General features: G+C 41.4%; 2 protein-coding genes across 4 annotated transcripts; both read left to right on the plus strand.

Moving 5' to 3' along the window:
• Positions 1-1,824: 1,824 nt before the first annotated feature.
• On the plus strand, positions 1,825-30,213 carry pkib (protein kinase (cAMP-dependent, catalytic) inhibitor beta). 2 transcript variants are annotated; one of them, XM_030412751.1, is made up of 3 exons: positions 1,825-2,189; positions 27,009-27,162; positions 28,301-30,213. In XM_030412751.1, exons 2-3 carry the CDS (start codon positions 27,021-27,023, stop codon positions 28,381-28,383), a joined length of 225 nt encoding a protein of 74 aa, XP_030268611.1. In that variant the 5' UTR covers positions 1,825-2,189; positions 27,009-27,020; the 3' UTR covers positions 28,384-30,213. The 2 variants fall into 2 exon arrangements, with proteins under 2 accessions (XP_030268611.1, XP_030268610.1); XM_030412750.1 differs by having other exon boundaries at positions 1,826-2,139.
• A 24,127-nt stretch (positions 30,214-54,340) lies between these two features.
• Positions 54,341-57,787, plus strand: LOC115579303 (stathmin-like). 2 transcript variants are annotated; one of them, XM_030412816.1, is made up of 5 exons: positions 54,341-54,450; positions 56,250-56,293; positions 56,388-56,560; positions 56,683-56,874; positions 56,967-57,783. In XM_030412816.1, exons 2-5 carry the CDS (start codon positions 56,278-56,280, stop codon positions 57,027-57,029), a joined length of 444 nt encoding a protein of 147 aa, XP_030268676.1. In that variant the 5' UTR covers positions 54,341-54,450; positions 56,250-56,277; the 3' UTR covers positions 57,030-57,783. The 2 variants fall into 2 exon arrangements, with proteins under 2 accessions (XP_030268676.1, XP_030268677.1); XM_030412817.1 differs by having other exon boundaries at positions 54,386-54,517; positions 56,967-57,787.
• Positions 57,788-72,089: the final 14,302 nt, after the last annotated feature.

A 72,089-nucleotide genomic window follows, 5' to 3' on the forward strand; every position in this document is an offset into this window, starting at 1 on the left:
AGTTTAAAGCAGCAGGGGGGAGAGACACCATCTGTTTGTGTCTGACCTTCATAAACACAGTGAAGTTGTTCACCTGTGAATCATCAGTATAAAGATAAAACTGGTACTTCTCCACACCTTCATTTTCGACCAGTCCAAACAACAGCAGGCTCACTGCATCCTCAAATGGGAATGGTTCACTTGAGAAGAGGAATAGATTTGATCTAAATCAGGTAACAGCTTCACTGTACTATTATGCCAGCATTCCCAGAGGAACTGGTAAAAGCGATATAGTCATAATAATCCCAGGACTTTATGCGTCCGCTTAAGAGACTAATATTCAATAGCATTCCCAGTGCAACGTGTCATTGTCCTGTGGCTCTGAGGCCTGTTGGTGGCAGTGAGTTATCTGTGGTCCATTTGACAGGTTCATCAGTGGTTGAAGGGCACGCTGTAGTAGTAGTTGTCGTGGCAACTGTAAATCAGTCGCTTGTCTAGTGCAGATGAGAATTGGTCAAACACCAACCTCTGACACAATATTTCTTCAAGACGTTCTTATCGCTTGCAAGCACGGGTCACACACCAACCCGCTTTCGGACGAACTCCTTACCTAAGTTCCTTTGTGTTAATTTTCACAGCACATTGGCCTGCATACAATACATGAATACAGCCATTCAAACTCTGCAACCATAAAGGTAACCCAAGACAGAACTCATGTTGAAAGCACGTCAACAAAAAGATTTATCCTTACCTTAAATGATAATGTTTATCTATCCATCTACTCTTTCTCTCTTCGTCATATGTAAGCAGACTACATTAAAATAAGAAGGGACACTTAAGGGAGAGAATTTCTCTCACATAGTTTTCATTATTTTGTAACACTAAATGAAATACACAAAATTAAATGTAAGGAATGAAAGCAAGTTTTGACTTTGTTATCAGTGTTTTTCTTTGTGTATTTTAAGGTGGTTGTGTCTACAATAAGCCTACACGTGTCTGCGTTAAACTATCTTTGTAATAAGAATGACATGCGGAGATTGCATTTCAAAAACAAAATCATTCTAAGATTTAGAAGAAATGACTGAGGGATTGGATTCTGTCAAATGACAGGTGAGATGGGCGACTCCATTTCAAATCTCAATGTATTGATACAGTGCACCCCGTCCTAAAATGACAATGGTACAAACCTCTGAGCAGCCGCGGCGAGACCAATCAGCAAGAATTCGCAGGAATTACACAGGAAGCTGAGGCACGGCGACTTCACAATAAGACAAAACAAAGCATTTCAATTCGAAAAAAGCTTTTGATGATGATAATAATACTCATAATAACAATAAGAAGAAGGACACGATGATAGCAACAATAATAATGATTTATTAATAATAATTTTACAGTTAGAATTAATGAAACTGATACACATGCACAATGGTAATCTTAAAGTATGACATCATATTATGGTGGTATTTCATTTATTTATTTAAGCCTCAATGAAATGATCCAACTTTTCGGCCGACAGGATGTGGCCTGCAACAATGTCAGCCAGCAACATTTATTGTGAGATCGATATGCTCTGTATAGCCTGTAAGTCTTGGGAACGTGTTATTTCGTCACTTATTTTTAAGAATAGCCTATATTCTTTGTTATTTGTGTGTTATGTTGTGATATCATTCATTTATTGCTCATGTTGCATTCTGGGCACATCCTGATAGCGTCACATTTTTCTGATGTTCCACTTTTCCCCCCATGGGATTCTTTTTGTCCTCTTCTTTTTCTCCCCCGTCACCCTATTCTGCTTTTATTCTGAAGGCGCAAATCCCGCCGCTTGCTGTTTGGTCGGGGCTGCGTGCGTGCAGCCTGACGCACCTCCCTGTTGCTGCTGGGTATGAGCGCACGGTGAAGCGCTCGGCTGTCCGTGTGCTATCGGCGCTGAGTGGTCCAGTGTGCCTCGGGTCCGGCGGTGTCCGCTGTAATGAAGCAGTGTAACGTGTCGCACCGGACGGACCCCCTGACGCATCGCACTTTCTTCTCTTCGTCGCTGAGGAAGATGGTGGCTGGCGGCTAGTTCCAACTTCGGACTCCTTGGGCTTTATTTGTGTGTGTGTGTGTGTTTGTTTTGTTTTTTGTTTTTTTCTTCTCGACGAAGCGCACTGAAATCAGTTGGTGAGTCTCCGTCGTTGCGCGCATCCACTGTCACCTGTTCTGCTCCACAGGTAGGACACCAGGCAGGCTCCTGCCGCCGCACGTAAAACTCAAACAGCCAGGGGGGGGGGGAACTGCTGAAGAAGAGGCAGCAGATAGAGACAGGGAAGAATCAGCGAGGCATGTTGCTGGAGCCTTTATCTGCGTTTAAGAAAAGAAAAGAATAAATCAAAACAACAGGAGCTGAAACAACAAGTCATCATGTGACCAACTTAAGCTGACAGCACCGGTTATATTAGGCATCAGCTGCAGCCACAGTGCCCTAGAGTTATGTTAGAACCAGGCCGACAGTAGGCTGCTGCAGTCTTACCTGTCACCTCCATATGGACCCGCAGCATTGTGTGTGTGTCAGCTGTTCAAATCAAAATGCCACCGGCTCCCAGCAGAGAGCTCTATGGCAGCTGGATTATCTGCTCCGCTTTGCTGAAAGATGCGTGAACCGTGACCTTCAGATGAAGCCATGATCGGGTTGAACCTGCTCAGAAATCAATCAGTCTGAAGCCAAAATCTTAAACGTGCCGAGAAAAATCTGTGATGAGGTGTGAAAAGCACATTTTTGGTTATTGTGTCACTCAGAACGGATGAATACGACACATACAGTAAAAAAAGTGGTCTAGCTGGTTCAGTCAGCGACAAATCTAACTACAGATGGTGTTTTCTGCCAGTATTCAGTGTTTTAAATGTAAGATTATTAGATCATTTAAAAGAATTAGGATTGGGCAATTTATCAATATTTTATCATTATCGATGATACTATATATCGTCTTAGATTTCGGATATCATAACAACGTGATATGACTTGATATGATAAGCGTTGCCATTTTCTGAACTTACAAGACCGTTCTAATACTTGCTTTTACGTTATATTTCATTACATCCGTATGTATTATTATATACAGATGATGATTATTTAGCAAAATTATAATTTAAAAAATCTCATTGTGTTAAAGGAGCATTTCTATAGCACTTTTCCAGCTGGTCTACTGACCGCTCAGAGCTTTACGACACCTGTTAGATTCACACATTCATACACTGACGGCAGAGGCTATGCAATGCAAGGTGCCAACTGCTCATCAGGAGCACTTTGGGGTTTAGTATCTTGCTCGAGGATACTTCGGCATGCGGCCAGGGGTAGCCAGGATTCAAACCAGCGACCTTCCGATTGCTAGAAAAACCTGCTCTTCCTCCTGAGCTACAGCTGCCCCTGCATTGTGCTGCAAGCCAGGCGTTACTCCATGTTAGCGGAATCCATTTCTAAACTAACGTTAGCAGGGGTTGGTCTTTGTTGGCGGAGTGGAGAAGGGCACTAAGGTGAGGCACTGGAGAACATACACGGAGGACACCACTTTTGGAACTGTTTGGGGGGGAAATCCAACCCTGTGTCCTTCACAAAAAAGCTCCACGGTCAAGCAGCTTCCAACAACTTAAACAAATCATCCACAGGCTGGGGACGGTCTTATTATTCACAGCATGTCACAATCTGCTCATACTTAGCCCTAAAACGTGTTTATTGCTCCATGTTTATTACATAGAGACCCTTTAATCTAAAAATGTGTCTGTATGTAACTCAGATATCTCAAGAAGGGTTCATTCGATCTACTTCACACTTGGCAGGGTTGTTGCTGATGACCCACGGAAGTGCTGCGTTGAATTTGGTGGATGTAATTAGTAGTATTATATTATTATCATGGCACCCCTGTCTGTGAGCAGTACAGGAGAATTAAGTCTGGACCTATAAAACTCATGTAAGCAGACTAACTGTGCTGAACAGCATGTCTTGAACAGGCACTGCACTAATATTTAGTCAAAGTACCAGTCGTCATCACAAAGTATTGTCAAAATATAGATATCGAGGTATTTGGTCTGAAATATCACGATATTTGATTTTGCACCCCAGTCCTAGCATTTATGACGTGTATTGTTTAGGCGTTTAGAAATAATCGAGCTGTATAGGGCGTACCACAGTGTAGCCTGAAAATATAACAATATTTAAGGTCATTGCCCGGCCCTACTAAAAGTAGACATAATCTACCAATTAAAGTATCACGAGACCAAAACCCACAATGAAAATGATATTTCATAAACCTAACTGGCTGATACAGGATAGACAAATGTATTGGCAAACACTTAAATCTGCTAAACCCTTAAGTGAACTGTCTCTTTAGTGAAAAAGTGGTAAACTATATGTACGTATGCTAGTGTGTGTGTGTGTGTGTGTGTGTGTGTGTAGGTGTGTGTGTGTGTGTGTGTGTGTGTTTTAGCCCTTCATGTTCCTACCCTTCGGAGAGCATCCATCTCCTTTCAGACGAGTGCCAGCTCCACGTGTGTGCAGAGGCCTTGAACAAGCCTCAGTCTTTATGCCTTGCTAAATGTGGAGCAGGAAATGTATCAGAAAAAGCACAGAATTGAAAGCCTTGTTAGGGCGCCTGTCTTTGTGTATGTAGTTTTTTTAAGTCTTGAATGTGCTCCTCAGTGGATGCTCAATGTCAAGTTAGGAAAATGAAGCCGGGGTCTGCAGGATGGCAGCAGCTCCTCCCCGTTTTTAGTTTTTATTTTAGCTCCGAGGCACTTGCTTTAATTCTGTGATTTCACCCTATGTTAATTACATATCGAGGAGGTCATTTTCTGATTTCAGTCTCATTTCTTGGCTTTGGTTCAGTGGCTGGCTGCTGTGGTGTTTCTGCTGTGTGACGCAGTGATCACCTGTCAATCAAACAGCGTGGGCAGTACCAGGACTTATCCTGCCTTTGATTTTTTGCTGTGTTTCTGTGCTGAAATGTGTATCTTTGCTTTGTGGTTCTGCCTCGTGCCTCTCCCTGCTCATGCTAACTCCCGAGTTCTTTCAGAAAAAACAAAAACAAACAAAAAGCAAAATCATGATCATAAAACACAGCACTTTCTCTGCAACTCCTACTGAAAATGGTCAGAAAAGTCAAATTATAAGTTGGCTATAGGTTAAATTACACTGTTCTATACACCTAGAGGTATCAAGTGCTATTTTAACATTTAATGTATAACAATGGATCATGTATTACTTTAAAGCTACTTAAAGGAGCTAGAAGGAACCCTCATTTTTGTTGACTCTGGCGGCCCCTGTGGACAGAAATGGTATGAGCACCACTGCCTCCTGTGGGATCTTGATCTGTGGCTTAGTCTGAAAACTGTATTTCTTTCTTTAAACACAGCTATAGCAGATGTGTGGCAACAGGTTGAGGTACCTGTTTGTAGCTATGCAAGTTGGTAATTGTAATATAATGATGGCGTTTGAGTGCCTTACCACCAGACAACAGAGCAGCTTCTTACCGCAGGCTGTGAGACTCCTCAATTCATCCTCAGCACTCCACCATTCAAAGCCGTTTCATCACAAGACTCATCCAAACCTGATAATGTCAAAATCCTACCCGCTGACACACATTAAGAATAACTACAGTAACCAAGGAACCGTACAGAAAAATTGTCGACTTGCATAGGTCATATAATGACATTGGCTTTAAATAGAGACAGTTTTGGAACAAATTCAAAGTTCCATGTCATAGTTTAAAGTTATTTCTTTTGTTACTTGGGGGATGCAGAATAAGCTGTAACATTCGGACATTGACATGCTATACGCTGTGTAGTTATGCCTGTTTATTGTCAAAATGCTAAATATTAGCTAAATGCTAACCCCTTTGTCTGTTTGGTGTTACATATAGGGTTGTCACGATACCAGAATTTCAGTAGTCGATACCAATACCTGTGAATTTCCACGATTCTCGATACTAATTTGATACCACGAATTGAACCCTCTAAACAAGTCGGGGTGCCTGTCTTTGAGGTGTTTGGCCAGGTTTGACCTGCTTCCTCCTTTCGTTTGAAAACTTCTTAGGCACTGTTTGCATGTCGGCTTGTTTGAGTTTAGAATTGCTCTGTGTTTATCCGCTTCGAATGCAAAATATTTCCACACGCAACTCTTAATACCTGTTTTGTCGACGAGCCGACGTGTTGTGCTTTCACTCTCACTTGCTGAAGCCATTTTTTTCTTAGACGGCAGGTTTTCTTCTTCAGCGCCACTGACTGCTCTGTGCTGCTCACACGTGTATACTGCTCCCGTCAGTTCCGGCAAGAATTGACACGGCTTGCCGAGTGAAAAGTTGTATATTCGGTTCTGAAGGTACCAGAAAAAAGCAAGTATCGAATTATTTTTTTCGAGTCGGCATCGAATTGGTATCGAAGTATCTGTTCTTGTGACAATCCCAGTTACATATGTACAGCATACAGTGGGCGGACAGCTGGATAATGAGGCCAATGAGCAGCAGGACTAAACTAAAACAGCAACACTGTGGCACAACAAAACAAAAGCTAAAAGAGGCTTAAAGCTACACATAGCCTAGCTGGAGAGTTGGGCACTCATTTCTCTGTGGATTTGTATGTATGAGCATCACATTCAACCTTGCACATAACAGCTTGATCTATTTTTAAGAAAAAAGTAACAAGTGTGGCAGCTTTAAGTTGACCGGTGTTATACTTTTAATTCAGAAAATTAGCCAAATAGACTCAAATGTGCCTGTGTTTTTGTTTTGATGGCTGGTTATGGGGTAAAGTCATTTTTTCTGATAATATTTCAAAATCCTTAGTTAATACTTTGTTATTGGAAGTGAAGGCTCTTTGCTCACGCTGTTGGCGCAGACAGGCCGCTCCGCTGTTCTGTCACCCCTGGCTGATTCATCTGACTTCCTATCATCTGTTCTCTTTCCGCATCCTGCTCTTTCTTGGAAATCAGGGTTCATGTCACAGCGAGTTATGCCATGAGCGCAGACAGATGATGACGTCACACCGCGTGCCCCAACCCACCTATTCTGATTGTGGAGTCCCGAAGGTGCCAGACGTGACTGGGCTGCTCAGTCCTTTATCAGTAACCTCTTGAACAGCCTGGTCGTTATCTTTTATAGGGAACAAAGGCTGACGCTGTAATCAGTTAACAGGTAACCGCTTTACCTATAAAAATCTGTTTAATCTCCAGAGACCTCAACGCTGCCGAGCAGCTTATCTTTATTGCTGTAGCACACTTTCCTTCATTGGAGAGCCAACATGTAAACACACACACATGAGCTGTGTATTCGAGTCGAGTTTAACCAGTTTATACGTTTGTTTGATACATTTGTTTTTGGGCTGAAGCGGCCAGAGACAACAGCCGACATCCATTTGCATCTCAGAAAGCTCCAAAAATGACAACTTTGATGCTGGCACTCTACTGCAGTGACATGTAATTGACATGACTGAAAAATAATCAACAACAATTTTGATATCGGATTAATCATGCAAGTCATTTTATCAATCAAAGACATTTACCACTCAATTGCTGCCTGCCTCTGCTTTTTATCCTTATAACTTGAATACCTGTGTCCTGCACTGTACAGGTGTGTTCACACTGAGCGCAAACAAAACTTTGCATGATTAGCATTCATTTCAGTGTATCCCACAGAATCAGACTTTAACTGTGGCGATGGCTGTCCAGCAGGGGTGCCATAGAGAATGTGCACTCTTGACTTTTAGCCGAGTCGGCTAACTCGCTGTTTAGCACTGAGCTCACTTGGATGGGGATACAATGTTGTTGGGCGGCTCTTCTAGAGCCTCCAAAATGTATTGCACAGAATTGCCCAAATTCTGACAGTAAAGCGAGTCGTATCACGGGGCTTGTGAGGCTTTTATTACTGTTTTTACAGACGCATCTTTCACAATGTTAGCTTTTGGGAAAGTGCATCACATGACTTTATTTGTCATTCAAATTTCACCTTACAGTGCAATGACACGGCCTTGGCCATGACAAAAACTGGCTTCAAGGCCTGGCGCTCTTTATGGAGGCTTGATCTGGAAGATGAGGCCAGCCGTTCTCTGTATGGAGGAAGAAAATTCAAGTAAAATAACATGAACGCTTTCAGACACATCTTTGCCTCACGCTTAACACGCATTGACCAATTGAGCAATATGGAGACGTCACCATTAGTGTTTGGTGATTGTGATTGGTATTTTCCACTCTTCTTTGACATTTTATGGACTGAAATATTTAGAATATGCACAGTCACACCTTGTTATTTAGTTTCAGTGGTATTTTGGTACTGGCTGAAATGTGTCCATGCTGCCAAGTATTAAAAGTGAATGCAGTGGCTGACTTCTGATTATGATGATTGATGATCAATTTTCAATTTTCAACCAGCCCAGATGGAACAATGCAAGTGAGAACAATAAATGTAAATATTGTTGAACTGACTAGATGAAAATCGCTGAAAGGCGTCTTTACAGAAATAGGCATATTTCTTCAATCAAAGTTTCACCAACTGCCCCTAGCAAAAAACTGCCATAAAGCATGTCTCATTCTAGTGAAATTTAGTTGGATTATCAGACTATAATTTTACCACTATGCTACTTTTCTTTCACTGAAGTTTTTGTACAGCAGCTCACGTTCAGACAAAAGTTTAGCTTCTTTTGTCCAGTTAAAAGATACAAATACATAAAAACATATATCACAGCAGTTTATAATCGGACCACAAAGTCATCTGTTATGTCGTGCCAAAACATTTCAAGTGCTACCCAGCCCTATGCCTCCCTGCTACAGACTTGTCAAGGAAATGTTGTTTAACTGTTTTTATATCTGTTTTTATGGCTGACATAAAAATGCTATTGAAGGGAAGAAAATTGTTCTTCACTTGTGAAATCTGTCTCTTTGCGGCAAGATGAATGACAGCAGAGTGCCGCCTGTCACTTACAATTTTACCACCCGGGCACCAAATTCAATTCCCATTGATTGCGGGCATGGCCACTTTGAAGATAGAAACAGTAATTTCCCCGGATAAATTCTAGTCATTCATTATTCCTCTGTATTGACCAGTGACCTATACGAGTTTAGTTGGAGCTGGTGCATCTATAAAGCCCATTGCCCTTTACCGTGACCTATGGCTGTCTGCCATTTGGCCGCTGCTACTTTTATCTTTCTGCCATTAAAACGTGCCACAACGTTCCCACCTGGGTCTGGAGAACTCATAGGACATGTTTTGCTGAGATGTAGAGGATGGAGGATGATAATGGGAACAGGGGGGACCTGTTTCCTAAGAAGCTATGTTAGACTGTTCTGACCTCAACCCTCTCCGTGCCCAATTTCCCAGCAGCGCAGCTTGACGAAAGGCAGGGGCCTGGCAGCATAACTCAATAGACTTCCCCCAGCATGCCTCTGCCCGGCTCTATGGGAAAGGACTGTTGCTCGTCAATGTCATGTCTCCTGCTGCCAGCCTCTCCATACTGATTGGATGGGAAAAGAACAGTAGGTGAGACGGGATGGTTCCTCGGTGGAGACAAAGGGTGTATTATAATTCGCATGGCATCCATTCAATCTACAGATCAGTGACCTTTTCAGTGTATCAGACCACACAATGGAATCAGCCGCTCTGCTTTCCCCTGTAATTACTGCGTGGAATCCCGTCTGCCCTAGAAACAGGCTCGGCATCTCAGAGCGGTCTGTCAGACATCAACCATTTGTAGAGCGCACGCTGTTGACTGATAAGTGGGGAGGCTGGAAGCGGGCGAAAGGTGCTATCGCTGTTTGCATTGGATTTCAATGCCAACATCAAGCAAGCCTTTCCACTAAGGAGGCCTTCCTTAAGCTGCGCTTGGCAGCTTTGCACATTTGCATCTTTCAGTGACAGCAGGAGGGAACTGTTTGGAATTTTCTTTAGTATCACCAGTTAGTAGGGGTGGTTAATCGGCCCAATTTCCCGATTCGATTCGATTCCGATTATTGAAGTCTCGATTCGATTACAAATCGATTTTCGATTATTAACGATTATTGATTAGATTTTCAATTATTAACGATTATTGATCTTCCATTTAACATCAGTCAGCTGCTGAATTATTTTACTTCTCTTTTGAGTAACACCTCACAGCACCTTCAATATTGTATAGTGTAACTGTAATATCAAAATTATTATTTTTAAATTTGTTTTAAATGTAGTGTTTCACTGTTAAAAGAAAGCTGCCAAGCTCAGCAGCCGGACTCATGTTAGAAGCATTGTTGGTGATGAGAACCAGGGCGTGTTTCTCTATTCCCCACTCGTCTGCCATTGCTTTGAGAAACTTACACATATTTGTGTTTGTGTGGCTATCATCCATAGCTTTCATCTGAAGTACGCAGGATATTAGCTTCCATTAACTGCTGACATAATGAACTGTAACGGTCACATATGAGACTGTAGCTCTGGATGTCCAGGCATCGCAGGTTAATGCTACCCTGTGAGCAGAGTTGAGGGACACTTGCACGGAAAGGTTTGTCTCCTTGTAAAGATTTGGAATCGATTTAAGTGTGAAAAAGCTCCGGGATGGAATAACATATATTGGCTCCAGACTGTGGACCATGTAGCGGAAGCCAGTAACAGGAGGACTCCAGTTTGTATTACTATTTCCAAAAAAAAAACAAAACATTTTTTTTTTTTTTTTAAATCGATTTTTGGAAATTCAATAATCGAATCATAATCGTCAATATTATAATCGCGATTAATCAATAATCGATTTTTTTCACCACCCCTACCAGTTAGAAATCAAAATAATCTTCGTTCAAGTCGGATTAGCTGTAGTTCTATCCAGGCTAGGCATGGGAGTGAAAGGTCAGGATTATCTTTGACAAAATATCTGAGATTCTTGATATTATTCCAATAATCATGAAAATATGCATCAAACTCTAAAAGTGGAACTAAAACACACTGGAATCATTTTCAATTGCATCACAGATAGGAGACATCTTTTTTTGGTATACATTCAGGGCAATTTACAGATGCTTCTGCCCAAAGCAACTTACATTCATACATACAATCATACACTGATGGTGGTGGCTACCATGCAAGGTGCCGACCAGCACATCAGGAGCAGTTCGGGGTTCAGTATCTTGCCTAAGGACACTTCAACATGCAGACCAGGGGAACTGAACCAGTGACCTTCTGATAACAAGACACTTGCTCTACCCCTGAGCCACAGCGACCGTTAGTGAAAAATCAGACAGATCTTAATAAACGTTCATACACGGAGGATAAATGAATGATGGGTCTTCTCCCTGTTGTCCTTTACTTTGGACTCTGTAGCATTTCTACACATCATATAGACACAATTCACGGCAGACATTTTAATGGAGCAGGAGAAAGCGCTGGTGTGACCAAAAATGTTAACGGCGGGCTCCATTCTACAACGTGTCCCTTATGTCAACAATACCGGAGCCCTCTGGAATTAGATCACCTGGAATGAAGCCATCATTAACTTTGTAGATTCCACCTGTAGTTTTCCTGCTCTCGCAAGTTCAAAATGTCTGCCGTGGAAAAGGTTCGGTGTAGGCCTCCTGGGCACACTCCACCTTAAGGCAATTCAAGATGAATGAGGAAATCATTGTAGGACTGTACGTTCAACACATCCTCATACTTAAACTGCTGTTTACCTACGTCACCTTCTTTTATAAATAATGTTATGTACTTGACGTAACTTCACTCTGTTAGTAAGTTGAACTCATCACTGACTTCTGTTTTCAAGCTAGACATGAACAGTGGTCTTCTGAATGACAGTCCTTCGTTGTTTAGCCCGACCATCCATAACCAGTCTCCTCCCTATGTGGACTTTTCACTCTTTATACTACTCCTCCTGACTTCTTCCTTTGCCGCTGTAATAACTACTACAGCCACTAAAAGTCGCCATCTAACAAGACATGTTAATATGTGGTTATAAGAAGCTGCTCTCATTTTTGTTTTTCTGTTGACGACAGGCTGGTACTTTAGCGAGCTGGATGGCACATGATTATCTTAAGGAAATTCACCAAGGAGGCCTTTTATTAAAAGGATCTCCTGCACTGCATCGTCATCATGTCATGATGAACATAATACCATTGTGTCTAAGGTCTGTTGGTCAGACGCAACAAGCAATCTGACATCATCATCTTAGGTGTTTGTGACAGACATTTTTGGAGCTTTTTATGGTGTTTCAACCCAAAAATGAATGCACTGGTAGATTGAAAAAGAATGACATGACAGATTAATCTAGAGTGAACGTAGTTGTTAGTCGCAGCCCAAAGTCTGAGTCAGGAGATCTGATGTTGTCCGGAACAGGCATTTAGAACTCCACGTCCTGTCTGGCCTGGAAATAACCTTGGGATCTTCCAGGAGGAGCTGAGGGGAAATGCTTTGGATATGAACGTGAGTTCTCTGCTAACGTTGTTAAAATGTGGGAAAATGGCAGGGTGGATAGATTGAGTGCGAGGGGAAATTCTACGGCTGGAGATGAAATCCTCCTCTGCTGCTGCTCCTCTTTTATCCCCACTGCTGAGTGCAGCTTTAATCACAAACACAACAGCTTGACACTTGTGCTGATGCAGGGTGGCAGTGTGTGTGTAGCAGTTTTGTGTGTGTGTGTGTGTGTGTGTGTGTGCGCGCGTGCGTGTGTATCAACTGATGCCCCATTTGCCAGGGTTGTTGTCGGGGAGTGCCAGAGGCCCATGGGCAGTAGCCAGCGTGCAGGAGCAGCACGTGCAACCGCAGCCACCCAGGCGGCATCGCTGTTAACACGACGGTCTGGTTCTGAGAGAGCCCCGGGTGGAGGACGGCCTCGGCTACACTCTTTCAAACAACAAGCTTTGCGCTGAAATATTGATGTGACAGCATCCCACACTGTCCTCCCGGTGTCACACATGTATCGGACATGTGTGACACATACAGTAGATTTATTCTCTCAGCCTTGCTGCTGATACAGGGGTGCGGCTGATCTATGGATTCTGTAAGATAACACTAGGCGTTCCAGACAGACTATGTGCTGAGAAAAGGCAGGAAATGATTTGCCACCATTCTGGAAAAAAGAAAATGCCAAACATTTGTGCTTGCAACTACTCTACTCAATATATCTGTTTTATGTTGTGGTAAATTCAATATCTTTATGTTTGGACTGTTGGTCGGACAAAATTAACTCTTTAAAGATAGTTCTGGGAAATATTGATGGCCATTATTCACTATTTTTTACGTAGGGATTAATAGTCAGATCAACTGCTAATTTAGTTAGCAGTTATTTCCAGTCTGAGGGACATTATCGTACTGGTTTTAAAAAATAAGAATGTTTTAGGCAGTCCTAAGTTCTTGTGCGACCGCTGGCGTTTGGCTTCTGGCTTCTTTTCTTCAATGAAAAAAAGCTTTTGTAGAGAAACATGTTCATATTTTTTGAAGTATAGTAAAGTTAGTTATCATCTTGGCACCATCATCAATAACTTTTTAAACAGCCACCCACGCTTTCTGCCCTAGTTTGAAACTTTTGCTCGAGGCTCTTTGATATTTTCAAGATTTCAATATTTTCATTCTTTCTTTTTTTTTTTTACCATCAAAACAAGTGTTGCGCATTTTTCCAGGAAAGTCATTTTTGTTTTGCTATGACACCTAAAAACTAATGATAACTTTTGATATTACAGACTGTTGTGCCTGTGTGAGAGTGCAATTAGAATCAATATTGTGAGTCCGCATGTAACATACTGTGTAATGGGGTGAAAATTGATTAAGATGAGCTTTCTATTTTGATTAACAAAATCAAAAGCAGGATCCATCCCACCCCCACCCACCTATGTGCATTCAAAGAAAAAAAACACACACACAAAAAAAACACTTGAAAGAGGACACAGCTACCTTAACAGTAGCCTGCAGCTGCACTTTCTATGCTTATTCACGAAGACAATCAACTGACTTGTGCCAGGGGTAACTCTGGCATGGTCGGAAATGTTGGCTTTATTTTTTTCCTTCAGAGATCCTTTTTTTTTTAATATGTCTGAGAAGAGGGATTACTCGGGACAGATTTGAGAAACCAAAGTTTGTATCCAACGGAATTTCTGTTGTTCGCTGTTTGTTGATAAATCCATGTGCCATATTTTTTGTTGAGCTCTAGAATCGTCATTTTTGGTTAGAACTAACCCTTAACCTAAGAAAGCCAAGAGGATAAAGTCAAGCTGTTGTTGTAAAATACCCCTGTAAAACCTGCGCTGAAACTGTACAGTTTAGTAGCCTTAAAGTTGAAATTCAAATCAGATCGAGGAAATAGAGAATCGTGCAGCCAGTGTCTAATACTTGTACTCGTAGTAGTAGTTTTCCAGCTGTGTCTCATGTCACCACTTTATCTTCTTTTGCAACTTTAAGTTGCGGTTTAAATCATTGATAGTTTGCATCACTCTTGTATGAAAGAGTGCTCCAGTGATTGAGTATTGCACTCGCAAGAGGCGGATGAAAAAGGAACAGTCAAAAGCTAAGGCATAAAAGACACAGATATGGTGACTTTTATTTCCTGGTGTGGGTCACGCTCTAATAAAACTACATTCTACACCTCCCATAATGCATCTCAACAGTGTCATTGAGCGTAGACCCCTCCCTGTCTGGTACACAGCCGTGCTTTTCCAACCCCAGACTGTGGTTGCAAGAGTAAAACAAAGCTTAATAAGACATAATAGAACTCTTTCACAGCCTAGTCCAAGTGCCAGGTAAACTGACTTCGATATGTAAATAGGCACTCAGAAATAACCTGTTAAGTTAACTCCGATTGAACAAAACCGGTAAAGACTGGATTCAGAGGCCACCAGTCTAGTCTTACTTTCACTCAGTCTAATTAGCAGAGCTCCATCAATTGCAGTACTGGTGTCATGTGTGCAGCCACAACCAGGCAAAAGTAGGACATCATGTAGGGTTAGTACAGCATGGTTTTTCTCAAACGACCTTTCTAACGGAGCAAATTGGAGGCTCATTTCTGTATGAACGGTTTAATCAGAGTTGAACAAGAACATTGAAGTGTAAAAGTCGTACATCCCCCAAAACAGACTTCATGCTCGACATGTTCTGTTCTTCGTATCATTCCTGGGGCCTCTTGCCAGCGGTGATTGCCAGCCATTCTTTACTGCTCTCTGTCAAGTGTGCTAATTGCTGTAAATAGCTGGGTGTTCTGTTGTTGTGATTGACCCTGATGAAAAGCGGCCCAGCCTGTCTCATATTTGACAATGTGGAGGATACTTGGTTGGCCTCATTTTGTTTAATGGCTTGTTGTTATTATTGCACATTAAACACAGTTAATTACTGAGAGGGTGGTTTGCCTTTATGTGGGTGCTATTTGAATAGCTGTAAAGGTGCTCTTTGGACCTATGTGCCGGTTGACTATTAAGCTCAATGACATCATTGAGTTCTCTTTGTTCATTTTGGGTAGTTTCTGATAGTGTGGCTTTGAAGATAACTGACCCTTAGCTAAGCCTGGTATGCCTGTCAGACTTTCCAATCTAGCACAGCGCACTGTATGCTGTGGCACCTGGAGTGAAAATGTTCACAAAGGTTCACAGGGGTTCCACAAAATAATTTATAAGTATGTAGTTGACTGTAAGTTAAAGCTAATTTTGATCAAGCTGAATTGATCTACCGCAAGAACCATGTTAAAGGGTCTTAAATATACACATTATACGTAATGTATAAAAAACAACTTCCAAAAACACCCTTTATTTTTGAATTTTTCAAACACAAGAGAAAAGGAACTAAGAATGAGCAGTAATTGATAAGTTTCTCATACATAATGCTAACACAGGTAACAAGTTTGTGAGAGTGGGACAAAGCCGCTAACATTAGCTTAAATGTGGCAGCGTAAGCTCTCGTGAGGAGGAGGTTCCAGCTCTGAAGTGAGCTTTTCTAACGTAGCCATAAACAAACCCCGAAAAAAAAGAAATTAACCTAGTTAGCAAATGATATGCTACTTTGCTTTGGTAAAACAAGGTAACTAGCCTCCTTAAAGCGAAACCCTCGCAAAAAAGCAACCGAGGCTTTATTTGGGATTGAATATGAGTCAAACCTTCGTGTAAAAGCATAATTGCGACGAAAGAGGCACTTTTAAGATTTACCGTAGTTTCGGTTTTGGGCACGTTAATTTTGAACGGGAGAGCTAGGGGCACGACACGCTAGCATCAAAATCGCTATTTTTAGAACACTAAAAAGGCTCGACACAACATGAAACTTTGCTCGTAGCATCACTAGGGTCTCTACTCATGAACAAGAGCAATGAGAACATTGTTTGTGTACACAGAGTTTATGAAAAAGAAGGTTTTTGAACTACTCACGTTAGCTGCTGCAGCTCCTGCGCGTTGCCGTCATGGCAGGCAAAAAGTGTTGTTCCCCGAGTGCGACCTGACAGGCACGCTTGAGGAGCGGTTCACCATTACTCTCCTGCCTGTCAGGTCTGTGCTTTTTGGTGAGAATTTCGCTTTAAGTAGCCTAAGCGTGGAATACTAACGTTTGAACCTTAAATGAGACCAAGCGCTTTCTAGACAAATTTATCTTGTGTTTTTGTTTTTGTTAAGATTAGAAACAAAAACCCCACAAGCTCTTTTCTTTTTTGTATGTGGACCAATCAAAAACTTGAAAGATCTGTTGTAGCTAGTTTATGGTTGCTAAGCTAGGTTTGGACTGGTCGCTGACGGGAAAGGTGTTAAGCAAACAGTGAGTTGAGAGATTCCTTCAGAGTTTCATCCATATTCAGATTGAAAAGCCTCTGAGACAACATTTATACAACCACAGAGCATTAAAGTAATAATATTGATAATAAGAATGACGGAAAAATATATGAATGTTTCTGATTATTTGAGAACTAGATGACAGTGACTGGTCGATTTCTAATAGACAACCTTGGAAAATCTTTCATGTGGAGACAATTCACCCACCGAGAGAATAATCTCAGTTATACAGCACATGCACAGACCTGTAGCACAAGACCTTGACGATTGCTCTCTAAAAAGATCCCTCCCCTCCCCCCAGAGCAAATGATCTACAAAGTAAAAGCCTCTGCTGATGCATTTTTCTTGTCTGCGAGTCCTGGCTTCTGAAACATGAAAGCAAGCAGCCATAGTGAGAAAAAAGGGCCACGCAGATCAGCAGAAAAGACGGGAAGACGTGCCCGGGATGTTTGCGAGATCTGAAGGGAGGCTGTGATCACGCTGTCTCATTAGATCAGTCTCCACTCGCTCTGCCTCTCTTGTCTCTCTCCACTGCCACTGCTGCTCAGGAAAAAAAATAGAAATAGAATAAAAAAAACGGCTTCTTTGCAAAATCAACTGCTGATATCAGAGTCGTGCCTCGCCTCCCAGCTTTTGTGCTTATGTATGACCTCCTGTGCATCTGTTAATGTGAACATCATTTTTCTCAGTAGCTGAACTTGCATGTAACGTGATTTTTTTGTCACTGCATCTCATCATATTTTTACATCATATGCTGCAATATTATTCTATTTAATCGGTGCTAAACACTGATCCTAGTTTGTATTATATTACTGTGTTATTTTCATGCCTATGCCTGCAGCAACAATCCCAGTCCCCCCCCCCACACACACACACAAACATATATGAACATCAAATCTGACATCATCATAACAAAGGACATCTCCACGAGCAGAAAAATAACAAAGCCAATGCCGTATAAAGATAGTCTGCTTCTTCCTGGCTCCCCTCCTCCACTATACAGCGGACTTTATAACAATGGTGCAGTTTCCATGGCAGCTAGAGCGTGTTAAGCTTTAGGATAACAGTGAAAAAAGTGGGGAGAAGGACAGGGAATAATCACAGGGTATGAGAGGGACTAAAAATAGCGAGGGACTTAATCCCAGGCATTATTTATTCATCTAAAACTTCTCGTGTCTGCGCCGGCTGTGTAAACATCATTTCTTCCGCAGTTCCTCGTCGACCTAAACCCCCACAGTCTTACTGACTGACTAATACTACGATTGTAGGAGAGGGCTGGATGCAGTTGTAAGACAAAGACAGCGCTTTGTAGATGGACATACAGAGGTTGGATCTGATGTGGTGAGACTGTCTGGTGAGAGAAGCCATCTCCAGATTATTGCAAGCAATCTAGTGCTGTTCCTATTTTCACATGAAGTATGAGGGTAAAGAACGAGAGTGCATAGTAGAGAGTGAAATGAGCGCAAAGCTATTGCTTCGACACTGAAAAACACTCACAGTGACAACTTGTCTGTTTGTAATTAAGCGTCTCCCTTACTGATGCCACACATGACCAGAAAAATGTGCCAATGTTGAATTGAATCATTGCCAGTTCATTTGTTGTATGTGTTGATTTATAATGTATAGACCGTGGTGAAGCTGTTTGTGTGCAGTGACTGTGGCTGCGCCTCCGTGTCTGTCGCACTGTGAGTGTTAGACTGATGACGAGCAGAATAGAGGTCAGCCTCAGGCAGCAGGCAGGGCCAGGATGCTTGGCTCGGTGAATTGATATCTTTCATTGTCTCTTGTTTGGAGACAAGAAATCTCAGATGGGTACAGCTTTTTAAAGACCTTGGCAATGGTTTCCTATATGTTTTAACATATAATGGACTTTTTCATGCCTAAAATGAATTTATAGTACTATTTAGAATTATTTCATTTATAATATTGCAATTTCTTTCTCCATTGTAAAATGGCCTGCTCACTGTGTATCTATGTCACAAGGTAGACAATCTAATGTTGCGTTCAGACCGAACGCGCGGCGAGTCGCTTTTGGTCTGAAGCATATATGATATACCATATGATGATCGGTCATTCTAGCGATATCAAAATATTTTAGACACCCAAGTATCAGTATCTGTTGGGCTAGACCTGGGGAAATAAATCTAGTATATTGTTATCATGAAATAAGACTTTATAACACCCACCGTGACTTTATAGTCACCCCTGCAATATTGTTATAGTATCAATATAAAGGTATTTTGCCAGATATATTGTTTTTATCATTTAATTTTGTCACCCAGTCCCAAGTATTTCTGAGTATTTCTCTTATTGAGCCAATTACTTTAAGGCCATATCACCCAGCCCTCAGTGAAGCTACAAACACACATCAAACCACATCAGCTGAGTGTGCAGTATGTTTCCAATAATGAACAAACATGACTTAATATATGCTTGGGTCCCAGTTAAAATTTTTTCATTAGGAAACTCAGATTTTCCCTATAATAACTATCAAATGACAGTTTTTTTCTCCTACAAAACTCCCTTGAAAATTCTGAAGAGAGCGTTACCAAACCGCTACCAAAACAAAGACAAATTAAGTTTTGATTTTGCTTGAGATATTCTACACTATTCTACACTTTACTTGCAAGCTTTTGCATTTTTTTTCTAGAACATTTGAACGTATTGCACTGCCCTCTTCCCTGAATGAAACTTGCTTTGTGACATCAGGTGACTGAAGTACAGAATTTCCATCACAAGGTGGTTTTACATGGGGAGTTCTTCATTTCCATTTCATGAAGATAGAGACGAGATACAGTCGAAAGGCCTCAAGGATTCAAAAATAGTGACCTTTGAGTGTAGATTATTTGAGGCTGAAGATGGTAAGCAACATTTCAAATGTCAGTAACCAACCAGACCTGTGTTGTACATTATGTTGAGTTGTGTACTCATATTATCCCACATGCTTCCAAAAATGTATAACTTTCGGGGGAGTCAGAGAGTGAGGAAGAATTCGGCAAATGTGACTTAACGTAACGTAAACAAAACTTAGTTACGTTACCTCATTCATGAACAGACCTGCCTGTGTCACATCAGGTAGATTATGATTGGCAATGCTGGCTGTTGTAACAGCAAAGACAAACAACTCCCATGATCCCTCTCTAGTTCACAACATTGTCAAATTCTGTCTGTTTGAACTGTTTTGATTGAGGGACCCCCATCAGCTGAGAATACATACTGTGCATTTAAGGACCAGCCTTCATGTTCTAAGGTTCAACAGTTCCTCCAGAGAACTTATGATGTTATGATGTTCAGCTTTGAAATTAAGACAGTGATGTACAACAGTAAAAGCTGATTTAAAAACTGTACAAGAGCAAATCTGTGTGCAAACAATGGGCTACCAGTGTAACCCTAGTGAGATGTTTCCCCCCAAGCTCTTGATAATCAGATTATATGCACACCTTACATGTAGTGGTGGTCAAAATTTCAGTATATTTCCCTGGTGTGACATTCTAATACATTTTCACTCCAGCAAAAGTGGAGAGTGCCTGAGATTCTGCAAATCACTTCCAGTATTTGGCATCTTAAAAAATGTAATCCTGAGGCTTGTGAGTGAGACATAGGTGTTTTCTTGACCCACTTAGAGAGTGGTTTTCTCAGCACTTTGTCCTGGTTCATTGCTAAACACAATGCTGTTTCCAAGCGTCTGCAATGACTCGGGGAGAAGAGAAATGCGGGAAACTTGTGACATTAATTCTGACATACCCACTGACTGTAATGGCCATGACATTTTCAAACATCTTCTTTCACGCATTTTTTTGTACAACAGGTGGATTCTTAAAAGCTTATTTTGTACAACTGAAAGGTGTATATATTTATGTATATGTATATGTATATATATATATATATATATATATATATATATATATATATATATATATATATATATATATATGTGTGTGTGTGTATGTGTGTGTGTGTATATGTGTATATAAAATTGTATACAAAACTGTTTTACTGTCTATTACGGCTACGAGTATTAGACAGTAATACTTGTGGTGACAAAAAAAAAAAAAAATAAAAATGTCTGACCTGATTTAAGTGTCTCTCAGGTTTACAGTGCGTTTGAGTGTCTTTCAGCTCATTGTTTTGGTATAATGTCAAAAATGACTGCACTGTTCTGGTAAACTGTTTACTATGTGCTCAGCACCATACAACAGACAGACAACGTCAACAGTTAGCTGGTGAACATAATAATGCATTTAATGGTTGAAGAGACAGTTGGTGGAGACCAGAACAGAGATAAAAGCAGGGAGAATATTGAAATGACATTCAGCCGGACATAAAACTCTACTCCAAAAAATGCTAATGTTGCTCTGTGTCTGGTGGACACGTAAATAATAACTGCTTATTACTTATTATCAGCTAACAACTGATAATATGTCAATGTTATATTTACAGATTGTTGTGCTACCCCAAAGTGGCCAAAAAGATCTATTAATGCAGGATTAACAAAAAGCACCAACAACTGATTTACAATAAATCAAGACTGTTAGGCTAATATAATAATAAAATATAATATAGCACTTCCTGAAGAACAGTTCTAAGGGCTAGGAATTGAACCTCGATACTATTTTTGGTCAAACAAAAAATGTTCTGCCAAGTATCAAAAGCTGGCAGTGGTTGTTCAGATTTGTATTGTTGTATCTTACTCTTTGATCAGAAACTCTCTGATTTAGTTTTTATTTTACCAAATGCATTCTGTATTCAGGCAGAGTTACTGTATGGAATCTTCTGTTCGGACAACGATAGCAAAGATGAGAGAAAACAGAAGTGTTTGGCTCAATGTCATGTACTGGAAGACATGTCACTGTGGTGTACAGTACTGTAGGTGCTAAGAGTTGTATATTTGTCAGCATTTTACTATTTGTAACAATACCATGGCCAAATTATAAAATATCCTACCAAACTGTACAAATTCCACTTATCTAAGTCTATAGGAAAATGATGGAGAGCTGCTGGTGAACTCAAGTGCATGGCTGCTGCTCTACACAGATTTTCGGTGGCAGATGTTTGTTGGAATGATTACCTAACCACTTCTAAAAATTGAAGCTTCAGTGATATAAGAGCTTCTCGGGGTATTAGTCGTGCTGAATTGAGGACTGGATCCAGACTGTTTGTTCAAAAAGGGTCCTCAGTCAAGATCAACAAGATGTGTTTTTATTTGTTGGCAACAAAGGAGTGTTTATCTGCCAGGTTCTTGAATTGAGTTTGGTGATGACATTTTTCCACGCACAACAGAAGGTGCAACATGTCCGTGTTGGTTCCAAGGTTGCGCTGAGTCCACGTTATCGAGCTCTCAGCATCTCCTCCAGCTTGTCGCTCCTGCTCCCTTTCTCTCGCTCTGTCCATGGTGCTGAAAGCCTCCATTCTACCCTGAGACAAGTATTTCCATTTAGAAAAACAGGCGCTCTCTTAAAAAGGCCAGGAAGGCTGTCTTCTGAATAGAGCTGCTTTCAGCGGCATTGAGAGCACTGTTAGGTTTGTTCGGAGACAATACCCTGCGCCGCTGTGATGGGCTGCTTAAGTTCAGAGATACAACAGACCTGCTGAAGACGAGGCTGAATGGGGCCTTTTTTTCATTTGGAAATAACCGACAAGATATTCGAGGATCATTTCAGCAACGTGATTATTTACACAGTGGCCCTGCACGGCAGAGCATGTTTCAAGTGCGCACTGTATAATTTGCTGCTACATTATCAGACGTCACTGTGTTTAGAAATAGCCCAGGTAGCGATTTGCACCATTAATTAGCTTCCTCTAAATTGCAGAGCTGTCACATGTGTGTAGTGTTGAAAAAAAGAGGGAACAAAGCCTCTCTGTCCTCTTTTTTTTTTTTTTTTTTTTTTTTTTTTTTTACTTGGCACCTTTGAACGACCTCTGTAAACAACCCTTGACCTCCGACAGGTCCTCTGTCAGAAGGCTTTAATAACTCCACCCTGTTGTGTAACGCACCTGCAGCTTGTTCCTTTCTCGGAGTGAGCCCGGCACAGGCTTTGCAGTATCTAGGTCAATTTCGTTGACAAGATAATCCCACGTAAACTGTTGTTGGATTATCAGCTAAAATAACCTGTTCATATGATGGGTCACTGTCTGTTAAATGTTTAATCCGATAACTTATTGAAAGTAACCAAACAGATGTTCTCAACAGGTGCCGGACTAACAGTGTATGCTATTAGTGACGCTGATTTGATTGAAAGATGAAATATGTACCATTCCTTAATTAACATGTCTTAAAATGGCCAGACCGCTGATCTATTTAAATGAGATGTGCACTTGCATTTTCACATCTGTTTCCAGCAACGTCCAAACACAGGGATACTAATGTTATTCAAGGTAATGCTGTGCTGCACTATGTAAATGATTGTAGATGGAAATGAAGGTGCAGATAAATATTTGTATTAACTTACATAACACCATATGCAACAAGAAATGGCTATAACCTTAACTGTCTAAAAAATAAAGTTACAAATTGTTGACGTTTAAGTGCTTGACAAAGTCAAATAAATTAATAAGCTTAAAACATTATTGGGGTATAATGAAATTATAGTTTGAGTTAAAAGTTTAAGCCACTGTTAAAATGACATGTTCTACTTTTCACACTGATGCGCTGGTGCGCCCACATTTCCCATTTACAGTAAGTGCACATTAGTACCAGGGTAAGGGTTTCTGTTAGGGGTCGACCAATATTGCTTTCTGACTACTGGCTGACAGTCGACCAGGGCCAATAATCAGTCTATCCCTAGTTTCAGCGTCAGCTTTGGAACCTCATATTTCGCAAAAAATCCCAAAGCAGAAAAAAATGATAAATCAAATAAAAAAATTTAGCTTTGGACACAGCATCTTCCACTCAAGCTTTGACAGACTAAAACCTCTAAAGCTGCAGAAGAAAATCCTCCCCCATCCGACTGGAGAGCTGTCACATCCACGGCAGATGACCCGTCTGCTTGTCTCAGGTATTCAACAGAATGTCAATATAGACCTGACATTACAGCAAGTCGCAATTTCAGCCAGCGTCCGCGGCAGTTTTAATTATCCAGATTAACCGACAAATCCACGCTATTCATTGATTATCAGTGGCTCTGCTTGATAATGCTGTCAGTTGGACTGAAGCAGGAAGGAGAGATGTGCTGTGTGATGTTATTCCTGCTGCTTAGCCCTGATTAGACTCCTATTGTTAGACTTTCAGTTGAACCGTTGCCATTGATCCAGGACAAAGAGCAGCTTTGTCATGCAGGGCAGAGAAGGCTGCCCGGGAAGCCTACACCGAGATCCAGCTGAAAGGCCAAGTTAAGTATTGCAGCTATAATAGTTCAGCAATTCAATTCAAAGACCTGATATTAGAGCGGTTGCAGAGCCCACTGAGGCCACGTCCTTTGTGTTTTATGTGAAATCCGGGTGTACAGCAACATCGAGGCAGTTCATAGTCCACGCAACTGAAAGCATAATCATGGTGGATAAGGCTTATCTCTTTAGATATGAAATTTTAAATCTACTTAAAAGTAGAAAAAAATATCCATAGTAATCTGTTTAAATTCATAATACAAGCCATGCTTTCCACTCCAACAAGTGTGGAGTTCCAAAGTTGCATTGTCCATCCAACTTGTTATGACTTCCACCAACTGTTCTGTGAAAAGTAGGAGCTGGCAAGTTGAGATAAACAGTTTGTGGTCAACCCAGTGTTACAGCAGACATCCATAGAATTCATGTACATGGGTACAAGTGCAAGATTAAAACCAAGTTTTTTTTGTCCTTGTGTTCCTGAATCCTAAAGATGAAATTTTGTCGGTATTTATCTAAAAGGTTCATAGATGTAGTGGTTCATTCAGTTAAAGGTTTCTGTTGCACGCACAAAAGATAGTTGCGCTGAAAGCCTGAAAATGTATAAATGACCTTCATTATTGTCCATAAGTCTATAAACACTGCAGGTTCTAGTTCATGACAATGTGACGAACTGTAGATGACGAGATGTCTCAATTAAAAAGGCTCCGGGCGAACCTCGTCTATTTCTGTTACACTTTGCCACATTTGGCTTATATTGTTAGAACAACTATATCCATTCAGGTTTTTTTTTTTTTTGGTCTGTGTTCAAATTAAAATAGTGCATAAAAACAGGTGAATGGAATTCACCTGCTGTTGCTAATGTTGCTAATGAAAAAATGGAAAAAAATGAGCAAAAGCCACCGATGTTTGGAAAAGAAAAAATGAAAATAAAAGAAATAATAAATGTGTCAATAAAGTCTTAAGTATGTTTCCCTCTGAATTTTTATTTTGGCAGTGTAGAGGAGTCTATAAAACACCATTTCAACCTTTATGTCTAGAAGTATAAAAACTAAACATATCCAGTGTCTTACATTTTTCAGCAAAAGACTCACAATTTCACATCACCTAATCATTTCACAGACCATTATTATTATCTGTGTGCAGAAATTTGAGAAAAAATGAGAGCAGATAATAAATGATCAACAAACAAATGGCTGGCTGAAGAAATCCACTGGGGACCACCTACAACTATTAGTTCCTTTTTGTTAGATTTTTTTTTAATATTGATTTTACATTAATTTGGTTGACTAAACTGTGCCTAAAACTGCTCGGGAGCTGCGCCTAAGCCTTATAATGAAAGGGAAACCCTTAAGGAAAACTGAACAATTAACTGAATTAACTGGTTGCGCTGTGAGGATTTTTGACCTATGTATTTAAAGCTTTGCCACGACAAAGGCTGGACAACAGGGCACAACATTAAATATACAACAGCATTTTGACATCTATAAATCATCGCTGCATGAGTTAGTAGAATTTGTCCTGTATAGTAAAGCCAAGGATGCTACTGGGGGGGAGGGGAAGGGGGGGACATAAGCTCTCTGGGTGATGTCATACATTTTGAAACCATGACATCCTTTCTGCCGTCATTAATTATTTGTGGTAATCAAATAAATTGATGATATATTGAGGTTCAAAAATGCTACACCTCTCATATTTAATCAAACAAAACCACACAAAAGCTACAATTTCATTGTGATTACCCATTCCTCCCTGGATGTGCAGAGTCATAGTCTTGGTTAACATCATGTGATTATCTGAAAGTGTTGCAGGAAACCTGTTTATGTACATGGAACTATTAGTAAAAAAAAAAAAAAAGGCCTCAATTCACTACAATGTCTCGTACGAGCTTAACGGCTCAGCTACAATAGCGCTTGAGGCTAACAGATGGCCAACCTGTGGCCCTTTTTCTTTGAGATCTAGATCGCGAGTGTGTGCGCAAGCTTGCATGAGTGTGTGAGTGTATAGCTGCAAGTACGCATTACCTCGCATGTCATTCCTTTGTTGGACGAGAGCAATGGGAAATGGGCTTCTTCTCCACAGAATGGTGGGGTTATTTAAAGGGAGGCAACACAACAAAAGAGGGAGACTGGGGAGAGAAAGTGAGACAGTGAGAGAATGGGTTTGAGTCATGTGTTTACCTGCCAGTGGTGCTTTTTCTGTATTGTTGCCATGGCAACAGCGGCTTGCTGTATTTGTGTGTGTGCTGTGCTTCTGTGTGTGTGTGTGTGTGTGTGACAAGGGATGTAATTCCGCCTGTCACCAGTGTAGCCTAGAGCTGGCTCCCCAGCTGCTGGTTGCCATGAGACCAGACAGACACATCCTCCGCTTCAATGATGAATCTTTTCTCTTGATGCTCAAATCACTAAACGGAATAGGTACATTTTGTTTGAGATGTGTCGAGATAAATGGCCAACGCCGTGCTTTGTATTACTCAAAATCACATCAATCATATAAGTCACTTGAAAAGTAATATCATTAAAGTTTCATTAACATTATGAGGGGAAAAATAGTAGACTTGCTAGATCATTTAAAATGTAGAATTACCTAAGTAATGTAAGCCTACAGGTTTTTCCCCCATAGGCTACGTGCTAATGAGACAAAAGCACACATGCTAATTTGATGGCAATAAAAACAAATCTGCGGAACCTTTTTATCACAGCTCACTCTTATTTACATTGAAATATATTCAATTAATGATGATCACACACACACACATATAAATATATTTCATTTTTTTGGGTACATTGCGCTTTAAGATTTAAGATTAAAGATTAATCGTATAGCCTGTTTATACTGAAAGATTGTTTTAACGGAATGTATTGCAAAATATATGCTGTTCATAACACACATTGCAGTTTTTTACTTTGTAAAAAGTAAGGGGTTGGTTTATTGAGTTTGAGCGTTCGAGAATTGCCGCTTGAAGTGAACTAATACCCTTTTTTCTTTTCTTTTTTTATTGTAGGGGTGTTCTGACATGACGGAAGTAGAGCCAGTGTTGGACTTTGCCTCCTCGGGGCGCTCGGGGAGAAGAAATGCCCTTCCTGACATCCTGGGCTCTCCGGCGGGTGTAAACCCTGGTGACCTGCCTCTTAAGCTGGCAGAGCTATCCCTCAAAGGTGAAGCGCCCGATGCTTTCTTTTTCATTATTACAACACTGAGCAAAATGCAGATTCAAACTTGTTTTTCTGACATCATGCTTCTCTTCAATCTTGACTCTGAGTGCTTTACTGCACGAGAGATTGCCTGCCATGAACTTTGGTCTATCTTTTAAATACCGTATCTTTTCATGGGACATGCTGTATATGTTTCAATAGTTTAAATCTTGACTAAGAAAATACGATTGGACACACTTGGAAATGATCTTACCGGACATGTTGTAGTGTCACTTCAAACTCAACACAGGCCTGACACTGCTAGCTGAGCCAGGTAGCACACTTGGCAGCGTTTGGTGTTTAGTCCCCTCGCCCAGCTCTGGTCAATATATGGCAACAATTTGGGACTTAAGACTTACGGTTGAGAAGGAGCTCCCATAACACACATTTGGGACAGATTTGGGCTAGGATTCACACTTTGGGAATTCAGGAATTGGGTTTAACTTGCTGATTCCCTTCCAGAATCTTCCCAAGTCATTTATCACGACTCTGGCAACAGTGTGCCTACTAGGCGTGCCAAATTTAGACCACTGTTGGACAGTTGGGCAGAGTATTTTTGGCAACACGGGTAGCAAACCAATAAGCTTGCTGCTAAATCAAATGTAATGACGCAATTTGCCTCGAATGCTCCAAAAAATACACGTACAAGCACAATACTAGCTTTGCTCAATCTCGTTCTGTCCGGACATCTCTGTGCACCACGTGTTGCAGACTGTAAACTGGGAGGTTCTGTTACACGCACACTCAATGTATTTATTACCAACAGTTAAAGTAAGCATGCGCACACGTAGTTCCCCCTGATCCTAGAGTTCTGGACACCATGCATTTCCCCCAAAATAGCCCGAGCTTAGAAACACACTTGATTTTTAAAACGGTTAGTGCTGTGCTGCTCTAAGTGGATTAGAATCTGACTTTGCAGCAGTTTTTCACAGGAGCCATAACATGACTCAAAGGCCTCAGCATGTAGTGTCAATTCATCGAAGTCATCGCCATCGATCAAGAATAGCTTTGGGCAGCCTGATTCTTTCTTTTGTCTTCCTTTTTTGACTTTGAAAGTGACTGCAACACATTTCTTATGGTGGCTTTTTGGGTTTGCGCGCAGATGGTCCGGGAGGGGCCCAGTCACCCACGGCGGAGGAGCCTCCAGCGCTGCCGGAGAGCTCAGAGGGGAAAGAGGGATCGTAGGGACTTGTTTATGTACCTCCCCGGAGACCTGCGAAGATAACCTGAGAGACGGGATGAGGGGCGAGATAGAGGACGACCTGTGGGAGAAAGAGTGATTATCTGTGGAGAGTCAGCCTGTTTGCGAAGCAGCTGAGCCGCGGAGGGAGAGTGACGGACCGACTCCCGCAGGACTGGAGCCAGGAGCTTAGGACTGTTTGGCACTGAGACGTCACTTAGTTATGAACCGATGAGTGTGTGTGTGCGTGTTATACACTCACTTCAGACACTACACTAAGAATCAAAGGGACCATGACAGATTGTATACTTTACACTATTTTTTTATGATTTATTTAAGAAAAAAATAGGAACTCCAAGTCAGACTGTACCATTACCTTGCATTTCCTGCTGATTTTTGTATGCTAGTGGTTGTGTTATTTAAATTGACAATAGTAGGAGGGAGTGTGGTAGCAGCATTTAGTGGCTTGAAGCTTTTTGAACCCAACTGGATGCAAAACGGCTCATGCGACATAAGAAATCAGTGGTTTTAAGAAAAACGGGAAGTCTTTGTGTTGTCTCGCTCACTTCTGCTTTTACACTAAATGTGTGCGATCTACTGTATGTTTTCAAATCTGAGGCTGTTGTACAGTGTACCCACATTGTAAAATGTACAGTTTTTACCCCACGTCACCAGACTGTTTTGATCTTAGCAACAACAACCAGGGATTTGATCCATTTCTTTTTTTTAAGCGTCCACACGGTGCGAGGCGATGAGTGGAAGAGCCGTCTGTATCTTTCAGAGACATTCCTTTAGAGGATAGTGTCCCACTGCCAGCGGTGTTCACACTGCTCCATTATAATATTTAGAAAAGTCAGAGATTTCCTTTTGTTTTTTTTCGCTCGAGGCTGCTTTTAAAAGTAATTTTTCCAAACCTCTGAAAATGTGCCTAGTGGCAGTTCACAACCCAAAATCTGTGTTGTGTTCTTTCTCTGTGAAGTACTGTTATTGACTATTTTGGGGCTAATGATATTTCCTCAGTTTTAATAGGGGGTATCATGACACCTCTTTCCTGCTTGAACTGTAAATGAAAAGAAAAAAAACAAACACTTTTGTAACATTCTGCAGGAATGCATCTGCAGGTCCTACTCTGTCAGGAAAGGCGGTCAGTTTTGCGTCAACCTCAGCAGGGCTTTTTTTTTCTGTGACGAGGCTCCTTGCACGTGCTCCTTCCAGCGACGGCAGCATATGCCCGTGAATTGGCCGCGGGAGCGAGCAGCAAGCAACACCACCGCCACAATGTGTTTCGGGTGCCGAAAATGCCAGCAAGGAGAAAAGTCTGTTCACACTCATCAACACATGAGCAGAGTTGTGAATAGGATGCAAGATGGGGAGAGAGAGAAGCACAGCGAGAGTCCATGTTTGTCAGCTAACCACTCACTTCTACTGTATATACTGTATTGTAGTATAACCCTGTGTCATACATGCTGCTTGTATGATTATCATTGTACCCAGAGAAGAAATGATGTTCTGTAATTGTCTATATTTGAAGATGTTTTGCCGGTGGCTGTGTCTTTATGTGGATGTGTTTCACAAATGCAACAGGAAAGCCTGATGTGCTGCTGCCCAGCCTCTGTTTTTGATGCTGTTCTACTACTAATGCTGATGAGAAGTGTTCACGGTCTTTCTGAAGCTGTATGATCAACACTTTTTGGGGGCTTGATGAATCAGAGGTGTATTTTGTAGTGTCCTGATCTCTTAAGTGGTGCATATATTTTACTTAGCTGGATTGAATCCCATGTGTTGATTCTATCTGGTGGTGAAAATCGCCATTAAACCCACAAGCTTTACATATACATCTGCGTGTTCAAGAGTGTCATTTCTATGCAAAGCTGCCATTGCTAGTGTTTGCAGATTGCAACCAGCTGAACACCCCTTGCCTCACCCTTCCCTAAAGTGGCTGTGACGGGCCTTCTCAGGGTTTGTTTTGTCCATTCTGGGCTACTATGGAAACATGGTGGTGCAACATGGTGGACTTGCCATGCAGAACAAAACGCACCCATTTCTTGGCGGCAGAGGATACACATATGCAAAATCAACAATCATAAATATTCGCCTCCCCTTCACTTTCCTTCTATGATGATATACTACTGATGATATTGTCAGCTATTTTATCAAGTTGCATGTTAGTTAAATGTTGTTTTGTTTTTTAAAATTTGAATTCACTCCCAGGTAAGCAATTGCACAGTGTTTACAATTATGTCTAGGACTTTTATTGTGTAAGGGTACAAAAACTGTGTATTCACTGCAGGTGACATGAGCAGAATTCCCATTCTCAATTCCCTCTTGTCAGACTATGGAGCCTTGTGATATTACTTTATTATCTTCTATTATAAGTTCTGCATAACACAAAGCCCTGGGCTACATTATTTATGAACATCAAAATGTAGTTTTGTGTCTTTTCTATGACCCAACCAGCCTGTGAACTCTGCACAAACCAGATCTGGAAGATCAGCTTCCTTCATGTTCTTGCTGCAGATGCAGGTGGGAAGAGGACCTTCTCTTTTCAGATAGATATTTCTGTAGATATACAAGATATAAAAAAACCCCACAGTCCTTCATGTCAGGGGTTTTTACACTCATGACAAACATAATTAGGAATATGTTACATTTTGCAAATGGATCTACCTGAATTCCCCTAAATGCCACACAGTGGAGCTTTAAGTGATTTTCATATAATTTAGTGTTAGTGCCACACTGGCTCCGTGGAGGGCAAGGTCAGTACATTACTGTGGTCGAGACTAAAGAAGCTCAATAATTATTGAATGGATGGCCATTGACATGAGTACAGACATGAATGAATGTTCCCCAGGGAATAAAGCCCATGGACAGTGTTGATTGGCTGACTTTTCATGAAAGCCAACAGTTAGCTTAAATCTTGTCCAATACTTTGATCTACTGAATACCAGCAGTAGTAATGCAATTGCCATCAACCTTAGCTGCACTCTGTTTAGAGCTGATTTAGAGCAAATATTAGCATGCTAACATGCTAATCAAAGAAAATGATGGTAAATAGTACCAGCTAAATACCAGCATCTTAGCACAGTCATTGTGTGCATGTTAACATATTGACATTAGAAAGCACCAATGTCCCACAGCTGCTAGCATGGTTGTTGACATACTTTATCTACTACACATGGACCAATAGCTGATGAATCCCCAGATACATTATAACAGCTGACACCGTGGGGAAATCATTTTGTTGACTTCTGCACGCTAAGAAGATACTTCATGGCAGGGAAAGCAGACAGACATGTCAGCTCAAGGCAAACTTAAAGGGGATTCTGATGATTATGCAAATCGTCAGTGTATTTAAGACATGAAAAAGTTGTCTAAAGCTTTTTATGTCTCCAGAGCGAGCTGTGTGAAGTCTAAAATGTGTCCTCAAGAAAGACGTGACCTTTGCTGTAATGCAACCAGGTCAGGCCAAAGCACCGGCATCGGGCCAAATGTTTCACATTTCACAGTAGCGAAGAAGAAATCTGGCACACTGTCAGTGTAAAGGTCCTCAAACTTTCGTAATTTCTAACTGAAATGAATGAATCCATGATCATCAGGTAAATCAAGAAAAATCATAACCAAAATATTTCAAATGTTCTTTCAGAGTCAGATTATGATCTGATGAATGTGTTTATAAGACTTCATAAGGAGCAAGAGCTTTGTAGCATCACTGATGTTTTAAAAATGTAATTGAAAAATATCGCTGTGTGTTCCCCAGAGGACGAATCCTTTGCATTTTGCCCCCAAGACACATTTCTTTAAATGAATAAAATGTACAGGACTGGAGTCACGAGGAGGCAGCATGACAAACGCTGTCATTCATTTAAGTTATTCTTGGAATGTTTTAAAGACACAGCCTTTCTGCAATAATTTACAGATTCCATATGTTATAGATAGTTGCGGATTGACCACATGGGTAAATACAAGAGAGAAACCAGATTTGTTGTGATAGAATATGTAGGTATTACAATAATGCGGGTTGTTCGGTGGCTTGATCTGATGTTTTAAGCTCTTGCCAGATTTAACAAACTACACACACACACACACACACTACATTTTCTGCAGAGCACTACCAAGCTGTGTTCCATCTTATTACAGGCACCATCTCTTGTAACGGCGCTTGAAATGGCAACCAATCATTTTTTACATCTTCTCAAGTATAAAGTAAGAGCGTTGGAGAGTTCTCGAAGAGAGCACAAGGCAAGACATGCACTCCTTCTGCTCTTTCCAGAAAAGCCATGCATGTACGCTCCTGTTACATAATGCAGCAGTTCCCGCAGGCGTGCAGCAGATGGAGACATACACTAAATTATCATTCAACCCACATCACGCTTCCACTGACGGGTGAATTTCTTTGTTATGTCTGATACAAAGAAAATGGCTAAAATACCATTTTTTTTACGATAATTTTCACACGGATACCTTGAATTACACAACTGTTGCAACAAAAATCATGATCTGTACGTTCGGGGTTCACATTCCTGCACACCACATTCAATTTCTTAACCAAGTGAGGACTCTGACTTGGACACACCCAGCGTTGTCTGGCTGCTCGGTCGGCAGCAGGGAGTGATTCGACGGAACTGGACACTTTTTACAAAACAGTTTTTGGCAGAATCGTCGCCAATGCTGCCCCTAACCTGAGGAGGTGGAGGTTAACAATGAAGGGGGGAGGTGTCGCAACAGAGTGTGTTTGTGAGCCATGAGTGAACCTTTGTGATCGAACGGGCTGGTAGTCTGGCTGTGTCCCAGCATCCCTGCTGACAGGAGATGAGACCATCCCACACACCCAAGGGCTCTTTGTCTGTCTGCAGACACAACCACAGCAAAGCACTCGGGTGAAATACATTATGTTTGCTATCTGATTCTGTGGTCCGCACATTATGTAACAAAGAAAGCATTATTTATTGAATACTCGGCTATGGCTCTACTACTGCGTAAGGTGCATTTGTGCCTCCTTGACTGCCATCATCTATTCAAGCAAAAAAGAAAAGTGTAATCCATTCGAGACTTCTTGTTTTTGCTAAAACATCCCTCCCAGTCTCCCCCTCCACTCCCAGGCATCGTCCTCTCCTCTGAGGTGGCTCCTTTGCCCAGACTGCTGCTACGTAACTTGTTGCTAGGGTAACCTAGCCTTGACAGAAGCTCGGGCCTTGGTGTATTGTATGCAGCCGTGCGTTTTTAGAGAACCCGAGCAGTTCAAGGATTGATTGGGAGGCTTTGGCTGCAGTGAGGACAGGAGGCATATGCACGGTGGAAAGTGGCTACGGCAGGGTGCGAAACCCTGTTAATTTGACCTTGTAGTGTTTCATTATTACATTAACGACAGATTTTTGAAAAAAGGACAAGAAATCTGTGTGGAAGCAATATCTTAAAATAGCCTGCCAGCCCTGAATTCTAACATTTACCTCTTCGACGGTGAATCTGACAAGTCGCACTTTTACAAATCTAAAATAACAAGCCAGCCCGCTTCTAATTGCACAGAACAGAAGAGCAGCAGAGAGGAAGGCCCTTTGTTATCTTACATAATTGAGTAGCGTGGTATAAGCGGTCAGCGATTGGCTTTCCTCAAGGAAATTGTTGTGTAATTGCCACACACAAATGCACTGTGGATCCTCTTACGGACAGGTTAGAGCCAAATGCTCTGTTACCAATCGAAGCTGACCGAATGATCAGCAGCGGCGGACTTTAGGGAAGCCCACCACTCTCTCCTCTTCAATCTCTATCTCTCTTTGTCTCTCTTCCCTCCGACCGGGCCGGTGTGTGATTGATCCGGCTGCTGTGGAGGGAGACAGAGAGTGTTAGAGAGACGTGTACAGGGAGAGACAGAGAGGGAGGGCGGGATAAGAAGACTGCCAGTGAGACCATGCAGACGTGGTTCACAGAGTGGATGCCAGGCAGGCAGGCAGCCCAGCGAATAGAAGAGCTTTCACGTGGAAGTCAACGTGCCACTTCCGACACAGGAGCCTCGGGAGGAAAAGATGGCGAGGAAAAGAGGAGATGTGAGACATGAGAGAGGGAGAAAGCGGGTGACGGAGAGGAGAGAAAACACAAGGCGCAGGAGCTGCTGGAGCATCAAATCAACCAAACTCCTAAGCCACAGCAGAGTCGCAGGTTCTGCTCCTGGCATTTCTTTATCATTTTCTTATCGTAAACAAATCCCACGTCTCCTAAATCTTTAACAGCAGCTCACAAACATTTAGTCTCAGTTTTTAAAAAGACTCAGCATTTTCCTTAAACAGCTGGACACTGTGGTGTTTAGCAAATGTTAGTGGAACTGGAGGGAACTGTGTTAGGGGACTATTTCCAGCTGTGAATAAATACACATGTGGTGCTCTAGTGAGTCCTTCTTGGGAGCAGGATGCTGTATGCATGATTTGGCTCGATATAGGTACAATGTCCATGTTCATCGTGGCTCATTTATATGTTTTCTGTGGCATTTGAAAAACAACAGCCCAGAAGACTAAGCTTTATGTCCAGCTTTGGCGGGACGGATGCTTGTCTAACTGTCTGTGCTGTAGGTTGGTAAACATGCACTGGGGTTAATCAGAATTGTTCACATAGCCGTTTCTCTTATACTCGAACATTACACCCTTAGTCTCTGTTTTGACCCCGCCTCCTCACAAGAGTTGAACCAATCGAACCGGTTAGCTCGTTTAATGCATGCCTGCAACACAAAAGTGTGCATGTCAGCTCCTCTGTGAGCCTGCGTGACCTAAAATGACTGATTACACTCTTCTCTCTTTCGGTCGGAGGAAGCATTTATGTGTATCGTTGGTGAGATCAATTTGTCATTGAGTGTTTGCCTGATGGTTTATTTTCTGGGGAATTCAATTCAATTCAAAATACTTAATTTGTCCACAGGGAAGCAAAATAAAGACAATATGTACTTATTTGGTCAAGGTGATTAACTATTAGACACAGGTTACCTAATGTACATGTGAGAGGAAGGTCTTCATACTCCCGTAGTGTGCTTTTTCAGATGTGATTCTTGTGAGTTCTACTTGATTTTTTTTTATTATTCTCACTACACCCTGTTGTAACTGATGCATGCTAAGGGCCAGGTTATGTGAGAAATAACTGGTATATATCAGAAATCGAGAGAGGGAACATGATGTTTGAATAATAACGCTACACACTTTCAGACAGTTCCAAATTGGAGGGCATTTTCCACTCTGTTGCCTACTCTGCTCCTCTCTCGCCTTCACACACCTGCCAAGTCACCAACACCTTACCGAGGTCAATTCTGGGTAAGGAGTCGGCTCAGGGTGTTGCTGAAGTTTTTCCACATCCTGACATGCAGTTCTGATGAAGCTATTTCCCACTACAAACGGTACAGGAGGAAACAAGAGACAAGTGTCAATAAAGTGATTTTCAAACAAATGGGTTCCTGTGTATACAAATCACATGATTCATCATTATTAATGAATGTCTGTCTCTGTTCACGTCACACTCAGAAAATAGCACGGAGCTGAAAGGATTGAAGACATAGTATGCAACATCTCTGTATTAAAAAATGTCCAAAGCAGCTAGACCTTTGTTTATATATTTTGTTGAACATGTAGTGTACTAACATTATCCCCAATGTTTCGTCACCTGTTGTTTAAACTCCTGGGTGAACACCACATGACAGTGAGTTGGCGAGTGTGACTAAATGTAACATAAAACTATAAAACATGACTCACCTGTGAACATTCTTTTGCCTGAGTCACGTCAGAAAGATTCTCATCAGCAATGCTGGTTCTTATAAATAGACCACATTTACAGTGTACAGCACTTTACCAGTCCTACCAACAGTCAGCATTCTCTCATTCATAAACTGGTGGCAGGGGCAACCATGCAAGGCGCCATGTGCTCATCAGAAGCGACTGGGGGGCATATTGGGTTCAGTATGTTGCACCTAAACACTTCGACATAGACCGCAGGGGCCAGGGATGGAGCTAACAACCAATCGATTGGTGGACAACCGCTCCACCAGCTAAACCAAAGGCATGTCAATGAAGGTAAAAACTCAGGTACTTCATTTTACTTTTGGGTTAACTCTATAATCGGTTTGAATATATTTCAGTCCCCAAAAAAACACCTGATTTTTTATCATTCTGTACAATACTGTAGCACTGTATTCCCCCTCTGTCTGGAACACTCTACTTTAGCTCCTGTCTCTTTAAGGCCTTTGATACACAGTCTGGCCTGATTGGTCAGCTGACACACGTCTTGCCCAGCATTGCTAACAATGACAGAGTGGCCATCCTAAATAGATTCATATGTGCCCAACTAGGCTATAGGCATGATTTCCGCTGATATGTAAAATGGTGATATGGTGTGATGTCACAAAGTCACGAAAATTAAAGGCGTGACTACTGATGGGGGGTTATTGTAGACTTTGGCCTTTTTACATGCACAAGAACCTATAACATACTGAGGGAAAGGAAGATAACAAAGTCAGTGTGTCCAACAAGTACTGTGTGCCACAGAGCTCCGAATCTATTAAAACACATCAGTGAGCCACACTGTTGCGCTTCCCTCATTACTCTGAACACACCAATGGGAGTTTATTTGGACTCAGTCCCCCATAAACCACCTTGCTAACCCCAATACTCACTATTTCACCAATTGCGTATTGATCCAGTTGAACATAACAAAAACAAATATGCAGTTTCTTTCTGTGTGAATAACATTTATTCAAAGCTACAGTGCCCAGCTGTGTTGTGAGAATCGTGAGCCATTCTTTGTAGAAAATGGAACTATATGTTTGTGAACAGAATACGGTCTTTCTGAGTCTTCAGGAGGACCGTATTGAGAGTTAGAATAACATGTTGTTATTTTGTTTGTTTCAGATTTACTAATAATAAGACAAATATGAAATAACCGCATTCTTTTAAAAACATGAACTATAAGCTGGAAAACAATCAACCGAAAGCATGTGGCTCTTTACAATTAAGCTGACTGACGGCCAGTGATTAGACTTTTCTACTTTTCACTGTGTAATCTATGAACAGGCTGCTGAGCAGTGGCCAGACATCAATCGAGTTAAGTAAGTGTAACCGAAACATCATTCTAATCTGTCCTCAACATATGGAAGATACCAGGACTGTCAACAAATGACAGGGGTGGGGGGTTGAAACTAAAACCTAAAGGGTTTAAAAAAAAAGGGGTTACTTTGTGAATTTCCCCATCAGATTTTTCTACATTTGCCTCCTTTCTTCCTGTCTCGCTGCTGTATCCAAGCATGGCAGTAGCTTCATTCTTTGTCCAGCGCCGGATCACAAGGCTGTATACACACACACACACACACACACACACACACACACACACACACACAAAAGCAGACTTATGACTTCATCCAAGCAGTGACGGGGCGGAGACTGGCAGCGTGAGCCTGGCATCACACACACAAACACAGCGGGATAGCACAACTCCTCTCCCTCCATAAGCTCCCTGTCAGACAGCTCAGCTTGGCATCACTCTCGCCCAATAAGATGAAACGAGCTTTAGACTGACCCCGTTCTCACACAGACCAAGTTACTTTGCAACAGACAATATGCGGTGCTATCACTGTGGTCTGGCATGTCTGCCCTCTCTATCATGCCCCTCTCCCTCCTGTCCTCCAGCATAGGAAGGAAGAGGAACTTCCCTGAACCCCTAGATCTCCCTGTGTTTCAGCTGAAGCCTGGTCTTAATTGGTTATATTCAACTCTGAGAGAGGACTGCCCCTGTCCCTGTTCCATCTCATCAATATTCTGTCTGCACAGTAATAGGTCAGCGGATTCACTGTTGGCTATACTCTGCAGTCTGCCTTTTATAGACTTTTCGTTGGCAGAGCGCAGTTATTCTTTGTCTTTCATGTCATCTGACTGTTAGAAACCCGGCTGAAGTGCCCTCTCAAAGGAACACCAAAAACTGCCTGCAGGATATCAAAAACCTGCCATGTCTGATGCACTCCAGGAGTTATTTCTGGATGAAGTGTCGGAACTTAATTGTCTCTTCACTTGGCTGGCCTACATCTACTTGGTTAATAATTGCCTACATTTCAAATAATGCTTTTCAATGCCCAGTCTGTAGCCAAGAACAGTTCACCCCCCCCTGACCTGTAGTGCTATTTACCCATCTTAATTATGTTGGAGTCAAGAAGAAGGACATTTCAAAAACTTAACAGCAATGTCTCTTACCATAATCTTGACCTGGTCACTTCAGTCAATCCACCAACCTTGTAGTAAGCAGATTCATGTAGGAACTACTTTCTTTGTCCTGAACTACACCTGCCAGCTGTATAACCACAGGAAAACAAAACGTGCATGCACTCATGGATAATTGGCTCATGGACTGGATGTGAACATTAATGGCATCCTCCTCAGATATGCTGTTGAATTAGCTAGGTCAGTTAGCGACATAAGCTAGCCTCTCCTCGATTAGTAGATGCAAACTTCCTTGTGCTCATTGATACAGAAAGAAAACAGTTCCTACAATAAACTGTTGCATAACATGATTTGTGGATTATCTTGATTTACCAGGTTTACCTTCTTGCTGTTTGGTTTTTCAAATAACATTTTTTTGTTACTTTACTCTAGTTCCATTGTCTTCAAGAGAAGGTAGAAATCTCTGGTCGATATTTCCCAAACTTTCCAACTCATACCAAAATAATCTAGCTGGATAAAAAGCACTGCAAGTACGAGGGTATATCCAAATTTTAGGGGAATCCATCCAGTAGTTCCATCCAGTACAGTCCAATATTTCACTCAAAATCACAAACGTCAACCTCATTGTGGTGCTGGGGGTAAAGTCAGATGGTCACTAAAGTCATAAGGATTCATCTTCTTGGGACTATGCATGTGTGTGCCAAATTTCACGATAATCCACAAAAAGATGTTTAGCTATTTTAGCCTGGACCGGCCAACATTACTATCTCTACAGCTGCACAGCTCTGGCTGACAATATACAACCATATACATCTGATTAGCATTATATGATGGATGGAAATATTTTCCTCCAGAAAGTATGTAAGTTATATTTTAGGCTTCTTTGTAATCAGTTTACAGCTGGTGGAATATAATGTGTTTAATATACTAATTTTTAAGGGTTTTAGATGGTACATTTCAGTTTAACGTCTGCCACAAAAGTTTGATTTGGTATAGTCACATGGCTGAGAGGATAAGTTTTTCATGCGTTTAGGTTGGAGAATGTCCTCTCTTCAAATAGATGGTATTTTGTATAAAGAGTTTGTCAAAGTTAAGTTATATTTTGCAGGCCAAAATCTGTACAAGGCCGACAACCGAAAGGGCACGAAGTGTCGAAGAAACCTCCGAGCAACAGTTAAATGTAAGAAATCAGTCGTCATTGGTAAAAGAAATTGGAGGATTAGCATCAAAATCTCCTCAGATTTGAACAGGGACAGGTTTTGTTACAGTGCCAGGTGCACAATAAAGTCTACAACAAGCTGGATTTAAAAGGCATGTTGCATTAACAAAGCTAGTCTTAAGACTTTAATAGGTCCAAATTGTGGACCTTCAAAACACAGTTCAAACCTATTCAATCTAAGCACGGAGGGCCCACAGAAAAATAGGTTTGAAAAATATTTAGAGCTCAACTTGAAAATGGTTCCCATGAATGACATGTCATGTAGCACTTTGGGGATGTCAACTAAATGTTTTTAGGGTCAAAACTATTTAAAATGTAAATAATACATTCAGTGTTGGAATCATACTTTTTAGTGTTTTTTTATCTCTAAGGAAAGATGAAAAACATCAATTCAACAGACTTTTTGAACAACTATGTATACCTCAAAATGTACTAATGCACCAATCGTTGCCATTTTAACCTGTCATGCCTCACTGCAAATCTACACTGAGGTTTAAAAGTCTGAGATCGCACTAAAGATCGCGAAAATTGGCCTGTAACCTGCAAATATTTAGAAATTTGAAAATGAATGAAAGTGTCAGAGGTCAATGTGTTTTTCTAAGAAAGGAGGCTCTTTCTCAGTGTCAAGATATGTCTAGACTAAAGGTTTCTAAGGGAGCAGTGCATAAAACTCACTGAACGACACTGGATTTGCAGAAACTGCATAAGTTGTAGCCCTGGTGTTCCCCAAGAGATGGAAAAGCAACTTTGTCAGGGATATTGAATTTGCAAGACCCCAATCAGCACATCAAAAAAATTAAAAAGCAGTGAAGTGGCTCAGTCTAAAGCTTTTCTCAGAGGGGAAAACAACGCCAAACGTTCAAAGTGGACAAAGACCAAAGACTAAGGATTCTTGGCTGTCATGGACTTTCCTCCACAGTCATCTGGCCTCAGGCCCATTTAACATTTATGGGGGAACTCGAGGACTAAAAAAGCCAAGCATTCTGGGACATCATGAAGAGCTCTTTGGAGTTTGAGCCAAATCATGCCGGGATAACATGAGTTATCTTGTGGAGTCTATGCCAACTAGAGTGCATGCTGTCATAAGGGCAATAGGGACACACACCAAATAATGAGATATTCTGAAATTCATGGACATTTTTTAAGATTAAACACCTCAAAAAATAGTATTACATAAACCAAACCACCATAGTCGATCTTGACTAATGTTTTTAGACATTTGGAACTCTGATTGTCCAGATTCAAAGCAGAGATCCTAATCTGCAGCATGTCACAGAGACTTGTAGGAACATAAATTACAGGACAGAACCCCCACACAAGCAGCAGTTACCTGTTGAGATTAAGGTAATGAAGGCCACACTGGTTCCTCCTTCCACATCTGTATTTCATTCCTTACATCAGTTAAAGACAACTGTATGGGACTCTCATCAAATCAAAAACATGGCGGAAAAGATCAGCGTCATGTCTGAGAGCTGAGCACTGACGGCGGCTAAAACGCTCGGACAGTTGGGGATAATGCTCCGAAATGAACTGTGCTGAGCCCTGCATGCAGACATCTGGCTTGCACGGGTTGGATTTTGGTACGATGATATCGGGATAACACTAATCGCTCAGATTGGGATTATGATTATCACTCGCTAGCACACAAACAGAGTTCCCTCCGAACCTCAGGACTAATCTAAACATGTCAGTATCCATGACTGAGGCAGGTCGAGTTCGGGCTGATCAGTAAAATGGAAACAAATGTTTTCGCGCCACCTCATCGGGCCAATCAGTGTCATTCAGAAGAAATCAATAACACGAGGCCACAAACTAATTTCATAATGTGGGGCAGGAATCTGATTTGCGGCTCTCTAATACATCTCCATTGACATCCAGCCTGCAGCTTTAAGCAGCCATCTGTGGATCATCTCTGCAGGTCTTCTTTATTAATCCCTCTGTGGTTTCCCCTCTCCACCCTTACCTCCCTCTCCTCCTTCTCCTCCCTTTGTTTGCTTCCCCTCCTCTCCCTGTCCCGGGGCTGACATCATGGTCCCAGAGGAGGCCTGTGATGGTAACAAACCCTGATTCAGCACCAAGCAGTCCCATCTATGCCCCCGCCCTGCATCACTTTTCTTTCAGTGGTTGCTCCGTATCTTTATTGCATCCCTCTCCTCCTCTTTTATCCTCCTAACCCTCCTCCCTAAAACATGCCGCCCCTCCCCAAGTAACCCCACCCCTCCGGCCTTAAGCAGGCTCCGGGGCTCAGGCTGCTTTTACTGTGCTGAAAACAAGCTCTCCCAAGTGGGCAGGGCTCTTATATCACCATAGGCTGTGCCTGGGACAGCTCCAGTACATTACTGAGAAACATCAGGGCACCACCAAAATGAAATATTTATCCAAAGCATGAATATGAAGGAGGACATCAAAGTACCACTGTCTACATTTCACCTGCATTTCAGACTAGATTGCTTCACATTTTCTAGTCAGAGCATATGGCTCTCACTTGCGTCGAAGAAATGTCAACCAAAGAGTAAAACTCGAAGTTAAGAGGTCTGAGGGCTTGGGCTGAATTTTTTAAAAACACTGCTTTAAAGCACCTTCAAAATGGAAGAATCCTGCTCACCGGTCAGACAGGGACCCAGTCTGCCAACGTGAGAAGTGTAATTTAATGTGATATGACCCAGAAAATAGAGACAAGGAAAAGTCTGAGCAACACTTAAAGCAAAGCTTTAAATCACTGTCGTCTAATGGCCTGCAGCACCGGCTTATCTATGCATTCTCAAGAGACTTTAGGATTATTACATTGTATACAAATATTGTGGTCTTGTGGTAATGAAATGAGACTTAAATTAATGTGAAAAATAAACATTAAAGCATTTAGAAAAAAAATCTTCTAAGAAATTATTCATCGTCTCCATGTCCAATTTACATGATTGTAGAACAATTCTTATAATCAGATTCAGATGAGAAATACTTCATTATAACTAACATCGATGGGTAAAGAGATACAAGGCATAGACAAGACTATTGTATTGTGTGGTTTTATTACTTTAAATTGATCTACTTAATTTACAGATATTGAAACTTAAACATATCATTAAGCGTTATGGGAAATGCTTCGAATGTTTGCTCCTGATGATATTTCAGACGACTGATGGCACCCTTATGCCATTTGAAGCCTGAGCCCGGAGCTGATTAGCCTAGTTTAAAGCTGGATTCAGGGTCGATGTGCGGATCAATAGGGGGGATGTAAGGACACGGCGATAACTGTTATCAAGAGTCATGCTGTAGACAGGTATTGCAGATATAGAAGCACACATCAGCTGTGGCCCGGCCTCCAGTATCAGTCTTGGAGCTTGTGCATGGAGCCACCATATGGCAATCGCCTGAATTAGAAGAAAAACAGCTAGCTCCGTTAAAAACACAAATTTGTTATTTGTCCAGGTCAAACAGTGACTTACCGGAAGTACTGTCATCACAGTGAGGTTGCCGATTGTGGAGTCATTGTGACTGTACCGAGACCATAAACCGTGGAGTTGATACTGAAACCTGCGCTCAGCAACCGGCAACACTTAAGCCAGATATGCTACACAGAAGCAGAACTAGCCACCACAATATTTTCTCCTCAAATCGTGTCATTTACCACTATGTGTACACACTGAACAACCAGGATGCAATGTTCTGAAGTAAATCAAATAGGCATCAGACTAGCTGTTTCCCCCCCGTGTGCTACGCTGGGCTAATTGCCTTCTTGCCCCAACAAAGAAATAAGGACTTGGCTCACAATGTTAACACTATATTTCATATATCTGTTGTTGTGTTGTCTTGATATAAAGCCATTCGCTGCTTGGGGTGGGGTTTGTCAATCAGCATCGACTAAAAATGAGAAACTGCCAGTAAAACCTGGTATAGTCCAGCAACAACATAGACCAAAGAGACTTTTTTTGCTGCTAGGTATGTCACCAAGCTTACAAATGAAAATTCACTTTAAAGTTAGTTTGCATTTAATTCACATGAGATCGATAGACGTCTGAAGGCCGGGTTGTTAAACTGAGACGTCTGCTTTCAAAAACTGCTGATGAGGCCAAGTCAGCGCCGCACCATTACTTTCCATGCAGCTACATTCATTATTAATCCCATAATTTAAAGCTAATATCAACCACTGCCAGTTGTTTTGTTCCTGGCTGACTCACCCTCTCTCGTGATGGCTGTACAAACTCCTGTACAGTGATGTGCCGCACTCTTGTTCTCTGCGGGGCAGCGGAACAAAAAGGTTTATCACTCTCGGCTCTGTCCCTGACTTCTCCTTCGGCAGGTGTGAGCCCCATCTGTTGGGCCTCATTAAGGAGATAACCCAAAACAGGACTATTATGTGCATACTGAGGCGACAGGACAGCGGGGGGTCAATAGGCAAGATTGAGGGGTGGGTGGTGCTGAAAGGGGTAATGCCGGAGGAGTAATGACACAGTGAGGCAGCAGGATTAGCTAATGGGACAGCTTAATGCAAGCCGCTGAAGGAGAGGCATTAGCTGAAGTTGGGGGTCTGAATCTTGACAGGGGCAATAGCTTTGACCTCAGAAGGCAGCAGGTGCAAGTATCTTGTAAAAGGCCATAAACACTCACCTGCTTATCAACAGGCCAACTTGTGTTATAATTTCCACCTCTACCTTGCAACCTGCAGGGTTCAAAACGAGTAGCAGCACTAAGTTGGTCCTCTTCAATCATCTTCTATACTGAGTTTGTGAGAAAAGGTATATTGCATGTGCAATATCTTTTAAATGCATATTATGGCACATTTCTAAATTAAAAGGTCCAAAGATGACTAGCACTACATGGCTGAGGTGTTTTACTTTCATTGTTCCAAAAGTCTCCAACGATGTTCAAACCTGTCAAATCTGCAGTTTAGTCGCAATCAAGGTGTCATATCCCCTTTACCCTCCTCCAATGGCTGTAACTTCCAGATAAAACACGGTAAACTCTACATGATATGTAAGAGAGTAAGGGAGGTGGTGGCTAACCAGCTAACTAGCTACTCTATTGCTTGCAATTGTTTGTGCTGCTCACTCTTGATTGAGCATAATTATTGATGTATATCAGTGTGTTTTTATCTATTTATTTATTTTATAACAATGATGACAACAACTCCCGTGTTTCTACACTACTGCACAACGTGACAGTCCAAAGGAGGTGACTTTATGCCCAGTCTCGGCCCATGCTGTTTTAAATTCACCTCGACAGTGCTATATGTTAGCAAATTCAGTTGTATCTGCTGACTAGCTTGAATAGTAGCTCATGGTTTGAGCATTCTCCACAATACAGATGAACACATCTAAGCTAAAAGGCTGCACTAAAAAAAAAAAATGATGTGTTCAAATGATGACTATGTCTAAGATGATGTCACCTGTTGTGATGAACCCACGGAGAACTATCAATCAGCTCCACAGTTCATCGAACCTTTTAGCCTCTTGTAGCTCATTGTTTTGGTTTGCCTGCCAGCAAAAATCCTATCATAACCGGGTTCCCAGCTGCAGTAGATGGTAAAAAAGTGAAAAAAGCTCAGCTAAACCAAATGTACGCCACCTGCATTTAGAGCGAGATATCTGTCTATGGAAAACAGAGCTAAAAGAGTAACTATTAAGCAGTCAGGTGACAAGACATGACTCCAGAAGATGTTGTTCCGTGTCTGCAGGAGGTGTAGACATGCATTTGTTTGCTCGCATGTTCGTCACAACACTTTTTAAAGCTACACAGAAAGATGTTGGTGACAATTCTCAGTCATCCAAGTCATGGTAATTCTGAGTGCTGTATTGTAGGCAACTTGACTTGTTTCACTTCACCTCTCATCCAAAAGGCTTCTTGGATTCTTAGAACCTTTTCACAGAGCACACCATCATTATCTCCTAATCAAGAAACTGAAACAAGTCCAGTTACCTACAATATAGCACTTATTATATACAAAGATATTAGCATGCTATCGGCTCATATTTTCATGGGGCTCAACTGGCTTGAAATCAGACCAACGAATGTGTGCCGAGGTAGTGAAAGTGACAGCAGAACAAGCACAGGTCATTAGAAAATAATTTAGTGTAAATATGTTAGCTCCCACAGAATCTTGGTTTAGGGGAGCTAGCTAACTAGCTGTTAACGTTAATAGGAAGAGCATCATGAACTCCAGCCTGACTCAGTTAACACGGCCATTCGTTAAACCAAAACAACGGCAGCGCAGTAGTGCTCGTACCTTACGAAAATTGTAGATCTTATGTAAGTAAAGACACAGCTTGCTTGGTAATTTATCAGTTCAGATTTGTTTAAGAACAGATTTTTGGTGGTTTGTTTAGTTTAGTTTGAGAGTTTAGTTATCATGAGCATACTTTACACCAGTGGTTCCTAACTTGGGGTCCGGGCCCGAGAGATAGGGCGCCAGAGATCGCAGGGGGTGCGCACAATTTTGCATGCTCTGAGGTTGTGAGGTTACCAAAATTATATATGTGCAACCCTCTGAGGTCGATTGACGCACCGGCACGTCAAAATCACGTGACCAATTTAAGATGACATAGCAGCGAGACGGAGCCCGCTTTTTCGCTAACACTGCCTTCACGTTTGCTGCTCAAAAACAAAAAAAACACGCTCCTATTGGGGGAAAAGGCACCGCACCAGCAAATCACAAAATTATATGGCAAACCACGTGATTTGGTTGCTGAGGAAATGGGGGTTAACAGTGATTTTAGGTCCATTGTGTTAATACAGTATATCAAAATGAAAAAATAACTGTACAGTCACACATGTGCTGAAAATAATGATAGCAAACAAGGCAAGGTAAATAGTTTTTAAGGTGAAATATAATGGCAAAATAAAAAATAGTCAAAAACGGTCCACATTTAAATTCATTAAGCTATCTATTACCAACCAAGGGTTTCCATTGACCTTCCTTGATACATACAGAACCGTTGTGTGTGTGTGTGTGATACACCTGATGACACAAAAAGGAAGAAATGTATCTATATACATTGTAAAACAAGGAGAATAAGAGCAGAAACCTACAACTGTTGTTTATTTTTGCAAATAAATGTTTGTAATTAACCACTTTATTCTTTTAGTGCATGCAGGTTGGGGTTGGGGGGGGCTTGGCTTGTCTTGGACACAGGCAAGGGGTGCCTCAAGGAAAAAAGGTTTGGAACCACTGCTTTATACAACGGAACCCTACCACAGATCCTCAAACCCCATCAGCTTACAGAACGCTCTCTCAAACCACAGACTATATCATGCCGTTAAATCAAATCAGCCCATAAACTGTGCCGAAGTCATCTGCCAGAGCAAATGAAACCTGAGCTCACAGATTCATCTGGATCCTCTGCTTCAAAGGTAAAGTCAGTTTAAGCTGACCATATGGTACAGTATCTATGGCCATCATACTGCTCACTGCTCCATGTGATGACCCTTTTTTTTTCCCCGTTTTGATCTGTTGGACAGAATATCCAGCGTATGGGGTCAAATAAAGGTAAAATGTCAAATGTATAGTATACTTCTGTTTTAATTGGAAATGTCATGTTTAGTGGAGAGAACAATACTTAGTCCGAAGGGAAAACACTTGTATTCTCCCTGATATCCATTATGACTGTAAAGAACACAGTGGGGGACAGACCACCACACTTATTCCTTCCTAAAACATATTTGTGATGTGTTGAATGTGATGTTTTTATGTTACATATTAAAGAAAAACAACAAGATCAAGATTAAGAATTATCAGTCGTATCACAAAAGTTGCCCAAGATCACATTTCAGTGATTTCTGCTTCATACTGTTGGACGCAGATTGCATTAGCCCCACTGTTTTGGGCCAACAATACAACATATTTCTATAGCACATTGTGCATATGAATACACAGACACACTTCTGCACACACACACACACACACACACACACACATACACCCACACACACACACTTCTGCATACACACAAGTGCACACATGCAGAGCAAATGGGGGGTGGGGGCAGGGATGCTGAAACCGCTTCTAGACAGCCTGCAGCCTCCCAGAGAGGAGAGAAACTGAGTTGGTGATTATGTAACAGTTACATAAAAAATTATCGCTACACTTAATGATGAGTGGCCCATAGATTTAGCAGTCGTGGTGACAGGGGACATACTGTATCGTCTTGCGTGCAATATTTACAGAGAAGGGCTTTAGTGTTCTCTGTGAATCAGCGTTCGATTACTAAGAGGGTAGAATTCTCCGCTGCGCCTTTATCAGTGATCATCACAAGGAGCAAATGTCACTGTTTTTTCGTCTATGTTCCCGACACTTAACCCTCAATGGGACATGTGTTACTGCTGTGTTCTGGCCACCTGCACATGTAACAGCCTCCTCTCTGCATACCCCAGAGGCAAACATTACGCTGCCAGGCTTCCTATCTAGACAATTACAGTGCAATCAGATAGAGGTGCAGCCTGGAAACATGGACTCACGGCCCCCATTTCCCTGATCTGAACACTAGTGGATCCCACCGCCTCTGTGGACGGGGGAAGGAGGGGGTGGCCCGCTCCATGTTTGTGTGGACTAAAAATGGGTCAGGCTTCCAGCTCCAGCCACAGCACACACCGGCATGGCTGAGTGCTTCTGAAAGGAGGGTCCCGCTCCTCTGCCATCTTAGGAGGAATGCTTCCTGTGGATCAGCTGCTGATGTGTGTGGTTGTGTGTGAGTGTGTGAGACACAGTGGCAGCCCAGTAGGAGATGCATGGATTAATAATAACCCCCTCATGTTTCCCATCATGCAACCACTTGTCCTCTCTTTTATCACAAAGCTTTGAAATCTCCATGCAGTTAACCCCGTGCGCCGTTTTGTCGAACCAGTCTGTCTCCGGCATGAAAATTTTTTCCAACACTTTCACAACGCAGGCGACTGATATCTGAGGAGACGGCATGAATGATTTAAAGCTGAACTCCTTGTAAACACACTCGACCAGTTATTAGAAAAAAAATCTCCGAGCAAGCGGATTGTATCCCCCGACGATCAAATTGGACCGTGAGTCATTTCTGCCAGGCTGTTTTGGGAAAATTGATTTGTTGTGGGGAAGTTATCGAAAAATGCAAATGAGTAAGCAACTATCCTAATTCAAAGCAATGACCTGAATACCAAAACTGCCTTTTAAGTTTTAGCCACGAGGCTGAATGTATGAAAAGATAATCAGCAACGCAAACACATAAACACAAGTCTAAAACCTCAGTCCACCAGACGCCAGACGCCGACACTTTACCAAGACCCAAATCCTCTTCCACACACGCACACATCTGCAGATTTTGGCTGGTGGTGCTGCCACTGGACTGAGCTGACAGACAGCCCCCTTGTGCCTCCCCCTGCCCTCCCCATCTCTCTTTCTCTGCCTCACATTCATTTGCCCGTCTTTGTCCCGTGAAGCACCAGATTCAGTTAGTGGGGGGAGACTGATGCTGGCAGGCCGTGAACACCATCTGCTGCTCTTCAATAAGACAGAGCAGCCTGGCCACACTGAACTGACTGGGACTGAGCACACAGGACACTACAGGCTGCTATAGATAGGTGAAAATACTACAGGAGCACTATATGACATCTAGCGCGCTAATTTGAATAATTCTGCACAACAAGCATTTGCAGAAGCAGCTGGGTCACATAATGAACAGAAACGCAGTCATGGCTGATTAAAGTAATAGTTTGCCATTTCTTGTCGAGGAATCGCATATCCGCACAATAAATGTGAGGATACAGCCATGACACTGTTAGCTTAGATTAGCATATGGATTCAAAACAAGGGGAAACAGCTAGTCTAGCTCAGGAAACTAAACCACCCAGTGTGTCTAAAGCTCACTGGCTAACAGGCTGTATCCTTTTTGTTCTTAAAATGATAAGTTGTGGTTTTAATTCAGTGTGTCCTTCTCCCTCACCCTTAAAGATATAATATATCAGCTTTTTGCATTACAATATCTGAAAACAGCTAGACCTTTGTTATATATTTTTTTGAGTTGTGAACGTATCTTCCCAAATGTTTCCAAAATAGAGAAGCTCACCACTAGTTCACCACGGCTGTAGCTCAGGGGGTAGAGCGGGTCGTCTAGTGATCAGACGTTAGCTGGTTTGAATCCCAGCTCCCCTGGGCTGAGCTGAGCTGCATGTCGAGTGTCCTTGAGCAAGATACTGAACCCAAAATTGCTTCTGATGTGCAGTTGGCACCTTGCATGGGGGCCTCTGCGATCAGTGTGTGTATTATAAATCGCTTTGAGTGAGCGGTCATTAGACTTGAAAAGTGCAAGTCCATTTGCCAATCCAATCTTTGGTTCTTCAAACCACGGATATATCTATATGCTGCAAATGTAAGTTTTTATTCCTAGGATAAGGAATATATCATGTTTTTGCTTTCTCAGGTTGTGTTTCGACAAACATGAACAAAAAGTCTCATTCAAATTATTCGGATTTGTGGCAACTAACCTGACCGAAAAAATATTCAAATCTAAAAAAAATTCAATGGTTCGTCAGCAAATTTTTAATGATGACAAGTTCAAATTTGGTCCAACGGAATGTTATATATTTTCTCAACAAACAATATCTTCGACTACATCTGGGGCTCTTTTTAGTCTACGAACTTTTATGTTGAGGCATGTTTTATCACATTATCCCCTGTCAATCACCAGCTCCTGGTTACGGTTTCCAGATTTCCAGATTTCCAGATTGACTTGCTTTTGAAATCATTAGCAATTTAAAAAAATGTGGTCTCTTCAGTCTGAACTGATCAGTGAGTGGAATCAGTAAATGCATAGCTCATTTGGACTGGTTTAAACAAAAACGTTTTACATCACATGCATTCACTTCCCAGTTTCACTGCGCGATCCGTCCAGTAAACAACTACACTCTCCCACTGTGCACGTCCTGCAGTAAACATCTGCACTAACAGTGGTGTATGCGCTCAAAGGCACCTTGCGCCTTATCACTGGGGGTGTTTTACTCTCAGTGTTCCCACTCAGACCCAGGGGACTTGTACCAGTGACCTTTGGAGAATGAAAAATCATGTCTGAGTGCTGATGTGAGTAATTATATTTTCCCTCAGAGTGTGAAGCCATGCGGCCTTGCTGGTGACTCTGCTACTTTAAAGTGTGAGACTCAATCGTACTGTCTGTAACCATCTGATCAGTCAGGCCAGAGCTTCACTCTGTGACCTGATGGAGGAGAGGATGTCGTCGTGCATGCCTCCACTGTGCAGCATGGACCGATTCCTCTCTCTCTCTGAGCTCCAACATCCCACTGTGAGTGCCTTCAACAAGAATACAAATCAGTGGCCTAAATCACAAGATGAAATGACATCCACATGGCAACAGTAAAAATAGATCTAACTGTTAGGCCCTGGCTCCAAATATTTTCAGCACAGCATCAATGTGACTGAACAAACGCTGATCTGCTCCTACTGTGGTCAGGATGAAGTTCTGCTAAAAATAGTAGTGAATCAAATAGTCTGAGTTAGGTCGATTGAAGCTGAAATCAGTCCAAGCTTCTGCATTTACATAACGCCCAGGCAGTTTTATTGGAGAGCAGTATGAGACGGATTTGAGATATCACTTAAAACCTGCAGTTTAATGCTAAATTGGATTTGCACATAAATAAATTAAGAGGGCAGGAGCAGCAGCAGCAGCACGAGGTACTTTAACTTCTGAGAAACATAGAGGAACAACAGCTTTGATAATTAATCAGATTAAAGTGGACAGAACATTTTATCCAGGAGGGACAAAGGACAGGACAGCAACACATAGTTGAATCCAGTTTATGACCACCTCTTTGCCTGAATATAGACAAATAAAGCGAAGGGATGACTGCAGGATAAGACCACAATCAACCCTCTTTTATTGTCATCCATTTTTACCCGGTGCTCCAATAACAGCTGAGCAAGCTTGGTACATCAGTCAACGTTTCTGTTTCTTACGTGCACTTATGTGCTATGTTCGTCTAGTTGACAAGGCATGGCATGTCACGTTCACATTAAATGCTCACCAGGTGACACTCACATCACGAGGTGGAGGGGACGAAGGTGGTGCTGATACAAGCAACATGGGTGCCAAACTGCCGGCTGCAGTTCGAGTCACACTACTGGATATTTTTAAGGACACCTGCGGACATTTCCACTCCTTTCTGTCATGTCAAAAGTGGGTGTTTTTTAAAAGGAGAGCTACGAACATTTACAGCAGTTGCTGTGGCATCAAAATTGGCTGTTTTTCAAAGGAAGTCGGTCCACCTCCATCTGTGATCAGGCTTCCAAAAACAGGTATTTTAAGCCAAACCATGAGGTTTTCCTAACCAAGCGAATCCTCAGAGTGGAAGAACAGCGTTGTGACAAGATAGAAATAGAAAAATTGAACCCAAATAAACGTAGGCTAAAGTTGCAACATGAAGAGATCTCCAGTCGTCTGTGGTATTCCAGGAACGCAGCCTACTTACCTAACATTTATTCTGGTCATTGGGTTGAAACCCCACCATCAGTCAGGTTTGCTTCCTCCTTATTTCTGAGGTAATGTTAAAAGATTTGAAACAGGACTGATACATTGGTTTGCTCACTTATTTTTAAGATGACATGAATTATTATTAGCCATAAAATATCAAGGTTATAATCTTATTTTTGTTGAGACTGGAATGTTGATTCATAATTGTGAGTATATATACTTCCACTGGGTACTGTAGTCCTTGCATTTGGCTTCTTGAATCTATATTGCTTGACTCCCAGAAACTAATCAACACTGTGGCAGCCTGCCTTACGTGACCGTCATCACCATGTTTCATACCGTCGAGGTCGTCTGACTTATCATCAGCAATTCAGGGGGGCAAGACTTTCGATTGGGCAGCTGGATTCCTTTTCTGAAGCCGCTGTTCCCCGGCCTGTCATTTGGTATTTCTGATGTGTAGATTTTAAGATTGAAACGCAGGGAGTCTCAGGTGAGTTTGCTTTATCACGGTTGAGCAATAATTTTACCAGAAGACTTTTTCAAAACGTCTGCCTCCACACGTCGTTCCAGTTCTATAGTGTAGTTGTCGACTCCCAAGAAAATCCCATTAGGTCTGTTTCTTCAGTCGTGTGGTCTTTTAAACTCCCTAACATCCACGTGAGCTCTTTGCCTTCAAACAGTGGAGGTAAATTGGTTGTGACAGACTGGGCTGAACAACTTCTCTACTTCTAACACTACTGTGCATTCTGTTCCTCCAAATGTGGCAATACAGCCCAAATCATGCACCAGTAGGTATTGCTAATTCAGCTTTGTTAGTACAATTTACACAGAAAGGCTGTGTGTGCTGTGAGCAGAGGGTTGCAGCAGACTGCTCCCAATAGATTTCTGTACAACAGTTTGCTTTCAGGCCTTCTGCTGAAGAAGGTGATGTCATCATCTCACGTCACAATTAACATGCAAGAATTGTATAAAGTTCAGTGTCAGACGACACTTACCTTACTCTATTTTCCCTACTGACTCCCCACCTTCTTCTCTTTCTTTTTCTGTCAGAAGGATCAGAGGTCATGGTCAGACTCAGAGCTGATAGGGATGACATGTTGTTACCATCATGCTTGTTTGAACCTGCATGGTCTGTCATAGGAGTGGTCTCTTCTAGGTTTGAACTTTTAACCAACTGCTCCAATTTCTAATCCCCTAAATCTAAAACCGCTGGATTATTTACAAGTGGAAAGATCTCAAATACAAAACATTGTACATCAAAATATGTATTTTCAGTGATAGTGTGTAGTTAGTTCCCATAAATATTCTAAGGAGTTGGACAACAGGTAAAGCACTTCATTTAAAATACGTAGTCGATGCAAAGATGGGGACAAATGTTCTATTTGGAAACTTGAGTGTGTATGTTGGGATCTCTAAAGGAGACGTTCTTTTGTATTAAAATCCATGCATGTTTAGATCCAACTCATGGCTAAGAAGCTAATGTGCATGGAATCATTTTCCTTTTGATTGTATTCCCTTTTTATTACATATCCCTCATTTTCCTTTACCTTATGTATTCTAGTTTCTACACCCTGTCTATAGTGATGTCTGCTCCTGCTACCCTGAAATGCTCATACCTTGTGTTTGACTTGTTGCCATGTCACATGTCTCCTCTATGCATGTTTTGAGACATATATAAAGGCTATATTGAAAAATCCACAATCAATGATCATGCAAATATTTATTTTCGAAAGAGCTCTCCTAAGTCAAATAAAATTGTATTTCCATGTATGCTTATGAACCACTATTGGCCTCCAGATTGTTTTGGTGTCTCAAACGTCTGTAACAATGAACTCCACAAACCCATTACATTTGGCACTGGGTGGAACAGTGGCTACAATCACTGTAAGGGAGAACAATGAGCCTAAAATTGCCATTCTGTATTTGTTTGTTGTTTTGGTTCCTTTAACGGCTTCCGAAGATATCGATATGTTTTGCTGCCTTGCTCCATGTAGTAGAGAAGCACTAATAATGAGATTTAACTTGTGGAATAGCTGAAGCTTATTGTCTTGAGGTGAAGCCACAAACCCCCCCCAAAAAACTACAATTTCCAGGAGCACCACGGAGTGTGGAGCCGACCAATTATCGGCGGCAATCGGCGTGACGGCACTCGCGTTGGTCCATTTATGTGAGCGCTTAGTACGCTCGCGCAGAGGGTGATCTCTGCGAGCCAGGAGCAGCATCCGCAGCTTTGTGAAGGTGGGTGTGACAGGCAGCATCTTTACAACCGAACAAGTCCGCAGGAATTATTTCTGTTTTACCGCCTGTAAGTACGAGTACTGCTGAATACCTGACGTTTTAAAGAGATGAAGGCGAGACGGGTTTGATATTTACCGGAGTCGGTATTTTGGGGGGGTGGGGAGCAGCAGCTTGTTAGATATTCCTTTTGGGGTGTCTTTTTTTTTTTTTTTTTTTTTTTTTTCTTGTTTTGAATGGTGTGGCTCGCTTCTGTTAGCGTAGCCACGTGAGCTCACACACATTATGACTGACGGCTTGGTGGAAATGTTTTACCTGTGAGACTTTTTTTTTTTTTTTTTTTCCATCGTCGGGGATCATTTCACCGAAAAAACTTAAGACGGAGACGGAGCTGGGTTCTGCTCTTTGAGGCGGCGGCTTGGCGGGCTGTTAGCCTATTGTATGGTGGTAGACACTGGCACAGTTGGCACCGACAGACAGTCAGACAGACAGACGAGGGGTAGACAAGGGGGAAATCTTTCGTGTCGGTGACATTCTGTCAATAAGTACTTGTTCAGCCCTCAGCAGCGCGGCGAAGCTTTTTATTATTCGATATTTTGCGTTAACAACCTGCCGTCTTTGTTCGCAGCTGCTCGTCGCCCTGCCGTCAAAAGGCGCCTTTGTCCAGCTGCCGCTCGTTACGCCTGAGCTAATGACGCCCAGACGAGCTCCGAAAACTGAATCTTAACGGAGCAGACATGCTGTCATTGTGAGCGGGGACATTTGTTAAGGCGAAGTCGGGCAGCAGTTCACTAAATGCCACCCGCGGGTGTAACGGTAGATGTGGTGTGACAAGGTGTGGGGAATTCACCAAACCTCACTGTAATTAAGTCAAAACCAGATGTCTGTAGTCTGGCCATTATGATCGAAGGCAGACCTCAGCCTGCAGATGCCGTATTTGAATAGTTGGCAGCCTTATCGAATATTAGGGGAGGGGTCCTTTCTTTCAGTAACCCGATCGTTTGTGACTCCTGTTAACCACTTGACCAAATGACATGACAGCTGTTGTTGCTTTAATGATTATTCTCATGCACATCGGTATTATTAGGCAATTTTAACGATATTACAGCTACTACATTTGATCATAATGATCCACCCATTCGAGCTCGCCTTGCGTGTTTGGTCTGCTGTTGTGGTACACTTGTGTGTCCCTCACCCCTCCCCTCCTGCGGCTCAAACACATGGTGCAAGGAACAGGTGCTCCCTGATGATCGTTTTTCCCCGGATATGCTCATCGCTCACTAATCCCATTTTGAGATGGTGCATATTTACTGTTAAGTGGGCTATGTCCAGGCCCGTCTGCACCTGGCACTGCCTGCCTGTACCCACCCTGATCACAGCCTTTTGTTTCCACAAAATGTGGCTTGTGTCCTTCAGTCACAATTAACGCAGTGTCAGGTGGCTAAGCTATTTAGAAGTCCACCCCTCATTGTGTCTGGTGATGTGGTTCAATTGCTCACACGGATCTGAATGTCATAGCTGCAAGAAGGTAAAAGAAACAATGGTTTGTGTGTGTGTGACATGCAGCGCCGTTTTGTGTGGATTGATGGGCGGTGGTTGCTTGCAGTGCTGGAGACGACCACAGGGCGTGCCACTGTATCTTTTGTTTTTAGCTTGGCTTATTTATACGGAGGTGGTTGCATTGAAAATGGTGTTAAACATCCACTAGAGGTCACTCATTTTTGAGCCATCTGCTGGAAAGAAATCATAAGAGACTGTAAATAATAACACTCTCACCTTTTTTTTTTTTTTTCTCCCTTCAGGTTAATTGACCTGCAGTGCACTCTGAAGATGGCATCCGCTGAAGGTGAATTATGCTCCTTAATTTATGAGTTGGTTAAATTATTGCCGCATCATGGTTTCTGGTGCCTTAATGCATTGTGCTTTTTTTGTGCATTCAGATATCCAGGTCAAGGAGCTTGACAAAAGGGCCTCAGGCCAGGCCTTTGAGGTCATCCTTGCCACTCCAGCCCCAGATGCCAAGGGCAACTTCCCCCTGTCTCCTCCCAAGAAGACTGATGTCTCACTGGAGGAAATTCAGAAAAAGCTGGACGCAGCAGAGGAGAGACGCAAGGTAAAAATGTCTTCATTATTTTTCTTTATCTCTTACACTGAGCTCATCAGTATTAAAATGTGGGGAAAAGAGAATGTGATGGGATGGGCACTTATGTTTTTGTTTTCCCCATCCTTTTTCAGAACCATGAAGCTGAGGTTCTGAAGCACTTGGCTGAGAAGCGCGAGCATGAAAAGGAAGTGCTGCAGAAAGCTATGGAGGAGAACAACAACTTCAGCAAGATGGCTGAGGAGAAGCTCAATCAGAAGATGGAGGCCAACAAAGAGAACCGCACAGCACTCATGGCAGCGATGAATGAGAAATTCAAGGAGAAGGTCAGTGCTTCAGTTAATGTTAAAAGTACTTGCACTGTTCCACCAGGACGTTGTAAGTTGACCCTCTATTTTTTTTTTCCTGCCCTTTACAGGACAAGAAGCTGGAAGAGGTCCGAAAGAACAAGGAAACCAAAGAGGGAACCTCGGAAGACTGAAAGTTGCAACGGGGGGATTGTATAGGGTTTTTTACGTATCCAAAGATTGATTTATTTTTTGTTTGGCCAGTATTTTTGTTGTATTCACTACCCACCTTTTTGAAATAAGAAATACAAGTTCCACTTTGTGACTTTTTTCAATTTTCCTGCTATAAGTGTACTTGCGCTGGTTTTACATGTGGATCAGTCCCCCCCTTGTTTAGTCTAATCCATTTGATATGTAGCTTGTCAGTGCAGCTTCTGCCCTTTTTTGAGAATTAGCAGTGTGTACTTATCCTTTTTGAGGAAGCATGTTTCTATGCATAGGTCTTTTATCCCTGCCTATTTCATAGTGGCTTTTTGAAAATGTTCCTGTGAACCACACCTGTTCTCGGCACTTACTGTATATTTAAAAAAAATAAAAAAAGTAGCACAAGGTTTGATCAAGGCGTTGGCTGTTATACATGCGGGTGTTTAGTGCAGCTTTGCTACCCAGAATCTGCTTGTCTGCTCCTGCAGGTCATGTTTTGTGCTGCTGCTGATTTCTTCGCTTTTGTAAAAATATGGAGTAGTCTCAAAGCACATGAAATCATAAAATTGTGCTGTATAGCTGTGAATTAACATGCCAGACATGTAAATGGATGCCATCTTGAAGGTCACTGAATGGGGGCCCACACATGGAATGCAACTGAGCAATACACTTTGGCATCTCATTAGATACAGTGGCTAGTTGACTTGAACTGTTGTACTAAAACAAATAAAAAATGGAAATAAACTGACTGTTTTGTTGGCTCTTATTGGTGTTATATACTTTATGGATGATAGTTATGCTTGAAAGGTGGCAGGTTGATCAAAAATATACCTGACCAAATTCAACCTAAGGTTAATCTTAATTTTGAGGCTTCTGTTCAATGTGAGTACACTTGTACTGTGTCTTAAATCGGCTTCAGTAACATTACACTAAACCAAAAGATTAGCCTCCTTTTGGGCACCATGGTTTCTGACCATTCTGTGTCTCCAATAGAGCTATAGGACTCTTATGTAAGGATGACATGTATGTTGCTTCCGTTGAGGAGGGCAATGTGGAAAGACTGCCAAGTACTTTAAATTATTTATTGCATGTAAAGAGTAGATCATCACTTATCCAGTGAATTAATACTTGTCGATGAATCCATTGTGATGACTAAGAAGCCCGACATTTTAAAGACCCTTTTCATGTTTCTGGTCATATGCTAGAAATGTCTATCGGTGACATCATCACCACACATGACCTCAACTAGTCCATTCTGTTGATCAGATTCCTATAATCTGCAGTCTGTGTCTCCCTCTGCTGGTGGGTTGATCAGAGTCCCAGGTATCAAACAGACGTTCTGAAAAAGCTGAAGTGGGGCAAGTTGCTCCAGATGACCAGAACTGAAGAAGCCTCTTGGATAAAAGGTGAACTGTCCTCAAGGCACTGAAACATTCCAGCTGTCTACTATAAAGCACTTAGAATTACCATGACCTGGATGACTGAGAACCTTCATCAACATCTAATCAGATTTGACAACATGTGAAATAACAAGTCAAATTCTAATGATGTGAGTGGATTTCTTTTATAATCAGAGTCCTCTTTATATGGACTTGGACCTGATCTCTAACCATAACCTGAACCATCCTGCAGTTCAGTTTTTGGCAGGGTTTGGGGGTCATTAGTTTGGTATTTAACTGTTTTATTTTGTAGTTTTCACCATCACAAGCTGTGTTTTCTGTCTCTGTCTCTTTAGCATGTAATTACCTTGATTAGTTTAACCTGTGCCCGACCATAAATCCCTGTGTTTTCCTCTTTCAGTTGTCAGTTCCTCATATCACATCTGTGTTTATGATACCTCTGTGTTCCTGGCAGTGCATTTGGTTTTGTAATTATTTTTTAAAAAATCTTTTATTTGTGTTTTCTCGCCTACCGATTTTTTAATTTGGATTCTGCTTTATGTTTTTTTCAAAGCTAGCTTTTTTCCCTTCTGCCTGCTTTGAGTCCTGACAAATCCCTGACAATTGTATGCAGATGTCTTTCATTTCTTGCTAGTATAATTGTCTTCTTATAACCGTCTATTAAAGTAATGAGGAAATGCACTTTGAAATTTTATGCAGCGGACTGAGTTTATTCAGAATGGGTTTTCTTATTTTTCTCACAATACACACCAAGTTCAATAAAAAAAAAAATACAAAAATACAATTGGGATTTTCTTTCCTACCATCTAAATTCCTTGAAGGACACACAAGGAACATTGCACAAAATAGAAAAGAGCACTGTAGCCTAATATAGCCAGTTAAAGTTAGTTAATATCTGGTTATAGTTAATGAATACTGAAAATAAACAAAACTATACACACACCTTAGAATAACCAGCACAGAGTGGAATATATGAATAAAGAACAAGCTTTTGTTCTTTGTGAGAACTGCTATATAAGCATACGAGGCTCTGACTCTTTTGCTCTAAGCTCTGCAAACGTCTGTCCCAGTCTCCGTCTTGCTGCTGCTGTACTTGTACATGTACATGAGAGGGAGCATGTAGCAGTGTGTCTGTATGATCCTCTCCCCCTTTTGCGACTAATTATTGCTGTAGTCACTTTGGTGGTGAAGCTGACACTACTTTATAACGCACGTATGCTCAAATATAGTATATTAAAGTATGTTTGTATAGTATAAGAGAACATTACAGATCCTAGATTAAACTGAGGGACAAGGCAAAGTTAGAAACCTGTCTTTACAGCACCATGGATTTATCAGTACACCGCACATTGATATTTCCACAGTCAGTGCCAACTTGCACAAACCTCCTCACTAACCCTTTAGATAAAGAATCAATAGCTGTTTTTACATGGACCTTAATATTCCACTCATAATCAGAATAACAACCCAGTCACAATGAAAGTGCCTCATGTAACCACCTCAGTCTGAAAGGACAGATCTGTTCAGACGTGATCTGAATGTATTCACAAACAGGACGAGAGGGGTGGTGTTAACCTCTGATCATTTGTTCAGTCGAAAAAAATATTAGCTCCTATAACCATGAAAGTACTTTATCTGATTGCTTCTCTAATGTTGCAATGAAAATATTCTTTCCTTGCAATGCTTGCCTCAATTGGGAGCAACATTAGGTGATGTTTGCTTCCAAGAGGGAAAGAAACATGGCAGTAGCAAAAACAGGAGCCGGTACAGGTTTTTATCTTAAAAGATTTGAGGATTGTTGAACCCCTCGATGGTCAAAAGGCTAGAAACAAAGAGTTGTTCAAACAAGCGTTTGAAAAGATGAACAAAGCCGGATTATACTGAACCAAAAGGAAGACAAAAAACAAATATGGTTCCTGTGCAGGACACAATGTGGGTCCATCTTAAATATTGTATCATCAGGCGGAGCTAATGAATGAATGAATGAATTTTCTCAGTTCTTCTTCTGTTATACTCTTGGCAGAGTCAATTCTGAAGAAATGCTTTGGGACGTTATAGAATAACTTCACTGAGCATCCATTTAAATTGAGATTTGGAATCTGATCAGAATGATGTGAATCAGATCGAAGGAATGTTTTACAAGTAACCACAGCTAGTGTGTCAGGCAGACCAGACTACAACCCCTCTGCCCCTGCACTCTCTCTGCTACGATGGCAAGTTAACATGATGAATGGCAAGCCTCTCATCCCCCTACAAATCTCTTCCTGTTATTAATGATTCACTCACAAAATTGAAGGCCATGTTTTTGTCAAATCAAATGGAGTCAACATTATGTAGGCCTATCAATAATGTTCTCAGAGGACTGTACAGTCTGTACACCATATGGTGTCCTCTATCATCAAACTCTTAATTAATCAAAGACAAAAGAAAATTAAAAATCTGAATTTATTAAAAGCATTTGACTAATGAGAGCTGCTGCTCTGACTGGCTGCCAAACTGAAGGAGAGAAGCAGTATTCAGATCATTTAAGTCTTCAGTAAAAGTTGTAATACCAAACTAAAAATACTGCATCACAAGTTTACTTTGTGCCTTCAAAATCTAGTGGTACAGAAGAATTAGCAACAAAATGTACTCACAGTGTTAAACGTGCAAGCACTCATGAAGCAGGATGGCTCTTCATTGTTGCAAGAGAGTCACTTTGTGTTGAGAAGTGGTCTGGACAAAAGGGCTCCGCTTGAAAAACATTTCCTAAGCGGTTTTCAACAGTTGTGATTTTCGGCAATGATGAGGTCTGAGCAGGTAATTGCGGCGGGGGAAAAACTGCATAATGGCACATCAGCAGTCATTTAATCCAATCTGACAGTGCAAGCTAATATTTTTTAGCACATTTCAAAAAATAATTATGCTTTCAAAAGTGATTGTCATGATGAACTGCTAATGTGCTTTGTATGTAAAATCCGACTCAGAATGGTGACGAGCAGCTGCAGTTGTTAAATGACTTCAAAGGAGTAAAAAGCCAAGTACATGCACCTCAAAACTGTACTTGATTACAGTACTTGAGTGTAATTCATTACTTTCCACCTTTGTATTTGAAAATGGGCGCATCATATACACACACTGTACTACAAAAATATGCTATCCACAGCCTGTGAGTGACATCACTTCTTGTTGGTGTGTTACACCTCATTGTTCTGCCTTTGCATTGTGGGACTGTGAATTTGGCGTTTGCCTTTTTTCAGTAACCACTCCACCAGGCCAGTAGAGGGCAATGTTGATCTTTACTTCCTCTTTCTGTCTCTCTCTAAATATCCATCATATCAGGTCAAATCTTGGATGAAATCTATTTTTCTTTAAACCAAAGCTTATAGTTTTGTGGATGGCAGCAGAAAAAATTCAAAGCACTTCAGCGAGCTGTAATCAGTACTATTTAGTTGCATCATTTACTAACTTTGTACTTCTCAAACATCAGAATCACATACCCTCATTGCATACAAGTTACCTCCACAGTAACCCACGTGGAAAGACTGAAGTTGGTGATTTAGTGCTGAACTAAATACAACTCTATCTACTGTGTATCTAGTGATTTGTTTCTACTGATGCAGAAGCACATAACATTATGAGGCCGCTCAAAAAAGAGCAAAGTGGTTGGACTGCTGTTTTTTTCTTGGCTTTTCTACTGTGTTAACATATTCTCCTTGTTGCATGGAGTTTGCTCAGTTGTCATGGAGATAGCCCATATGTGACCACATGACTGAGGTTCTATCCTTTGGATAGCAGCTAATACTGAGGTCACTTGATGACAGGTTGACAAATTTGGTATGCTGACGAAGACCGTGAGATGCAGATTGAATCACAGAAAAAAGTGGGATATTTAATGTTTTATTTATATATCTATCACCAAAGTCACTTGGGTCTAACCTCTGGGCACCATGCTTATCTGAGCCAAATTTGATGACAGTTCATACAATTATTGTTGAGCTAATTCAACCAGCTGGTGGTGCTTGGAGGGAAAAGTGTCAAGGGATCACCAATGCATGCTACTCAGAGTAAGCATTTAGAGAGGAGATAATCTGCCAAGGTTGTGGGGGTCCCTGAATGTGGCTGTTGGCGCAGGCAGGAGGATGCTCGCCGCGGAAGTGGGAATTCAGCCGTCGTGACTTTTTATAGTTCTTTCAACATTCTTACTCTGATACTCTCTGTATTTCAACTCTCTGACTGAGTTCTTCTCCAGTCTTATATCACTTAACCGAAATTGTCGACCAACAACCTGCCGACATTGATCCTATCCCTAGAACTACACCGCAATCATGGCTTAAAATTGAGCCTGTTTAATAAATCAGTCACATGTTTTATAATCTCAACCTGCAGAGTGACCAGTTATTATAGATCTGAAATAAATTTAATTAAGTAAAACATAAAATATTTATAGTAAAGCGATTCAGTGTGGCACATTGTTTCCCACTTCTAGCAGCAAGAGTAATTACCGCAACACTGTTGACGAGTGTATGAAGCCATATGCCTCGCCATACTGTATATATGTAGAACTCTCCTCCATGTTACGTCACATTCCGAGATCGATACTTCTGGCTGCCATGACGGCGGCGAGCGGAACAAGCAACTGCTAACGTGAGTTGTTCAGAAACGTTCTTCTTAGTAAACTCTGTGTACACAAACAATGTTCTCAATGCTCATGTTCATGTGTGGAGACCCTGGTGATACTATGAGCAAAGTTTCATGTTGTGTCGAGCCTTCTTAGTGTTTTAAAAAAAGCAATTTTGATGCTAGCGTAAGAGTGCCCGTAGCACTCCCATTCAAAATGAGTTTGATCCGAAAACGAAAATACAGTAAATCTTAAAAGTGCCATTTTCGTCATAATTATGCTTTTACATGAAGGTTTGAATCATATACATTCACAAAAAAAGCCTAGATTGCACTTTGGCGAGAGTTTCGCTGTAAGCTCTCATTGTAGACACAAACCATGGTGTCCTGGTGAAAGTCCTGTGCTTGTTCAACCGTACCATCTGTCACTGTCTTCCTTCTCAAATGGACTGTCACTCCTTATACTACTTTGCCTGACCTTGTCCTTTGCTGCTGTAATAATCACTATGGCCTCTAGATGTCACCACCTTACCAAAAAGGGTAAATATGATAAGCTGCTATTCATTTGATATGTTAAACTTCTGCACTGCAGGTACTTGACTAAGTTACTTTCCCCTATAAGGAGAGGTAACTACATAAGAGTGGAAACTAGAGATTAGGTATTTTTCAGTGGGTTCATAAAACCTTAAAACACCACCCAGAAGCCCTGGGAGTCCCATATTGGAAGCTGCCATCTCAGTTCACACAGTAACTGTAAAATAGCATTTAAATCCCTCAGAATTCCTGTCATATAAGCCCATGTAAGAGCCCCTCTCTTGGCTTCTCACAGAAAGTACCTGGCTGAACACATGCTGTGTGTAATGCAGCCGGCAATCAGGCTGTCGCCGCCAAGCCTGGCAGTTTGTCTGAATTTCTTGACACAAAAAAGGAGTGACAAAAGAAATATCACGGCTGTTAAAAGTCCTTGTCGGAGAACTCATTCTCCATGCCTGATTTGCTCTGCTGTTCTCGCATAGAGGAGAGTAATTAAGAAAAATCCATTGAGGCTCAACACTGTTAAAGAAAGGGGGAATGTGGGGGTTAAAAAATGAAGTGCCTCTCCAACTGTGGCGTTTTAACATGACTAGAAATAGAACTCATTTTACAGACAAATGACCTATTACAACCCTTTGTGGTTTGGCTTTGGTTGCCTCAGTAGAAGTGACCCAAGACAACTCGCTACCTGACAGCTCGATAATACTGTATGCCCCGTTAACTGCTGATACACACAGCATGAAAAGGACTGCTCATAATCTTGAATACACATATTGTTAGCTCCACAAAGTTTGATGTAAAACTAGCTTTAATTGGCACACTGCAGGCCCACACTTTGAATGATTTTACTCAGCTAAACAGTGTTGACAGCAGAGTGGGCGGCCATTATGACTTATTGCTTACTAGTGTACTGCCTGCTGAGTACTAATCACATGCAATCATAACAACCCTTGTTTTACTTTTCTGTGCTTCTCTTAAAAAACACGGAACAGTTCTACCTGAAGTCTTTGTTCAAACTTTCTTTTTACTGTTTTTTTTTACTTAAAGGTCACTTCATTCTGTGACAATGTCCTCTGTCCTTTTGGAAGAACTTTAACACTACAGTTGAAGTTAACAGCAGCGCTAGGTTAAATGCTAACAGTGGGTATTCAAGCATTGACCTGTACTTTCTGTCAGGTGTGCTTGGCCTTTTTTGGTGCTTTCAGTATCGCAGGCTTCTTTATAATGGGGCATTGTGTTGAAATGCTTTTTGTCCATAAGGGAATGTTTTGCTGCAATATCGTGAGTGGCCATTTGGCAAAATTGGAAGCCGCCATTTCTAGGTCTAGATAATACATTCATCTGAGACATAGCCACCCTCATAGCATCAGAATTGCTTTGTCTATGCAACCACCCACAAGTTCAACATGAGTCATGCAAATCACATTTGACAGGAATTGAAAAAGAGGCATTTTGTTTCAATATACTGTATTGTATTGGCCATACACCAACAGATAATGGAATGTGCCCAATGACTAACATCACCACCCTGGTTAAAAAAGCCCAGAAAAGGCTCTACTTCCTATAGAAAGTTATAAAGGCTAAATTCTGTGACAAGATTCTGATCAACTTTTACAGCGGACCAATAGAAACATTGTAAGCTGGCATGGTACCATGCATCGCCCAGGACAGGAAGGCTCTACAGTGGGTGATTAAAACGGTCCAGAACATGATTGGTACCCATCTACAGAGCATCATTGACATCGGTGAAGTGAGATGCCTGCACAGAGCCCAAAGGATACTAAAAGACAGCACTCACCCAGTCACAGTCTTCTCTTTTCTGACAAAAGATACAGGAGTATTCAATGCCGTGCCACCTGAATGTGAAACTGCTGAACTCATTCTCAACAAGGACTCTAACATTATTTCCTTTCTTAAAACCTTGTTATAGAAAAAGACAAATTAATGTACCTTGTACCTCGTAATAATTAACACAGTGAAACATGATTACAACTTGGAAAATCTATTATTTATTTTATTTTTCATATATTCATATTGCTTATACATCTATTTGGCCACCTGGGCCTGGCATGATGTTGTTTTGCTAGACTGCATCAAAAGCTAGGAGCATGGAGTTTGGAATACATAATTTTTTACTACAGGACAAGAAAGTTCAAATTCAAAGATTGCAAGTGCTTTTTGAGCTTGACACATGACGGGGACTACAAGTCAGGATCTATCAGCTCCTGTAGCTTTAGTATTCTTTCTAAAAATCCCTTGGAAGTCCTCAGGATAGACATGAGTTGTGGGGTACTTGACTCAAAGAGTGATTTTATGTCTCAGTTTGTTTGATATGAGGAAATTTCAAGAGGTCTAGAGTGAAAAAAGCTTTCCAATATTTCAGTGGAGAAAGTCACAAAAAACATAATTCTTTTGTGAATATTTTATTATCTCAATTAATCATGTAGTAGTACCTCTGTTTTACTCTTCTACTCGAATGGCAATTTGTATGTGTTCTCTAAAGTATGAAATTTGCATCTTAAACACAGCATCTCACTAAATCTTAAAGAACTTATTCGTTTCTCTGCCACATTCTCGTCTTATCTTCTTCCATTTGAACCTTTTTTCCACTATTTCTACTTGTTTAAGGACATCCATGTTAAGCCTGGTACCCCCACAACAAAGAAGAAAGACGTTCAGGCCTGTATCTCCTTGAGTAAACATAATGCAGAATGAGTTGAGTCTATCCTGACATCATCTTAATGAAAATGTCTGTGGGGAAACAACAAATGGAGCCAGGCTAATGCTGGGACTACAGGGAGCGTTGGCGGTGTGCAGATAGGTTGAGGCGGGGAGGATAAGGCAAGCAGAGCTGAGCGGGGTCAGTAGAGGCGGTGCAGAAGGCACATTAAGGCTGAGAAACACAGATCAGCAGAGATGATGAGTAAGAGTGAGATAAAGCCGGGATATGGAGGGACGGGAGGTGGATTGATGATCTCCGACGTGAAAATACTATTACAGGGCTGACTGGGTTTTTAATGTAGCAAAGAGGTGCTGTTAATATTAAAAGTAGCAGGTGGTTGAACATACGCACTGAAAATGAGGGGAGGGCAGGCTGCTCAGTGGTATCAGCCGGGGCTTGACCGATGTCAGGTTTTAAAAGCAGATTCTGATACGGTGCAGAAACTTTGTAGCTTCCACTGACTGGTGTTTTCTGCTGAAATTTAGCCTCTTAAAAATATTTCCACTATCATGTATTGTTTCCCTGGAGAATTCCTGTCCTCAGAGTCCTACTGATGTAGTGTTTAAAGCAGACACCACAATTTGAAAAGATTTTTCAGCATAGGAATTTGGCATGCACAGATCCCATGGCTGCATCAACCTGCCAGGGAGCCCTGGGGCAGACATGAGCTGTCAGGGCCCCATTAAGCCTTGCGCTCTTTCCACTCTTTCCATGTATTAATTCTTCATGCTAGAATACTACCTTGTCCTTGTTAAACTCAAGATTTTGTAACAAAGCAGGACCTACTTACAGGGAAACCCTGGTATGCTTTAACTTGGAGTGTTTAAATTAATGTCGGCTATTACGACTCTACGGGTTATGCTTACTTTACACTCCATCTGAGCTATAAAGCTCGTAATGTAACAACAATAGCAAACGATTATGTTATTTAATCATTTTTATTACATTATAAAATATGTTCATTACAAGGATGCCAAATGGCCGACAGCAGTTTGAGTCACACCCCTGGATATGAAGGACACCTGGGGATATTTCCAGCCATTTTTGTGTTGAAAATGAAAATCTCCAACCATGATCAAGGTGACCAGAGCAGGTATTTTTTTCTTAAACTTGACTAGTGGTTTTTGTGCAAAAACCTAACCGGAAAATAAGCACATCATTGTGTTAAGAGGAAGGTAGAACATTCAACCCAAATAAACGTAAAGTTGCAACATAGAGAAACGTTCAGTCACAACTTATCTGTTGTTTTGCAGAAAAACGTACTTTATTCTGGCGATTGGGCTGTTGTACAAGCTGCGTTTTATCATTTTCCTTCCCAACGGCAAGTTGACACAACATTTACATTTACATTTAGGGCATTTAGCAGACGCTTTTGTCCAAAGCGACATTTGTCTCAAGAAAGAAACCACAACATATCAACGTCGATAAAGAAAAAAGAACAAATAGAAACATTTTCAAGCCCTCATCTGAGCATCGTAGCTGCTATTTATCAAGGAAGCAGGAACCACTGCAGTGGGCCCTCATATGTAGGTCCATCCCCTCCAGCAGGGAATCAACTTCAATGATGTGTTGTTTGACTCACAGAACACAAGCCTTGTTGTATTTATCTTTTAATAAATATCTACAGTATGTGCCAAAAATGTCAAAATATGACAAAAAATGTTTTCATTCTCGGCTGAAGTTGAAATACAAAATGCAATGCAAAAAGGTTTTTTTTTTTTAAAGCACATTTTCTACATTGGTTTTTAACAGTTGTTGTGTTGTTGTGCCCTCTTCCTCTGAATCTTTATAATGGCACCCGTCTGGAAAATTAGTGCCAACAACGGCTCAGTGCACCTGAATGAGACAACAAGCACACTATATCAGAAAAGAAGTATTTGGACAAACAACACAACGGGAAGATTCATGCTTGCAAAGATACATTTTTGGCTTAGCAGGAGAAAACACATTTGCTTCCTTCTGGGGTAAAAAGTTCAAAATACTCAGTATAATTAACCGTATAATTTTACAGCTGATCTTTGAAGCAACTGCAGGTATTGATTTGAAAAAGCTCAAAGGTTTCATTTGTTTGTAATTCCCTTTTCAATGCAGAAACAAACTGAAAGGACATTTCAGTCGGGTGTTTTGGAATTAGAATATGAAATAACTGAAACATCTGTGCTTGGTCCTGTACTGAAAAAAAAAACAAAAAAATGCACCATGAATTGTATTTTAATGAGCAGAGTTAGTCCTTGTTTCTATGCAGCAACAAAGAGATATGACAGTCACTGAACCGATACTGAAAGTCATGTTTGCGTGTACATTTGAATCTGACCATTTTCGTGTCAAAGGTCTCAACTGTTCATTGTTTTCCCCCACAGTTTCCACCTTGTCAGGATTGAAATGCATTGAAACACGGTCTGAAGTCTCCGCTGACAGCCAGGCTAATGCAGTTCTTTTGGCCATGTTAACTTCTCTTGATGGGTACATCAGGACTAAACCACAAAGAGCTGCTGCTCTGCCCTTTGTGGGCTGAGACTCTCAGACACGCTGCACTCGGCCCGACCCCGATCGGCAATGTCACAACAGGCATTTCTGAACAGCTGCTGCGTTATGACTGATAAAGGTGTGACAGCAAATTCAACACATTCGAACACTGGTGGCACTGGTAGAGCATGACAGCAGCAGTTTTCTGCTCCTTCTAGACTTAGTGTTTTACCTTGGTATTATAGTCGTTGAAGTGGATTCCAATGAAAACTCGAGTCGAACCCATCAAGACCTCCTTAGAAACGCCTCAAAACCCACCTGCATGGGAAAGAGAAAGAGCCGTACTGAGTCAGAACTCAAGCCCCACTTTTCACGAAGGAATCTGCTGACCCTGATGAAGGAGGCAAGCCAAAATATGTCACTCTGATATTAAAGTTGTGATTAACTCTTGACCTCTTACACAGCGTTAAATTCAACAACTGAAAACTAATTGTTGGGTTTTTAATTGGCTGATTCCAGTAAATTAGACATTTGCTGCAACTCATCAGCAAAATAAACAATAAAACAAGGCACTATTTTCCCACCAGAACATTGATAAGACCTTCATGTGTTTCATATTTACAATTATGGACAATACAGAGTTACAAGTTAGCCTAACATGTCTTTTTGACAGTGGAAGGAAGCATAACTCCACACAGAAATTCCCCAGCTGGCCCTTTTTTTAATCTGTCCCTAATATAAATGGATAAAAGTAATCCTCAGCAAGATCTGCGGATTACTTACAGAAATTGGAACATTGTTTTTGAGCGAGACATTGCTGTTTTGGATTGAGCAACTATCAGAGCCAGATTATATGAACTCTGAGACCATGAGCTTGAAATCCCACAGCCCACGAATAATCCAAAAAAACATCACTTCTATGTCTTTGATAGCAGCTAAAGCCTAGCTTTTAGCAGCATATGTGAGGATTCCATGTCCTCCCATTGTTGTGGGGTGACGGCCACAGAAGATTCAAGATTCAGCCGTCAACAGGCAATACGAGATTGTAAAATGACATTTCAGTTTGTATAATAATCAAGCCAGAAAAATAAGACTCATGGTGAGGTTATGAGAATGAGTTCAGGACGCTCACAGCTTGCAGAAAGAAACTGCTCTGTAGTCTGCACGGTAGTGGATACTTCCGCACCTAAAACAAAAACATTTGAAACCCATGGTTTGGTTACTATCACCGTCAAACAAGATGTTGAGACAAATAAGTCTGCTGGGCAAGCCTGCTTCCAAGCCAGAAATCATTGTTTGATGCAGCATTTTAACATCTGAAAGTGAGAGACAGCGGGTTATTTTTAACAAGAAGTCTGGGCATTTTTCACATGTTTGTCGTGACAACCAGGTGAATACATAAATGAGCTCTTCCTAAACCAAACTAAGTGGTTTTTCATGTCTAAACCTAACCACATCTAAAGCTCAGCTGCGTCAGAACTTAACATTGAAAATAGAGCCTAAAGAAAAGACGAGTTGCGACATAAAGAAATGTTACATTTGTATATGCTCATGGTTTGTAGAATCTGAATTTGCTTACATTTACCCTGACAATAAGGTTGTTACCCTGCAGTTTAATGTACCCTGTGCACTCATTTAAAACAAGTTAAACGTGTGTCCAAAAGTTATACCCAATCATACACTGGAACTATCTACAAACTAGTACTGCTCCTATCCACACTGCACATGCTCCATCAGAGCTGCTTGGTAAAGTGTTGATATAAATGGTAAATAAATGATGTCAAGTGTAGGAGGATGTTTTAGTGTCTCTGTAAGCACTGTGTTTTGTGTAGGTGTCAGCGAGCCAAGTATCTCTTCACTTGAAGCTGCATTACACATATTGATCTACAGTGCTGTGTTTAAAGAGGCCTACTGTGTGTGTGTGTGTGTGTGTGTGTGTGTGTGTGTGAGTAAGACATCACCAAGTCACGCACACTTTCGTACTTTTCACATGTAGCAGTCCCAGAGTACAGGAGTGTAGGAGTAGCTAATCCAACCGCCTCAGTGCTTATAGGAGATGACCCACGGTTAAGCAGCTAAAATCTCACCCACTTTCAAGGCACAGCGCGCTGTTGGTGCAATTTGCTCCCACCATTGTGAAAAATAATAACTGATTGTTGGGTCTTATCGCTGTTCAGCCCCTGTGATGAACCTTCAGGGATCACTTCCAAAGTTGATTTATGCAAAGCCACTGTGGAGAAGTCAACTAAATCCTGACTGGTGAATATGCACTAGTTTTTTCTAAGAGGTGAAGCGTGCTCCTGGAAGCGGTCTCAAGTCACAGCAACTCTGAGCTGTGATGATAGAAGGAGCCTGCAATGAAGAGCAGATAAACAGAACTGTGAATGGGAAGAGGGAACTTTACAGGCGGAAATGCTGCTTGATGTTTCTGCCTGAAAATTGAGTTGCTTTCACACAGTGAGGAAGTGAGTGTATGTGTGTCTGGTGTTGGGATTACTTGATTAAACTGGAAGAATGCCTAATTACATCAAGCACAGCTTGCTTTGGTGAATATGTGTGTATCCAAATACACTGAGGCTATATCTGCGAGTTTTAGATAAAGGTTTATCTGGAAAAATATGAAAAGTAAATGTGATTCTAATTACCATCTGGAAGTGAGATTCTCACTTCTAGACTGCAGTTGTATTTTCTGGACACATTTGGTGACATGTTGTGATACAGTAGAAGCAGTTTAATCCGCGTTGAAGTGTGAGTGTTACAGATGGGCTGCGTCTCGCACTTCACTGTTTAGAGTTTTTAAGTCAACAATTTTATTCTTCGGTGAGCAGAGCAGCCGGATGGAGGCTCGGGGTGACTCAGCTACGTCTAAATTTGATTCACTTCATACGCGTGTCTGTTGTTGCTCTTTCTCGCACAACAAGGACTCATACATGCAATCAAATATTTTCATTGCCAGCCCCAAACAGTTTTGACCCTTCACTAGAAAAAGTCCTTGCTTTAAAAAAAAAAAAGACTAAATAACTCCACTGTTGTCTTGCTACAGGGGTCGCTGAGAAAAATGTGCACTAACAAAAAAATGTATATAGTGGCTAGTCGCACCACCAAATTTGCGCTAGGCTACCTTTTGCTATGGTTACTTTCAGTTTCAACAACATCAACATATAGAATGAAGTTCTACTGGCGGGACTTGACATTCGAAAGACAAGGTTATTCAAAAATTGTAATACGACGGAATTTCCATCAAAATAATTGCGCTTTGCTAATTTCCTTTGTCTCCACATATGAAACAACTGATTATGGCGTGACAACTTGAGTTGTAACCCATCACC

Source organism: Sparus aurata, chromosome 3, assembly GCF_900880675.1.
Source record: "Sparus aurata chromosome 3, fSpaAur1.1, whole genome shotgun sequence".
Classification (NCBI taxonomy): Eukaryota; Metazoa; Chordata; class Actinopteri; order Spariformes; family Sparidae; genus Sparus; species Sparus aurata.

Coding starts and splice junctions, on each gene's coding strand:
- pkib (XM_030412751.1), top strand. CDS start 27,021: ATGACGGAAGTAGAGCCAGTGTTGGACTTTGCCTCCTCGGGGCGCTCG. Junction 27,163..28,300: donor GGCAGAGCTATCCCTCAAAG/GTGAAGCGCCCG, acceptor GTTTGCGCGCAG/ATGGTCCGGGAGGGGCCCAG.
- LOC115579303 (XM_030412816.1), top strand. Junction 56,561..56,682: donor CAGCAGAGGAGAGACGCAAG/GTAAAAATGTCT, acceptor ATCCTTTTTCAG/AACCATGAAGCTGAGGTTCT. Junction 56,875..56,966: donor ATGAGAAATTCAAGGAGAAG/GTCAGTGCTTCA, acceptor TGCCCTTTACAG/GACAAGAAGCTGGAAGAGGT.